The sequence below is a fragment of the Bidens hawaiensis genome, unplaced genomic scaffold (assembly GCF_021521415.1).
Source record: "Bidens hawaiensis isolate Kalapana, Puna unplaced genomic scaffold, B.hawaiensis_p1.1 tig00018748_1, whole genome shotgun sequence".
NCBI classification, from domain to species: domain Eukaryota; kingdom Viridiplantae; phylum Streptophyta; class Magnoliopsida; order Asterales; family Asteraceae; genus Bidens; species Bidens hawaiensis.
In genome coordinates, this window is record NW_027492841.1 from 40863 (window position 1) to 112951 (window position 72089).

General features: G+C 36.6%; 2 pseudogenes; one reads left to right on the forward strand and one right to left on the reverse strand.

Annotated features, from left to right (window-relative positions):
* Window positions 1-12901: 12901 nt before the first annotated feature.
* On the forward strand, window positions 12902-29871 carry LOC143556872 (cellulose synthase-like protein D3; annotated as a pseudogene).
* A 41834-nt stretch (window positions 29872-71705) lies between these two features.
* The window catches only part of LOC143556871 (glycolate oxidase 1-like), a 3497-nt pseudogene continuing 3113 nt past the window's right edge, over window positions 71706-72089 (reverse strand).

Here is a 72089-nt window from a genome sequence, read left to right on the forward strand (position 1 = left end):
TATGTGGCAAAATTGTATAAGTAAGTGCATGATTAATTTAATTATGAATTACACTACGAAAAGGACTATATGTTTGTTAACTTGTGTGCAGGTATAATGGCAAGAACACCTAGTGTGTCGACGGAAGAGGACCCGGAAGAGGCTAGTTCCGGGGCCTCTGGAAGCCCAAGTGTAGCACCCAGCTCCGAGCCTTCGGAGGCTAGTCATAGTACTTCTAGACAGACCACCCCAGCTAGGAGTGCTAGTGTACCCTCCCCTGCTAGGGTTACCAGGTCTCCTACCCCGCCCGCACCACAGACCGTCCCGATCCCCCCCAGGCCCGGTCCCCGCCTCACGGCGCGGATCAGTGCCCCGTATGTTCCGCCCACTGTTACCCCACCCAGATCCACATACCACCGGGGCGAGTCTTCCCGCCCCCAACCCGAGCCTGCAACCCTACCTGTGTGGGGTCTGCCAAGGCAGGAGCGGGACTTGGCGGCTTGGCTACGTGTTCTCACCGAGCAGGTGAACGAGCACTCTGCCGCCCTGGTCGTGGGGGTACAGAGGCGGGCGTACCTCGGGGACAGCATACTGGACCACCAGTATGCTATTAACCAGTTAAAAAGGGAGTGCTCATACTCCCACTGGTTGATCGACCAGATGGAAACCCGAATGCGGGTTATGATGGCGGTGCTGGTGGTGCTGGTGGCAGTGTTGGTGGGGTTGGTTTACCACCATGTGTAGACGTGTTGGATGGTAGAATCTTGAACCGCTTTTTGATACTCCGTGTAAGTAGTTAGTGGTGATACTAACACGGAGTGAATCTTGTTTAGTTATAGTACAACCACTGGCCCATAAGGGGTCTCTTGTAGGGCATATCATTATCGATACTTTTGGGTATCATTCAAGCACTGACCCATTGCGGGTTATGTCGAGGATGATACCAACATAGGCCCTTTGTATTAAAACGTAGTTATGTAATGTTGACTGGAAGTATGTAAATTGATGTTTGTGTAATATGAATCAATGTTTACTAATGAATGAAGTATGTATTGTGTTTTATATTTTGAGATGGTATTGATTATATATATTTCTTTGATGATTGTGTAGAATGGCACCGAAACGATCAACGAAAGTATCGGAAGTAGACGTGAGCCGTTTGATTGCTCAACAGTTGGAGGCGGCGATACCGGATATAGTATCGCGCATCGCCGCCAGCATTAATAATTCGTCTAATCCAACCCCTCCGAGCAATCAAACGCCCATAAATAATGGCGGGGAACATAATGCTAATCCTCCACCTACCGATAACACTATGCCGAGTACTGACGCACCGCCTACGGTGGTCGCTACCGACAGTAATGGCCCTATCCCTACTGTAGAGACCAACCGCACTGGACCATCCAGGGGTTGTTCAATCAAGGATTTCATGTTATGCAAGCCTTTAGAATTTAATGGGTCGGAAGGACCGAATGGGTTAGTGAAATGGTTAGAGAAAATAGAATCAGTGGTAAATATCAGCAACTGTCCCGAGGATTGTGTCGTTAAGTACGCCACCTGTACGTTCACAGACCATGCCTTGACATGGTGGAACACCATAGTACAGACTCGAGGTCAGGCGGCGACAAACCGCATGACCTGGGCAGAGCTTAAGGATCTTGTTTTGAAACATTTCTGCCCAAAGAATGAATTGCAGAAACTGGAACATGAGTTGTGGAACCTAGAGATGCATGGGGCGGACCACTTGGGATATACCAACCGATTTAATGAACTGTCACGATTAGTGCCGTGGTTGGTCACCCCAGAGTCAAAAAGGGTGGAACGTTATATTTGGGGACTTACTCCAGTAGTGAGGAGCATAGTTAACGCGGGAGGGCACCAGACGTATGAGGGTGCAGTGACACAGGCTGGTATTGTCACGTATGATTTCTTGAGGAGCGGATCGATAAAGGCGACGGGAGAGTCGGCTGGGGGAAAGCGAGGTACGTATGACAATAGGATCCGAGAGAAGCAGCAAAACAAACGAGCTAGGCCCGCTGCCCAGAGCTATGCCATGACTAGTTCGGGCGGAAGGCAAGAACCGCAGAGGGGAACGTTTCCTAAATGCGGGAAATGTGGTTACCACCATAGTGGTGTGTGCAAGGAGGTGGTGTGCCACCGGTGTGGCAGGGTTGGACACTACGCACCAAATTGTAAGACAAATCTGAACAACCTGAACCGTCAACCACAACCTATTCGGGCGCAACCATTTAGAACTCAACCAGCCCGACAGCAGAACCCACAAGGAAACCAGATGGTGACCACTAGCCGTGCTTGCTACGAATGCGGCAGCACGGATCACTTCAAAAGGAACTGCCCGAAACTGATCAGGGAGGAAACGGGAGACAACTCGCGGGTCAGCCATCGTCGTCCAATCCGGCGCGAGGCCGGGCATTTGTGATGGGAGCGAACGAGGCGCGCCAGGACCCCAGCGTAGTGACAGGTACCTTCCTCGTCTCTGATCATTACGCTTCTGTATTATTTGATACAGGCGCCGATAGAAGTTTTGTCTCCGTTAGATTCCTTTCGATAGCAAACCTTCCTATTGGTGAAACCATAGAACCCTACACCGTAGAGGTTGCTAACGGTAAAACCATGATAGTTAATCGGATTGTTCGGAATTGCCCTTTTATTCTAAGCGAACAATCCTTCCTGATTGACTTGTTACCGGTAGAATTGGGTAGTTTTGACGTGATAGTGGGAATGGATTGGTTGGCTCGTAATAGGGTAGAAATAAACTGTGAAAAGAAAACCGTCAAGATCCGGGTGTCGGATGACGAGGAGGTATTAGTGCAGGGAGAAAAATCCGGCACCATGATACCATTTATATCCCACCTCAAGGTGTTGAAATATATACGTCAGGGATGTGTGGCGTATCTAGCGAGCCTGACGGCCGCTGATTCTGAGGAAAAACGGGTGGACGATATTCCCGTGGTACGCGAATTTCCACAAGTTTTTCCAGAGGAACTTCCTGGATTACCGCCAACCCGGCAAGTCGAATTCAGAATCGACTTATTACCTCAAGCCGGCCCTGTTGCTAAGGCCCCTTACAGACTTGCACCGTCCGAGATGCAAGAACTATCCAACCAGTTGCAGGAATTGTTGGATAAGGGGTTTATACGTCCCAGTTATTCCCCGTGGGGTGCACCTGTACTATTTGTGAAAAAGAAGGACGGAAGCCTTCGAATGTGCATTGACTACAGGGAATTGAACAAGTTAACTATTAAAAATAGATATCCTCTTCCCCGAATCGATGATTTGTTCGACCAACTGCAAGGTGCGAGCTATTTCTCAAAAATTGATCTTAGATCGGGATACCACCAAGTTAGAATTCAAGAGGAGGATATCCCAAAAACCGCGTTTCGGACTCGCTACGGCCACTACGAATTTTTAGTTATGCCTTTTGGGCTAACAAATGCGCCAGCAGTGTTCATGGATCTCATGAACCGAGTCTGTAAACCCTATCTTGACAAGTTCGTCATTGTATTTATTGACGATATTTTGATATACTCGAAGAGTAAAGAGGAGCACGAGCAACACTTAAAGTTAGTTTTAGAGCTCCTGGATCAGGAGAAGTTATATGCAAAATTCTCCAAGTGTAACTTCTGGTTACAAGAGGTGCAATTCCTCGGTCATGTTATAAACCACAAAGGAATACACGTTGATCCGAGTAAGGTTGAAGCTATTAAGAATTGGCAAGCGCCTAAATCTCCGAAAGAAATCCGCCAATTCTTAGGCTTAGCTGGATACTATCGTCGATTTATAGAGAACTTTTCCAGCATCGCCCAACCTTTAACCCTCCTGACTCAAAAGGATCGGAAATATGAATGGGCTGAAGAGCAGGAAACGGCGTTTCAAACGCTAAAACAAAGATTGTGCCAAGCGCCAATCTTAAGTCTCCCCGACGGAGACGATGGATTTGTTGTATATTGTGACGCATCCCGTAGAGGGTTAGGATGCGTGTTAATGCAAAATAAAAAGGTCATAGCCTATGCGTCTCGACAGTTAAAAGTTCATGAGAAAAACTACACTACTCATGACTTGGAACTGGGAGCAGTCATCTTTGCACTTAAAATCTGGAGACACTATCTCTACGGTACAAAGTGCACCATATTCACTGATCATAAAAGTTTGCAACACATATTCGATCAGAAAGAACTGAATATGAGGCAACGAAGATGGGTCGAGTTGCTGAGTGACTATGACTGTGACATACGATATCACCCCGGCAAGGCTAACGTTGTAGCCGATGCCTTGAGTAGAAAGGATCGAGTCAAGCCACTACGTGTGCGAGCCTTGGGGATGATAGTCCAGTCGAACCTTTCAGATTTAATTCGAGTCGCTCAACGCGAGGCGTTGAAAGAGGGCCAATTGGTTAAAGAAGGACTTTACGGGAATGAGAAGAATTTCGAACAGCGTGTGGACGAAATTCTTTATTTCAAAAATCGGATGTGGATCCCGACCCTCCATGACCTTCGTGATTTGATCATGGATGAAGCACATAAATCGAAATATTCCATACATCCGGGATCGGATAAAATGTACAAGGATGTGAAAGAATTTTACTGGTGGCCAGGAATGAAAAAGGATATAGCCACATACGTCGGCAAGTGTACGACGTGTGCGAGAGTTAAGGCGGAGCACCAGAAACCTTCGGGAATGTTGCAACAGCCGGAAATTCCCGAATGGAAGTGGGAGCAGATCACAATGGATTTTGTGACACATCTCCCCAAGACACCCCGAGGTCATGATGCGATTTGGGTAATCGTGGATCGATTAACCAAATCGGCACATTTTATTCCAATTAGGAATACTTTTAACACTGAGAGACTTGCGCAAATTTATATAAATGAAATAGTGTCTCGTCATGGCATCCCCATCTCGATCATCTCCGATAGGGATAGCCATTTCACCTCCAAACTTTGGCAAGCTGTCCAAGAAGCATTGGGAACACGTATTGACCTAAGCACAGCTTACCACCCTCAGACCGATGGTCAGTCTGAGAGGACCATTCAAACTTTGGAGGATTTGCTTCGTGCTTGCGTACTGGACTTTAAGGGAAATTGGGATCAACATCTCCCACTCGTTGAATTTTCCTATAATAACAGTTATCACAGCAGTATAAAGGCAGCACCTTATGAAGCATTGTATGGGCGGAAGTGCCGATCACCACTTTGCTGGTCTGAAGTGGGTGACCCGCAGATCATTAGATCGGATCTGGTCCAGGAGACGACCAGCAAGATTCTTGAAATTAAGAACAACCTGAAAGCCGCGCGGGATCGGCAGAAGAGTTATGCCGATACCCGTCGAAAACCGTTGTCATTTGAGAAGGGTGAAAAAGTATATTTGAAAGTATCACCCTGGAAAGGAGTGGTCAGGTTTGGAAAGGCGGGGAAGTTGGCCCCTAGATATATTGGACCATTCATTATTACTGCAAAGATCGGTCCGGTAGCTTACCGACTAGAACTGCCTGAGGAACTAAGTGCAGTTCATAATCGAATTTGAAAAGATGTCTGGCGGATGAGACATCGGTGTTACCCTTAGAGGGTGTGCAAATAAGTGATAGGCTCAACTTCGTAGAGGAGCCCATCGAAATAGTAGACGGTAAGATCAAGCAACTTAGACACAATAAGATCTCGTTGGTCAAAGTTAGATGGAATTCGCAACGAGGCCCAGAATTTACTTGGGAACGAAAGGATGAATTTCGGAAGAAATACCCCCACCTATTTCCTCAAAAGGAAGTAGTTGACGCATAAAATTTCGAGGACGAAATTTTTATAACGGGGGGAGAATGTAACGATTCCGGCAAATCCAGGTATACCCTAGCCGGAATATACTATTTACGTGTCATTTAAATATTGATTATATGTGTTATAGTACATATATACGAGTATATATGATTCATAGTACGAATCATACTCGATTATATAGTGAATCGTATTGGGATTACAACTAATCAATGATCGGTTATTGAAACCCGAACGGATCGGGAATTACATTATAGACGACGTATATAATGTTTAGTGATATATACGAAGTATTAATGCTTCGGGATAGGTGAATTATAGCACAGAAAAAGGATTTCGATTTAATGGTACGTCGGTACGCTAAACGAAACCTTTAACACCAAACCAAGCAAGAGACGGTCAATCAAACCGAAAAAGATGCACAAATACCGATAATATGATGTTTTAATGTCAGGGGTTAAGTTTTTAAAGTTTTTAAGTCGGTTGTATGTAAATTTTATTTTAACCCGAAAAACGACCATATTATGCTCGTTTTAAGCCGAATTACGAGTTTAAACGAGAAACGAACTGAGCCAGATTATCCACAACATTATCCGGATTGCGTAATCCGAATATGTGGCTTAGAATTGATGTGTGGGGCCCACCCCCCATCCACCTTATGGACCGATCGGTCCTTGTGTTATTATCATTCATATCATTTTCTTTTTTTCTTCAACACATTTCACACAAACTCTCTCAAATCTTCAAACATACAACCAAGATCATCATTTTTAACCAAGATCTTCAAGGTATAACTTATGTTTTGAAGCTTGATTCTTGTTTCTAATTTCATAATTCTTGAGAAAAGGAGGTTTTCATGGGAAAAATGGGTGAAAACCCGAGATGAAACCGATTCTCGTGTGATCAAAGGATGTATACAAGTTATACAAAGGATCTTGATCCAAGTAATGAGTTAAAAGTGTTTAGAATAAAATTTTACGGTTAAAATCTTGTTAAAATGAGTTTCCAAGTGAAAGATGGGTGAAAAACCGAGATGGAACCGACTCTTGCATGATCAAGAGATGTATACATGTTATACAAGGGATCTTGGTCCAAGAAATGAGTAAAAAGAGTCGAGAATGGATTTCTACGGTTAAAACCTTTGTTTTTACTTAAAAACCGACACTTTGAAAGAAATGGTTTGATTATTGGTGTAACTTGCTTGGTATAGTGATATTGTGCTTGTAAGTGTTGTATCTAGCGGCTAGCAAAGGCTAGAAACCGAGATCCTTGCGATCTAAAGCTAGAAAACACAAAATAGTTCGGTTTTCGTGTGTTATGAAAAAAATGGACAGATTTACGTGTGCTTAGAGTCGGGTCACGAAATTTCACAGAGGTGATCTACACATGAAAATATGAGATCTGTGAATTTTTGGTAATTTTTGGATAAAAGATGAATATTTGGTGAATTTAATGCTCGGTTTTGGCCAAAAATAGTGAAAAATAGCAAAACATGATGAAAAATTCCGGAAAATTTAAGATAAGCTTTTTATAACATATAAAAGTCACCCACAAAATTTGAGCTCATTTGGAAAAGTCTAAGTAGGCTTTTTGGTGAAACGAGTTCTAGGGCTTCCTAGCTCGGTTTTGGGTGAAAATGGCTTGAAAAATAATTTTTAAATTCTGGAAAAATTCCAGGGAGTTATGAGGATGATAAAGATCATCTCAGAAAAATTTGGGATTTTTCTAAAGTGTTTTGGTATTTTTGATATATTTAGTGTTTTAACAAGATTTAAAAATAGATAAATAAATGTAAATGTAGGAAAATAAATCTGGGAAAATTCCAGAAAGTTATGAGGATGATAAAGATCATCCCAGAAAAATTTGGGAATTTTCTAAAGTGTTTTGGTATTTTTGATATATTTAGTATTTTAACAAGATTTAAAAATAGATAAATAAATGTAAATGTAGGAAAATAAATCTGGGAAAATTCCAGAAAGTTATGAGGATGATAAAGATCATCCCAGAAAAAATTGGGAATTTTCTAAAGTGTTTTGGTATTTTTGATATATTTAGTATTTTAACAAGATTTAAAAATAGATAAATAAATGTAAATATAAGAAAATAAATCTGGAAAATTTTTATAAAATTCCTTACTGTCAAATTAAGTTTTGTGCAAAATTTCAAGACCCGAGATTAATCGGGTAATTATTGGTGCTAAAAAGAACATAAAAACAAGTTTTTAAAGCTTAAAACGTGTAAACCGGCAAAGTTCGCATAAGCGAGCTGACTGGTACATGAAAACTTTAAAAATAGACTATTTCATAAATCTAAGTAAATTAAGTAAAAATAAATCATCCGAAAATAATTCGGATGATTTGGGTAATTTTACCCGATTTTACCGTTTTCGGCACCGAAATACCGGAAATGGGCCCCACGGCCAAACGGGGTGTCAAACCGAGCTATAATTTCATCACCTTAACTAAATTGACTGTCAAACTCTAAGCAATGTCAATCTGAGTCCTTAGAAGTGTCACGGGGTTAACATTGTCCCCGAATCGAGTACAGTACTGGGTTAACAATGTTCCCAGATGTACCGATTGATATGTATTTAAGTTATGGGAATTATATAGTAACGACTAGATATTATATTACAGATCCAGGCACGTAGCTGTTCCTTATATTACTCACCAACTCACGACAAGGTGAGTTTTCACGAGCCCCTTTTAATGAATTGTTTTAATTATATTTTCCCGGGGCGGAAAACATGTCTTATTTAAAGTATTTAAGTACATACCGATTGTATGGAAATACTTGTACATTTATATATATATGGACTAATGCATAGAATATATAAAATGTTTATAATGTGTTATTGTTCTGGGGTAACATAGTTCCCAGGGGTTACATTGTTCTGGGGTAACATAGTTCCCAGGGGTTATTATTGTTCTGGGGTAACATAGTTCCCAGGGGTTATTATTGTTCTGGGGTAACATAGTTCCCAGGGGTTATTATTGTTCTGGGGTAACATAGTTCCCAGGGGTTATTATTGTTCTGGGGTAACATAGTTCCCAGGGGTTATTATTATTCTGGGGTAACATAGTTCCCAGGGGTTATTGTTGTTCTGGGGTAACATAGTTCCCAGGGGTTGTTATTGTTCTGGGGTAACATAGTTCCCAGGGGTTATTATTGTTCTGGGGTAACATAGTTCCCAGAAAGTTATTGGAAATGTTCTGGGGTAACATAGTTCCCAGCATGATTATACTGTTAATAAATGATTATTAAAATGATTTGTCAGTGTTTATTTAAATTAGTGAAACTCACCAACTATTCGTAGTTGACCCGTTTTCTTTACATGTTTTCTAGGTATGCCCAAGTTGGAATGATTGATATGTGCTTAACTATCTGTGCTACCTGTTGGAAGCTTGCTGCTCTTTGTTTTGTAATGAATTTATTAATGTCTTATCGGTAAAATTTGTGTGTAACACCTAGACAGTAATGAAACTCGCAACAATGTAATATGTTATAAATTAATGTAGTGGTATTTTCTTTATAAGCAATGCTGTTGATATCAGATGTGTCTGTTGCATCCCGTGTACGTTTCCGCTGCGGTTACGGGGTGTTACATTACTTAACCTAACACTAGCCCGAATCATCACAACTCTTTTATAAACTGAATCATTTTATCAAACAATACATTTACTAAGCGTATGTGATCTTACCTATTTCCGAAACGCGTAAACGACCAACTTGGCAAGACACGGAAAAACAGTGAAAATGAGCCAAAACCAATTTTAAAAATTTGATATCGTATAACATCACAATCTAAGACTACTTACATGTTCTGGGCATAACAGCCATACCTAGACTAGATATATAGCTGATTCAGTTAATGAGTGTACTAGTGTTAAATGTACTATACCGACTATAGGATACAAGCGATAATTGAGGTGTATTATTTACTACACGTTTACCTTACAATACTACAATAAGGTGAGTTAAATGACCCCTCTTTTTAAACTATTTTACGAAAATTTGGGGTGGAAAGCATGTTTATATACATCTAGTTATCTGAAAACGTGTTATAATGTGATTTGTCTATGTGCTAACACTTGAAAGTCCCCACAAGAACGAGTTATTAATCTAGAACTGGTGGCATGTGAATAGTACTACTGGTTTGACAAACCCAATTGAGAGGGCTGATGGGGTATGACGAGACATGTTTTACAATTGCACATGACCATATAAACCTGTTGTAACATGCTATGTGGTGTTAGACATAGTAACCGATAGGGGAAAAATGGCCAATGTGGCCACGAGGAAGTGTGTGGGCAGTGAGGTGCCACGTAAAATGTTTCGTCCAGGGTTCACTTGTGGCTTAGCATAATTACATCATATAAATACATGCTATGAATAATACAATTATGTATATTGATCTCGTACAAACTTATGAAACTCACTTACTATTCGTAGTTGACTCGTTTTGACATGCTTTTCATGTGAGCGAAAGTTGGAACAACCGGTTATGTGTGTTTCACTTAATTTGTGCTTTGTGCTAGAGTTTGAGACCAACACTGTGTAGATAGACGCAAATATACTATTAAGAATAAACGGCCTAAAGAACCGGTTATGTGTGTTTCACTTAGTTTGTAGACATAGTATAAAACAATGTAACATGATGAAAATTAGTTTGTTAATTTTCTCTATAAATAATGTGGTTGATAGTAGTGGTGCATGTTACATTCCCGTATTACACTTCTGCATTTACCTAGTCGGGTGTGACAAAAGTGGGTATCAGAGCCATTGGTTACAAAGATAGGATGTCCTTTAGGATACCCTAATATATAACGTAGGCTCGATTAGCCCTGGAAATAAATAATAATTAATAATATATACTGATGGCTTTCGGGACGGACTTGAATAGGCAAGTGGGTTATTATGATCCGGAATGTAATAACAGACTTAATTGTACGAGGGGATTCGGGAAGAATATAATATTATATATACATACATACATATATATATATATAATTGATTATTTGTGCTAATGTGTACGAATACATGTATGTATCTTATTGTGATTAATATTGTTGAAATATACTATTATTATTACTAACCTTTGTGTAGAAATATGAGGAGAGCTGTTGAACGTGCATCTATTGAGGTACCGATACTGCTCGAGGAAGAAGACGATCCAGAAGAAGAACCCGAGGATAAACAGTTAACACTTAGTATATTATTTAAATGGTTTTCTCTCATTCATTTTATTATATTTCAAACTGTCAAACACATTCCAATTTTCACCCTCCACTTTTATTGTTTTTTAGTACTTTATGTTTTTATGGTGTTACTTCTCATTTTCCGCAGCTTACCCTTCATTTTATAAAACATTATTTTTGGCCTTCGTAGAATGTCTTCCCTAAGAAACCATCACCGCCCCCAACATCAATCATTTGGTTCTCATGACCGCCGTATTACCGTTTTGGTGAGATTTTAGGGGATGCAATAATCCCACATGAGGTACCTACAGACCAGCCTAATTTATCGGGCTACTGATGTGATAGTTACCCCCCTAGGGAATCACCTAGGCATGAGATCGGAGTCACTAGTGCTTACCATTCCCATGTAACAGATCCTAGATCCCCTACTTCACCTGCACACCATACTCCAGCACCCCCACCCACTCATAGGATCCTCCAGACATCCCGTATGATTGTACGTCCACCTAAGCACAACTTTTCCCCACCTCTATCGACATACCATAGGGGAGAAACCTCGCGTGTACAAGTTATTGAGATACCTATCCCTACATGGGGTATACATGCACCAATCCCGGAGCCACCCCATTTATCTGACTCAGCATGGTTAGGAATATTAACTGGCCAATTATTAGAAAAATTAGCATAAATAAATAACATCAACCAACACATACATGAGATGCAAGAAAACATTTGGTATATACAGCAGGAAGTGAGATATGTACAACGGTTAAACGCTCATTGGTGTATACAGCGGGAAACCTCGCGTGTACAAGTTATTGAGATACGTATCCCTACATGGGGTATACCTGCACCAATCCCGGAGCCACCCCTTTTATCTGACTCAGCATGGTTAGGAATATTAACTACCAATTATTAGAAAAATTAGCATAAATAAATAACATCAACCAACACAGACATGAGAGCAAGACAACATTTGGTATATACAGCGGGAAGTGAGATATGTACAACGGTTAAACGCTCATTGCCGTTGGCACTTGGATCAGGTGACGGCCCAGTTGGAGATTCGCATGGCGATCATTACGGTCTTAATGGCTGTTGTTATGTGGCTGTTATATATATACATATGAATGGGTAGAAACACGAGTGGTATAACTTTGTTGTACAAAGTGTTTTGATATCCCATGCAGCATTTTGTAGCAACATGTTGCGTTGTCATGGAGGATGTTTTTAGTTTACTATTATTACAAACACTGGCCCTTATCTGGTTAAGTATGGCTGTCACTTAGTGACAAATTTTGGTACGTATATACAAATGCCAGCCTATATCAGGCTAAGACATTGAACTAATTTTGGATGCATATGTACAGTAACTGTTATGGGTAATATAAATGTACTCTTTGACATATTTGTATGTTTATGATTATGATTATCTTGATAATGTGTTTGGTATGGTGGAAATGGTACTAATTAATATATAATTGGTTATTGTTATAGAATGGCCCGGAAGAAAACGAATAATAAATCTGAGGTGGAAGTGGCCGAAATGATTGCCCGACAATTACAAGAAGTGATTTCGGCTATAGTAGCGCAAGTCTACTGGTATAGGTGCAAATACAACTGTTAATCATCCATTGAGCACCAATACCGCCACTAAAATTACACCTCCGCCGAACATTGATACAACTAAAAATGTTACTACCAAGTGAATACTTATATTGCTACTAACAATAATACTCAACCAAATGTTAATGTCATTGGAAACCCCGAAGTACTAAAAACCTATAATGTCACAAATACAACTCCCAATCGAATGTCAGTACTTTTAGAAACTCGAATCCCCCACATCAGGAGTGTTTTTTTTAAAGAATTTACGTCGTGTAAACCGATAGATTTCAGTGGTACCGAGAACCCAATGGATTGGTTAAATGGATTGAAATGACAGAGTCCGTAATTAATATTAGTAACTGTCCACCCGACTGCATTGTCAAGTACGCTACTTGCACGTTTGTGGATCATGCTTTAATATGGTGGATTACAATTGTACAAACAAAGGGACAAGAAGCCATATACCGTACGTCATGGGTTGAACTCAAAAACCTTATATTGGAAAATGTTTGCCCAAGAAATGAAATCCAAAGCTTGGAACACGAACTTTGGAATTCGGAAATGAAAGGCGCTGACCATGTTGGCTACCCTAACCATTTTAATGAATTATCTCGTTTAGTACCATGGTTAGTAACACCGGAGCCCAAGCGTATTGAACGTAATATTTGGGGATTAACCCCTGCGGTGTAGCGAACCCAACCTTCGAAGGTGTTGTTTTGCAAGCCGGTGTTGTCACTTTTAACCTCAGAAGAAGCGGAGTGATAAGTCTGCCAAGGGAATCATCAGGTTTGAAACGAACTGATTAAGGGATGAGATTACAAGGGAATCCAGATAATAAACGAGCCCATTCGATTACCCAAAATTATGCCTTGGCCAGTTCGGATGTAATACAAGAAGTGTACAAAGGGACCTTACCGAAATGCAGGAAATGTAATTTGCATCACGTGGGAAAATGTCGACCATGAGTGTGTCATAAGTGTGGAAAGACCGGGCATTATGCCCCTAATGGCAGAACCTTCACAGACAATGTTAACTGACCACCTCAAATAAACCAGCCTCGTCGTCCTCAACCACTCCGACCTCAACCAACCCGACAAAAACTCAACAACTCCGCCCACAATGAACCTCCGTACTTGCTATGAGTGTGGTAGTACATAACATTTTAGGAGATACTGCCCCAAACTGAATCAAGGTGCAATGAGGAGGAAAAACCAAACACATGCATCAACTTCCAACCCAACCAGGGGACACACTTTCGTAATTGGATCTGTTGAAGCGCGACACGACTGAAATGTAGTGACAGGTACATTCTTAGTTTCTGATCAGTATGCTTCTGTTTTGTTTGATACGGGGGTCGACAGAAGTTTTGTATTTGCTAATGTTTTACCTTTGGAGAATATGCCAGTTAGTGAACCAATAAATCCTTATACTTTAGAACTCGCTAAAGGTAAGTCTATAATGGTTAACCAAATATTTTGAAACTTCCCTTTTATTCTAAACGAGCAATCCTTCCCGATCGATTTACTCCCAGTAGAATTAGGAAGTTTTAAGGTAATAGTCGGTATGGATTGGCTATCTACGAATAAGGCAGAATTTGTTTGTAAGGGCAAAACTGCTAGAATTCCCCTTTCGGAAAATGAAACGATCATTGTACAAGAAGAGAAATCTGGTAATATACTGGCTCTCGTATCCCACTTTAAGGTACTGAAGTATTTGCGCCAATGTTGTATGGTATATTTGGCAAGTGTAACAACTAAGAACCCTGATGAAAAATGTATAGAAGACATCCTAGTGGTACAAGATTATTCAGATGTTTTTCCGATGAGTTACCTGGTTTACCACCGACCCGACAAGTTGAATTTCGTATTAACCTAATACTAGGAGCAACTCCAATAGATAAGGCATCTTACCGACATGCAGCTTCTGAAATGCAAGAACTACCAAATCAATTACAATAATTACTGGATAGGGGTTTTATACGACCTAGATATTCGCCTTGAGAAGAACCGGTTTTTGTTTGTGAAAAAGAAGAACGGAAGTTTTCGAATGTGTATAGATTACCGGGAATTGAAGAAAGTGACTATCAAGAGTAGATACCCCTTACCTCGAATTGATGACTTATTTGACCAAATTTAGGGTGAAAAACATTTTTCTAAAATTGATCTTAGATCTGGTTATCGGCTGGTGAAAATTTAGGAGGAAAATATTCCAAAAATAGCCTTCAAACTCGGTATGGTCACTATCAATTTTTAGTTATGCCGTTCGGATTAACCAATGCACCAGCGGTATTTATGGATCTGATGAACCGAGTTTGTAAACCTTACATTGATAAGTTCATGATAATGTTTATTGTCACGCCCTCAAAATCCACTAACGGATTTTTACCGTCAGAAGGTGTGAACTAACAGGATCGGAACCATTAGTTATAATCAAACACCATAAATAAAGTTTTCAAACAACCAAGACATCAAGTCTTAAGTATAAATGCGAAAGCGTAAATTGTAAAGCAAAAAGTTTACGCCACACAGGATGACTTAAAAACCCAATTTATCAAGATAATAATTAATAGAAGTTGCTAAAGCAATGTTTTTTAGCAAATGCATGTTCCTATAACGCGCGCCCGTCTCGGCTACCTGAGAATAACATACTAAAAGTGTCAACAAAGGGTTGGTGAGTTCACAGGTTTATATAAATAAAGTGTTTACGTTTACGTTTGCGTTTGCGTTTACGTTTGCGTTTGCGTTTGCGTTACCAGATAGTGTTAAGTCAGTTATATATGAATAGGTAGTTAACCTATCAAGCATGCATTACTAAGTGTTCGACACCGAAGCTGACTGTTTATCAATTGCCTTGCCACCATGTCAACCACGACCATGGTAATGTGTTAGCCAAGATTACACCCACTCGACCTACAGTCGAGCTTAGAGTTGGGTGGGGTTTGTCAAACCCAGTAGTACTACTCAACAGTGACTCGCTATTATCCAAATATTAATCGGTTCGATGTTATGAAGGACTTTAGTTGGTTTGTTTGCCACTTAGCCTTACAAGTGATATATAAAAACTAACAAAATCTACAGCGCTGGAGTATGTTATCTCCCCCAAATAAAAGCGTTTAAAAAAAAGAGTAAAAAGGGGACGTGAAACTCACTGTTTGCGAAGAAAATCAAAAAGAATCCGAGAGAGGTGTGCGTCACAGAAAATCCTCACTAGTGCTCCAAAAACAAAAATGAGATTTTCTAAGTATTTAAACTACAAGTGAGTTCCTAGACTCGACACATACAACTTATGCATGAGTTGCGTTTCGTGTTCCATTTGTGAAATAAGTGCGACTCGACAAACATGTTGTTGACAAGTTACACATGTGAACAAGTACTTAAGTGTCAAGTATTAACATCGTTCATTACTAGCAATATCCCCCACAAGGGCAATTTGGTCAAAACATAGCAAACATCGATCAATTATGCACTTTTCATGATAATTCAAGTAATACAGCAGCTAAATTGTCCAGGCAGATTTTAACTAGACAAGATTACTCTATTTGATAAATTCTAACATGTCAAATAAATCACCAAAAATCATCACAGCTAAATTGTCCAGTAGGTTTCTAAAAGTACTTTTATTATATTTTTATCATATATGGTTTTATTACAATGATCAAAACATCACAGCAAACACACAGAAATCATTATCATGCGCAACAGAATGTTATTTGTTATTCATATTAAATGACAAATCCAATTAATACAAGACCAATTGGGTTAGATTCCTAACTCAAAATATTAACTTCCAGAAGTGGAACCAACCCATTTGGTCTTGTCTTTTATGAGATATCTTAGTCGCAAAACAGCCTAACAGCAGGTCTCCCGAATCAGCCTTGCACAACAGTTTTGTAAAATAATAAAAACTAACTTTTATACGTCCAAAAATTACAAACTCGGACTTTTCAGAAACCAGACTCGACCTAGTATATTTTCGAATTAAAAATCACATCAAAACATGTAATTAACATCGAGTTACAGTCATCCAAACACGAATTCAATAATCTGTCCAGCATCAGTTTTCATTAAAACTCAACAAACTAATAACCTTTGCACTAACAATCATACATGATATCCTAATTCATCAACTAACAACACATTTAGCACTTAGGGTTTATGATTTGCAGGTTTAATCATGAAATTAACTTATAGAATGGGTTAGATATGAAGCTTATTTACCTAGTTATCACCTTGGATCCTTCAACAACCTTACAAACAACTTGTATTGTATGTGTGTGTGTGGTGATCGGCCGAGAATGGTGAAGAGGGGGGGGAGGGGCTGCTGCCTTCGTGTAGGAAAGAGGGAGAGAGTGGGATTAGGGTTGGGTGATTATGTTGTTATTTATTTATTAAATATAATACATGTTACAAATCGCACCCTAAACTTCAAGTGAACTTAATTCTAGCATAACTAGTTTATAATATTCATAATTAATTTCATACACGTAAATATCAAGTAACACATAACTTAACACATAGTTATCAAATACTTGTTCATGATATTTATTGTTCTTTCACCAACGGTTTGAGTCGACTCGTGTGTGTTTCGGTGAAATTCCGAAAGACTACTTGTGTAGTGATTTTCATGCGTCATCTAAACCCTAGTTTAAATGTAATGAGATATGCTTTATAGTTCGTGTGATCTTAAGTCTGAATTAACGGAGTTCGGATTAACGGAGTTAACCTGAAATTGACAAGTGTCACATCATCCCCATGTTGAAAGAATTTTCGTCCCGAAAATTTGAGTCAAGTCGCGATGGGTGTCTGAAAAAGGCAAAAATTTTCAGTTTGTCATATCATCCCCTAGTAGAAAGAAATTTCGTCCCGAAATTTAATTCATACCTCTGTTGATTTCTGACTGTTTGTCGGCTTTCACGGTTTTCAGTGTTTGGTCAACCCTTCAAAAAGGTGAGTATACTTTTTCATCATTTGATCCTCGCGTTCCCACGTGAACTCTGGTCCACGTCTCGAGTTCCAACGAAATTTAATGATAGGAATCTTGCTGTGTTTGAGTTTTTTTGTTTCCCAGTCCAAAACTTCGACTGGTTCTTCGATGAAGCGTAAATGTTCATCAACTTGTAATTCGCCCAAAGGAACTGCTTGGGTTTTGTCAGAAAGGCATTTCTTCAAGTTGGACACATGGAATACATTGTGTACGCCACTGAGTTCCGTTGGTAAATCTAATCGGTACGCAACCGGACCGATTCGCTCAGTTATCCGGTATGGGCCAAGGTGTCATGGATTGAGTTTGTTTCGCTTTCCGAAGCAAACTACACCTTTGCAGGGTGAGACTTTGAGTAAAACTTGGTCGTCCACTTGGAATTCCAGAGGTTTTCGGCGCTTATCGGCGTAACTCTTTTGGCGATCTCATGCTGCTGCCATGCGGTTTCGGATTTGGATAATCTTTTCAGTGGTTTCAAGTACTAATTCTGGACCAGTGATTTGGCTATCACCCACTTCTGCCCAGCAAAGAGGTGACCGACAATTCCGTCCATACAACGCTTCAAACGGCGCTGCTTTAATGCTTGCGTGGTAGCTGTTATTATACGAGAACTCTACCAAGGGTAAATGAGGTTCCCAACTTTTTCCTAATCCAACACGCATGCACGCAACATGTCTTCCAAAGTCTGAATGGTGCGTTCACTTTGCCCATCCTTTTGAGGATGGTATGCTGTACTCATATCAAGGCGGGTGCCTAGGGCACTCTGTAGTGACTTCCAAAAGTGCGAAGTGAAACGAGAATCTCGATCAGATATAATTGAGACAGGCACTCCGTGTCTAGACACTACTTCTTTCATATAGATGTGAGTTAGTCTTTCCATTTTGTCCGATTCCTTGATCGCTAAGAAATGCGCGGACTTAGTCAATCGGTCGATGATCACCAGATGGTATCGCATCACGTCGGTGTTTTGAGTAATCCCGTGATGAAATCCATGGAAATGTGTTCCCATTTCCACGTTGGAAGTTCCGGTTGCTGTAGCAGACCAGATGGTTTCTGATATTCCACTTTGAATCTTGCACAAGTCAAGCATTTGCTCACGTAGGTGGCAATGTCGGCTTTCATGTTTGGCCACCAGTAAAGTGCCTTTAGGTCATGGTACATTTTATCTAAGCCAGGGTGAATGGAATATCGGAACTTGTGTGCTTCATCCATCACTAGAGTTCTCAACTCTCCGTATCGAGGGACCCAAATCCGGTTTTTGAAATATTGGACCCCATCCGATTTGGTTTCAAGTTGCTTGTTCATGCCCCGCGTGAGTTCTGATGGGAGATTATCGTCTTTCAAGGCTTCGAGTTGAGCATCACGAATCTAATCAGGTAAGTTGGCGTGAATCGTGAGTTGTAATGCTCGCACTCGTCTAGGTTTATTGGTTTCTTTTTTGCTGAGAGCATCGGCCACTACATTGGCCTTGCCAGGGTGGTACTTGATGGCACAGTCATAATCCTTAAGTAGCTCGACCCAACGACGTTGTCGCATGTTCAGCTCTTTTTGATCGTAGATATGTTGGAGGCTCTTGTGGTCGGTGTAAATGGTAAACTTGGTACCGTATAAGTAATGCCTCCATATCTTAAGAGCAAACACCATAGCTCCGAGTTCTAAGTCATGGGTCATATAGTTCTTCTCGTGGATCCGTAGTTGTCGATAGGCATACGCTATAACTTTCTCGAGTTGCATTAACACGCAACCGAGACCCTGTATCGATGCATCACAGTGCACTTCAAAGTTTTCCATTCCCTCGGGGAGGGCTAGGATAGGGGCGCTACAGAATTTGGTTTTCAACAGTTGGAAAGCAGATTCGTGCGCATCACCCCAGTTGTACTTAGTGCCCTTGTGTGTCAATGCGGTGAGGGGTTGAGCAATCTTTGAAAATCCCTCGATGAAATGTCGGTAGTAGCCAGCCAGTCCTAGGAATTGTCGCACCTCAGTCGGAGTCTTAGGTGCTTCCCAGTTTTTGATGGCCTCTACCTTGCCTGGATCGACATGGATACCATTCTCATTGATCACATGCCCTAAGAAATGAACCTCGCGAAGCCAAAATTCACATTTCGAGAGTTTAGTGTACAGTTGTTCCTTCTTTAGCAATTCCAGGATTAACCTCAGGTGTTCTTCATGGTCGGTCTTGTTCTTGGAGTAGACGAGGATATCATCAATGAAAACAATCACAAACTTGTCGACGTATGCCTTGCATACTCTGTTCATGAGATCCATAAATACGGTTGGTTCGTTGGTTAAGCCAAAAGGCATAACCAAAAACTCATAGTGACCGTACCGAGTTCTGAAAGCCGTCTTTGAAATGTCTTCTTCGCGCACTCTTAATTGATGGTAACCAGATCTCAAATCAATCTTCGAGTAGTAACTAGACCCTTGAAGGTGGTCGAACAGATCATCAAATCATGGTAGGGGATAACGGTTCTTGATCGTCACCTTGTTAAGCTCCCGGTAATCGATGCACATGCGGAAAGTCCCATCTTTCTTTCGAACAAATAAGACAGGAGATCCCCATGGTGATGAGCTAGGTCGGATGAAACCTTTATCCAATAAGTCTTGTAATTGAGTGGACAATTCCTGAAGCTCCGTCGGTGCGAGCCGATACGGGGCTCGTGCTATGGGTGCCGCGCCGGGGGCTAAGTCGATTTGGAACTCGACTTGTCGTATAGGTGGGAGTCCTGGTAAGTCTTCCGGGAAGACTTCCGGAAAATCACGCACAATAGGTATATCTTCAATCTGCTTTTCTTCCGCAGGTTTCTCGACAATATGAGCTAAAATCGCCGGATGACCCTTTTGTAAATATTTCTGCGCCTTCATGAGGGTGATGACGCTTGTACTCATGCCGCTCTTCTCGCCCTGTATCGAGATGATTTCGCCGAAAGAGGTAGTGATATGGACTATCTTTTTGTGACATATAATCTCAGCACTATTCTCGGATAGCCAGTCCATGCCGACAACGACATCGAAACTACCAAGCGTAAAGGGTATGAGCTCGATATCTAAAGTATGACCTGATAGTTTCAACCTACATCCCGCTAGTACATGAGTTGTTTCTATAGACTTGCCGTCAGCTAATTCAATAGAAAAATTAGCATCTAACGGGGTTGGAGTTAAGTCTAAGAGTTTACAAAAGGCTTTGGATACAAAACTCCTATCAGCTTCAGTGTCAAACAAAACAGAAGCAAAACAATCGTTCACAGGGAACTTACCGGAAACCACATTCGGATCGTTGCGGGCCTGGCCCGACCCAATGACGAAAGCTCTACCTTTACCACTGCTCCCGCCACTATTATTGCCTCCATTGTTCTCATTTTACTTCAGCTTGGGACAATCCTTCCTGTAGTGACCCTCTTGACCACACTCAAAGCACCCTTTCGTCGCTGTAGAATGTTTAGGAGCACCTTTAGCCACTAGGTCTCCCCTACAGTCCTTGGCCTGATGACTCAATTTACCGCATCGCAAACACTTGATACGGTCACATGGGCCAGCATGGTAATAGTTGCACTTGTTGCACTTCGGGTACTTTCCAGCATAGCCACTCGAACCCTGTCCGCCACCGTTGTTGTTATTGTTGGAACCCTGATTATTGAAGTTCCGAGCGAGTTCGGGTTTACGGTGGTGTTGTTGCTGTCGAGGGTTCGACGACGAGGACCTGATGTTGTCAAACTTTCTCTTTCCATTCCCAGAGTTGATGTTGCTGTTGTCATTGCTTGAGTTTTCACAGGTTTTAAAGGTGGAACCTATAGGAGGTAGCGCACCTTGTGCCACTGCTTGATCTGTCAGCTTGTGGCCTATTCGGATCGCTTGCTAAATAGTGGTTGGTTTAGAAGACGTCACCATACCCTGAATCTGGTGTACCAAACCATTGATATACATCTCGATTTTCTTACTTGGCGTATCTACCCTCCGCGGGCACATCACTGCTAGCTCGTGAGAACGGGTGGTGTAGGCTTCAATCTCAGAATTCACCATCTTCAGCGCCCAAAATTCCGACTCCAACTTTGCGATTTCCTCTCTAGGACAATGCTCTTCTCACATCATGTTCTTGAACTCCTCTCAGTTCATAGCATTTGCCAATTCCAACCCAAGAATTTGCACATTAGAGTTCCACCAGGTGAGGGCGAAATCTTGCAGTGTTCCAGCAGCAAACTTGACCCTGCTAGCTGGTAGGCAGTTGCACATCTCGAAAGCTGACTCTGCCTTCTCGGCCCAACGCAGGAAACCTATGGCTCCCTCAGTGCCGTTAAACGAATTGGGCTTGCAGTCCAGGTAATTCTTGAAAGTACAGACTGCTTGGCCTCCGGTTCTTCTGCGTTCGGAGCAATTTGCGCCTCTAGTGTCTCGCGACGAGCTAGAGCTACTGCTGCATGGCCTCTTATGTCTCTAGCTTCCTCATGCTAGTCTATCATCTCTGATTGCATCTTGATTACTACTTTCATATGCTGCACATGAGCATCATGAACTTCCTTCATAGCTTCAGTTAGGTAGGAAATTCTCTCTCGAGCATCAAATCCCTTCTTTTTCAATTCTCTGACATTTTGCGCGAGTCGAGTGCATATTGTCAACCTCATGCTCCACACATGAAGCGAGGGCTGTGAAGGCGCGCTCCATTGGGAGTGTCAGGGGTGGTAGCGTTTTGAAGGATATGGGGTAACCTGGAAGGGGTAGCGGTGGGGCTTGCTCACGATAAACCATACGCTCGATCAGACTCGGGTACCAGCTCCAGTCGTCGTTGTCTTCGTACATGTCTCCCTACAGGATAAGTCGTGTATGGTTTTCGCGCGTATGAGTGAATGAGGTAAAGAGATAAAGAAAACGAATAACTAATTATATAATATATATTTATATATGCAGTGCGTAAAATTATAACTAATGGGTCGTTGCGGTTATAGCCTAGTATGCATGCAATTCTAGTTCGCTATAACCAATGGCTCTGATACCAATCTGTCACACCCTCAAAATCCACTAACGGTGTTTTACCGTCAAAGGGTGTGAACTAACAGGATCGGAATCGTTAGTTATAATCAAACACCATAAATATAGTTTTCAAACAAACAAGAAATCAAGTCTTAAGTATAAATGCGGAAGCGTAAATTGTAAAGCAAAAAGTTTGCGCCACACAAGATGACTTAAAAACCCAATTTATCAAGATAATAATTAATAGAAGTTTCTAAAGCAATGCTGTTTAGCAAATGCATGTTCCTATACCGCGCGCCTGCCTCGGCTACCAGAGAATAACATACTAAAAGTGTCAACACAGGGTTGGTGAGTTCACAGGTTTATATAAATAAAGTGTTTGCGTTTGAGTTTGTGTTACCATATAGTGTTAAGTCAATTATATATCAATAGGTAGCTAACCTATCAAGCATGTATTACTAAGTGTTCAACACCGAAGCTGACTGTTTATCAATTGCCTTTCCACCATGTCAACCACGGCCATGGTAACGTGTTAGCCAAGATTACACCCACTCGACCTACAGTCGAGCTTAGAGTTGGGTGGGGTTTGTCAAACCCAGTGTACTACTCAACAGTGACTCTCTATTATCCAAATATTAACCGGTTCGATGTTATGAAGGACTTTAGTTGGTTTGTTTTCTACTTAGTCTTACAAGTGATATATAAAAACTAACAAAATCTACAGCGCTGGAGTATGTTATCTCACCCAAATAAAAGCGTTTAAAAAAAAGAGTAAAAAGGGGACGTGAAACTCACTGTTTGCGAAGAAAATCAAAAAGAATCCGAGAGAGGTGTGCGTCACAGAAAATCCTCACTAGTGCTCTAACAACAAAAATGAGATTTTCTAAGTATTTAAACTACAAGTGAGTTCCTAGACTCGACACATACAACTTATGCATGAGATGCGTTTCGTGTTCCATTTGTGAAATAAGTGCGACTCGACAAACATGTTGTTGAAAAGTTACACATGTGAACAAGTACTTAAGTGTCAAGTATTAACATCGTTCATTACTAGCAATATCCCCCACAAGGGCAATTTCGTCAAAACATAGCAAACATCGATCAATTATGCACTTTTCATGATAATTCAAGTAATACAGCAGCTAAATTGTCTTGGCAGATTTTCACTCTACAAGATTACTCTATTTGATAAATTCTAACATGTCAAATAAATCACCAAAAATCATCACAGAAGAACACGTGAGTTTGGTTTCTAAAACTACTTTTATTATATTTTTATCATATATGGTTTTATCAAAATGATCAAAATATCACAGCAAACACACAGAAATCATTATCATGCGCAACAGAATGTTATATGTTATTACTGTTAAATGACAAATCCAATTAATTCAAGACCAATTGAGTTAGATTCTTAACTCAAAATATTAACTTCCAGAAGTGGAACCAACCCATTTGGTTTGGTCGTTTATGAGATATCTTAGTCGCAAACCAGCCTAACAGCAGGTCTCCCGAATCAGCCTTGCACAACAGTTAACTTTTATACGTCCAAAAATTACAAACTCGGACTTTTCAGAAACCAGACTCGACCTAGTATATTGTCGAATTAAAAATCACATCAAAACATGTAATTAACATCGAGTTACAGTCATCCAAACATGAATTCAATAATCTGTCCAGCATCAGTTTTCATTAAAACACAACAAACTAATAACCTTTGCACTAACAATCATACATGATATCCTAATTCATCAACTAACAACACATTTAGCACTTAGGGTTTATGATTTGCAGGTTTAATCATGAAATTAACTTATAGAATGGGTTAGATATGAAGCTTATTTACCTAGTTATCACCTTGGATCCTTCAACAACCTTACAAACAACTTGTATTGTATGTGTGTGTGTGGTGATCGGCCGAGAATGGTGAAGAGGGGGGGAGGGGCTGCTGCCGTCGTGTAGGGGAGAGGGAGAGAGTGGGATTAGGTTTGGGTGATTATGTTGTTTATATATTTATTAAATATAATACATGTTACAAATCGCACCCTAAACTTCAAGTGAACTTAATTCTAGCATAACTAGTTTATAATATTCATAATTAATTTCATACACGTAAATATCAAGTAACACATAACTTAACTCATAGTTATCAAATACTTGTTCATGATATTTATTGTCCGTTCACCAACGGTTTGAGTCGACTTGTGTGTGTTTCGGTGAAATTCCGAAAGACTACTTGTGTAGTGATTGTCATGCGACATCTAAACCCTAGTTTAAATGTAATGAGATATGCGTTATAGTTCGTGTGATCTTAAGTCTGAATTAACGGAGTTCAGATTAACGGAGTTAACCTGAAATTGACAAGTACCACATTTATTAATGACATTTTAATCTATTCAAAGAGTGAGAATGAACATGAGCTTGGAGTTGTTAAGGCTAGAGAAGTTGTATGCAAAATTATCGAAGTGTGAATTTTGGCTACAAGAAGTGCAATTCATAGGACACATCGTAAACCAACAAGGAATTCAGATAGATCCTAGTAAAATTGAAGTTATTAAGAATTGGCAAGCGCCTAAGTCACCGAAACAAAATCTCCAATTTCTGGGATTAGCTGAATATTCTAGGCGTTTCATTGAAAAATTTTCTAGCATTGCCCAACCCTTAACCCTTATAACTCAGAAAGACCGAACGTATGACTATGGAGAAGAATAAGAAATGGCCTTCCAGCTGTTAAAACATAAGTTGTGTGAAGCTCCAATATTAAGTCTTCCAGTAGTGTGACGCATCCCGTAAAGGTTTAGGATGTGTACTGATGCAAAGAAACAAGGTAATAACATATGCATCCCAATAGTTAAAAGTACACGAAAATAATTATACCACTCATGACTTGGAAATGGGAGAGTTATCTTTGCATTTAAGATTTGGAGACATTACTTGTATGGTACCAAGTGCATAATTTACACGGACCACAAATGCCTATAACACATATTTGATCAAAAAGAGCTGAACATGAAGTAACGAAGATGGGTGGAATTACTAAATGATTACGACTGTGAAATTAAATGCCATCCTGGCAAGGCTAATATAGTAGCCGATTCCTTGAGCCGAAAAGATAGAATAAACCTTTGAGGGTTCGAGCACTTGAAATGATTGTCCAGAGTAGCCTTACCGAGCAAATTTGCATCTCCCAAAATGAAGCCTTAAAAGAAGATTTGTAAGAAGAAGAAGATTTGTACGGGAACGAGAAGAATTTTGAAAAGAAGACTGATGAAGTCCTTTATTTTAAAAACCGAATTTGTATCCCAATCCTTCATAATCTTCTTGAATTGATCATGGATGAAGCGCACAAATCCATGTTTTCTAATCATCCAGGTACTAATAAGATGTATAAAGACGTGAAATAATTTTATTAGTGGCATGGTATGAAGAAGTTTATAGCCACGTATGTAAGTAATTGTGTGACATGTGCACGTGTTAAGGCTGAATACCAAAAACCTTCAGGTATGTTACAATAAGCCGAAATAACCTAGTGGAAATGGGAACAAATCACCTTCCCAAAGCCTCTCGAGGGCATAATGCTATTTGGGTTATAGTTGACCGATTACCAAATCAACACATTTCCTTCTGATCCATGACAACTACGCTACTGAAAAACTAGCTCGAATTTACATAGATGAAATTGTATCTCGACATGGTGTACCACTTTCGATTTTTTTGGACCGGGATAGTCATTTTACTTCTCGTTTTTGGGAAGCGGTGCAAGAAGCTTTGGGAACCTGTATAGATTTAAGTACCTCTTACCACCCTCAAAAAGATGGCCTATCCGAAAGAACAATTCAAACACTAGAAGATTTGCTTCGTGCTTGTGTACTAGATTTTAAAAGGAATTGGGATCAACACCTCCCACTCATTGATTTCTCTTTCAATAATAGGTATCACAGTAGTATACAAACAGCACCATATGAAGCATTATACAGGTGAACATATAGATCGCCACTTTGTTGGGTGGAAGTTGGTGATACTCAAATTAAAAGATCCGATTTGATTCAAGAAACAATCGATAAGATTCATAAGATTAAACAGAAACTGAAAGCCTCATGTGACCGACAAAAGAGTTATGCCGATGTTCGTAGAAAACCGTTATCCTTTGAAGTAGGCGATAAGTGTTTCTTAAAGTATCCCCGTGGAAAGGTGTTATAAGATTTGGTAAGACCGGTACATTGGACCTTTCGAGGTTATTGCTAAAGTTGGCCCCGTAGCCTATCGATTGAAACTACCATTGGAACTGAGTACTATTCATGATGTGTTTCACGTATCGAACCTAAAAAAGTGTCTTATTGATGAAACGGAGATAGTACCATCGGAAGATGTACATGTAAACGAAGAGCTAAAATTTGTAAAGGAACCGATAGAAATAGTAGATGGGAAAGTCAAACAGTTATGACACGACAAAATTTCATTGGTAAAAGCTCGGTGGAACTCACAATGAGGACTCGAATACAATTGGGAACGAAAAGATGAATTCCGAAAGAAATACCCACACCTCTTCCCTAAAAAGAAAGCCTTTGATACATCAAATTTCGGGAACGAAATTTCTTCAAATGGGGTGGGGGGAGAATGTGACGTTCATGAGAAAACGATGGTACTTATTTACTACGTAGCGAGTAAACAATTACCCAGTTATTTCGTAGCGATTAAATGATTAACCGAATGATACTGGTTATGTCCTATATATTTCAAACACTAACCGAAACCCTAATTTACAAAGCTTGGTGAATGATGTTAAGTGCTTGGTTTTACTACCCAAAAAGCTTCTTGTACAACTCATTATGCATGTTTTCCTCACCCATTTCATTCCCTCGCCCAATCTCCTAATATTAGATTTCAAATTCAAAACTCAAATCCATATCCTTTTACTTTCCAATACTCCTCCCAAATTCTCTCACCAGACACATAAACCCTAAAATTAGAGAGAGCGAGATTCAGGCCCAGTAGTGAAGATCTTAGATAGGGGCTCAGGTAGTGTTATGGCTGTGCTAATCAGCAAAGCGGTTTGAAACGATGACTCGGGGTGGTGGTTCAGTCACCACCGGCGTCCCCAGCGGTGGATCTTTTAAACGAAGGTGGTGTATGGTAACGAGTTGACTTTTAGGTAACCTGTTAGTTTTTTGTCTTCTAAGGGTTTGATTAAACCTAATTTTTCCAATGACTTGTGATGGTAGTTACTCCTGGCCACTTCATAATCATCTGCAAAACACCAACGCCTTTATCTTCAAGAACCTCAAGGTAGTTTTGACCATATAATTTGATTAATAAGCACATGTAGCTCGTGTTTTAAGTTTAAATTTGCAGTACTTTGTAATTGATGAAGCTGAAAGAATTTGGAAGCCAACTTTGAAGACGAAATGAAGCAGATGATTAAAATCTTACCAAAGGTATGGTTTGCTGCAACTAGATATCATGTATTGGTGTATAATATTTAGTTTTATGAACTCATTGTGCTATTTGATTATATTTTAATTAAACTTATTGAGGACTTTGTTAATAAGATGTGATCTTTTTGTTGTGTCTTTAGTTTAGCTTATGTTTTATGTTTGTTTTAAGGTTGAAGATCTTGTACACTTATTATTTCATACTACTGTGGTGTAAATTAAAGAGCCGTATAAACAAACCGATCTTGATAAAAACAGTGTTGAACCGAGGCAACCGTTATCTCTGCCATCAAATATTCAAAATTCTAAAATGGAGAGACGGTTATCATCAAAGATGGAGAGGAGATTTTCTTTAATGAAGTCAACAAAGTCAGCTTTGGTTAGGAGTCAAACGGGTGAATTTGATCATAAACGATGCCAGTGGGACATACGGTTATGGCAACGCGTTTTTGGCCCAAAGATAAAGGAATAAGCGAGGATAAATCAGGTGTAAGCAGGATCGAACAGTTGGAACTGCTTAACAAACCTTGGCGGCCTCTTACTCGCAAGTTGAAAATACCTGCTGCTGTTATAAGTCCTTATCGGTATGTCTGTCGGTGACATCATCTTAATTTATTATCTATGCTTATCTATTTAATTTTTATTTTGTGTATGCAATGCCGGCTTCTAGACTTGATTTGGATGGTGGTTCTTGGACGGTTTCTTCATTGGAGAATCACTCAACCGAATAAAGATGCAATATGGCTGTGGTTCATGTCGGTTATCTGTGAAGTATGGTTTGCATTTTCTTGGTTACTTGACCAACTTCCAAAACTCGCACCGGTTAACTGTGCAACCGACTTAAACGTTTTAAAAGAGTAGTTTGAAATCCCGAGCCCACAAAATCCTTCAGGAAAGTCTGATTTTCCCGGGGTGGATGTGTTTGTGTCAACCGCAGATCCCGAAAAAGAACCGCCTTTAGTCACCGCAAACAAAATATTATCAATTCTTGCTGCTAATTACCCTGTTGATAAGTTATCGTGCTATGTTTCTGATGATGGTGGTGCTCTTTTAACCTTTTAAGGCATAGCCGAAGTTGCAAGTTTTGCTAATTTGTGGGTCCCGTTTTGTCGAAAGCATGATATTGAACCGAGGAATCCCGAGACCTATTTTAATTTGAAGAAAGATTTGTTTAAGAATAAGGTGAGACAGGACTTTGTGAGGGACCGCATGAGAATTAAACTGGAGTATGTTGAGTTTAAGGTGAGAATTAACTGTCTTCCGGATTCGATTAGGAGACTGTCCGATGCTTATAATGCTAGAGAAGAAATCAAATCCATGAAACTTCAAAAAGAAGCCGCTGGTGATGAACTTTTGTTGCCTATTAAGATCCCAAAAGCAACATGCATGGTGGATGCAACTCATTGGCCCGGTACTTGGATGATTCCATCTCCAGAATACTCAAAGGGTGATCATGCAAGCATTATACAGGTAATTTGGGAATTTTATTTTATAGAAAATTGGACAAAACTGTTCATGTGTTTTTACCCTATTTAAAATTCGATTCTCAAATCTAAAATTGCAAACTTAGTTCGAACATGACATCACTTTTTCGTTAGAACCAACTGATATTAACGGTGGGGGCTAAACGTGCAACCCTATTACATGGATCATTTATGCAATTTTCTCTTTATTTTATATTTTAAGTTTGTACATGTATTAAAATAACTATATGTAAATAATGCTAGGTGATGTTGAAGCCACCGAGTGATGAACCACTGAATGGTGCAGATGACGAGGCGAATCCGGTTGATTTCAGTGAAGTTGATATATGGGTTCCGCTTTTAGTCTATGTGTCTCGTGAAAAACAACCAGGCTACGATCATAACAAGAAGGCTGGAGGTTCGGGCCTCGGCTATTATGTCTAATGGCCCGTTCATATAGTGGAAGGTCCAGAGTAAACTACTTAAATGTGCATATATTTTTTTTTTATAGGGTATATTAATAATTAATTCTAAAATGATGTTGTTTAGGGGGCTAATGATGGTTTTCAACAAGGGTATTGTGTGATAGTAAGTGCAAAGTGATTTATAGTTCTCTACTCTTTCTTAAAAAGGTATTGGTCAAAGAAAGGTACGTATTGCAGCACTTGGCAAGGTCATCAAATTGTCTTGCATTCTTAATCTTGAACTTGTTGTTCCTTACACTTCCATTTGAGCTAACATATATTGGGTTACACTATTTATTGAATTATTATAATTACTTAACGCTAATTAAAAATTAAATTATATAAATTTGGTTTAGGGCTGAGGGTCTCTCTGGAAGCCATCTCTGTATCCCTTTGGATAGAGGTACGGTGTGCCTACATCCCACCCTCCTCATACCCTACTTATAGCTTTGATGTTGGTGGGACTTCACTGGGTATGATTGATTGATTGATTATAATTTGGTTTAGTTTGTTTTTTAAGTATATGCAAAACTGAAGAAATAGAACCATATTAGTTTAGTTAATGATCACATATGTTTCTCCATGTTGCAGGTAGTTCAAATGATGTTAGTTCGTGTTTTATGTTTGTGCGACTCGGGCAGTGGGATTAAAGCTGATCATAATTTTGATGCAGCTAGTAGTATTGTGCACAAGCTAGGAGTATTGTGCACAAGGTTAATTCATCTCATACTCAGTGGCGGATTTAGAAAATTTAGTCAGTGGGTGCAAAAAAAGGTTCAACTTAGAACTCATCAATTCAAACTAAAATAAGTCAAACCAAAATGGGTCAGGTCAAACCGAAATTGGTCGAGTAAAATATTTACATTAAACAAACTACATATAGAAATGCAAAAAATAGATTTTATTAAATATAAACAAAATACATATTACAATTAACCTTTACGTGACTTAATTTTTTGAAAATGGTTAATTACAGCTTCATTCGTAACACATAAAAGTGCTTCTTTTTTCAACACTACAAATTACACAAGCATTCAAAATATCTTCACCAATTCGATTACGTAAATTTGTCTTTATGATCTTCATTGCCGAAAAACATCTCTCAATCGTTGCGGTTGCAATAGGCAAAACTAATGTTATCTCTAATAATCAATAAACCAAATGAAAAGTGTTGGTGCATGATGCCAGTAGTTCAGTATCTCGTGTTTATTTGTGTGTGTACTCGTCTGTTTTGTGTTGAACTTGTTTTGTATTGTGTTTGCTTATTGTTTTGGCGAACTTGGGTCTAGCGAAGTTAGGACAACTTCGCCTAGTATGTTAGGTGAAGTTGTCACAACATATATACCTAACTTCGGGTTCTTTTGTAATTACTCTAAGGGAGAGACGTACTTGGGTAACCTAGGTGTTACGTGTTTGGCTTATTGTTCGTTACCTTTACAATATAACAGGTATTCTCTTATTTACTCGTGTGCTTGCTTGTCATTAACGTGTTTATCATCTTAGCACTCGTATCGTATACGTAGAGGATTCCGCACCCTCGTGTTACGAGATACTCCTGTGTAGATCCGGCTGGGAACCTACAAAAAGAGATATGCTTCCTTGTTTCCATCATAACTCTAGCAAGATCCGCAATACCTTTCAGATTAGCAAATCTTTCATCTTTTTACACACTATCAATGTACAAGCCAAGTTGAGATGCAAGAACAATTTTATCCCCATTATCAAAATCATGTTGATAAAACTCACACAATCTCATTAACTTTGATGCATCAAACTTGGAAAATTAATCATACTGATTGAAAGCCAACATGTTTTGATGCGTCAAACTTGGAAAATGAATCATACCGGATAATCATTCACCATAAGACAACAAAGATCACATGCCTTTTGAATTTGAAGAAAATGATATTATTTTCTTTAAAAAGAAGATCAAAACTGGTTACTAGACTTGCAGTTGAAGAATTCCAATACAAAAGAAATAAATTAACAAGTGATGAACCATTAATAATGAATATTTGTTTTACGTTAGAATAAAATAAAGAATTTGAAATTACAACTTACAAAATAAATCTAACCTGAGATGTCACATGTGAAGCCGCCATCACCATAATCTGTTCGTCTCCCACTAATTCTAAATTTTCAATTAAAGTGGTTGAACAACTAAATATTATGGGTTTAATTGTTCTTGTTCATAACAAAATTAAATTTGGGCTTAAAAATATTCGCTTAAAATTTAAAAAGTTAAGTTTGAGGGTTGGGGCACATTCCGATGGCGCTAGTCAGGATGGTAGTTCTCGAAGACGCAGTCGTGTGGATATATTATTTGCTTGATTTCGATTTCGTATGATCAAGTTATGAGCAAAACAAGAAAGGGTTCACATTCCGCCTGACGGTTCAATTTTTCTGCAGATTGTTTGGTTTTCCGGTGATGGTGAAACAGTTTTCCAGTGACAGAAACAAGCGCATATGATGGGGTTCAATGAGACGAACGAGTGGATATCTTATTTGGCTAAATCGGAGTTTCTTTGATATGGTTTCGAGCTATTCGACTATTAACGCTCAAAACCCGACGAACTAAAAGGCTGTTTTGGGTTCTGGAATCTGTGGAGGTGGAGGTAGACCGTGATAGTAATTTTCTAAGGTCCGGCATGTTGAGACGAGTTTGTGGATATCTGGTTCGCTCGAATCGGAGTTCGTTTGATATGGTTTCGAGCTATTCGACTGTTAACGTGTAAAACCAAACGAACCAGTGGGCTGTTTTGGGTTCTGGAAGCTGTGGAGGTGGATATAGACCATGATAGTAATTTTCTAAGGTCCAGAATGTTGAGACGAGTTCGTGGATATGTGATTCGCTCGAATCAGAGTTCGTATGATTAAGTTATTACCATTTTAGTTTTCATTCGCGTCGGTATTTTGGGATGTAGCGCGTATGGGTTCGGAACGAGTTATAGTCGAAGTTATGACTCCGTACATTGTTTTTGTATCGTTTGGTGTGATCTCGGGATATGAAACAATTTGTCAATAATAATGTTTGAGGACGTTTTTCGGTAGCATTTTTATAGGTTATCTCTACGCAAGCAGGCGCGTCGGTTGTACAAATTGGGATCTTGCTTCTATTTATTTCTAAGGTATTTCATTAGCTTCATATTCAAATTTCATGGCTATTGGATTTAATTTTGTCGGTCATTTGTCGATAGTTTGAAAACTAGGGTTTATCGGGTGATTAATCGTTAATTGTTGCAATTCACGTATTGTATGAGGGAATTTCCAACCCGATCAGTTCATGTAGTTTTATATTGATATAATGGCTGGACTAAAATTAATTTTTATTTAAATTGGGGCTGAATTGGTTGATGATCCCTTAATCGGGCCGTTAGAGCGCGAATTTGCGTTTAATTGTTAACTAGTGTGTCGAATAAGGGAATTGCCAACCCAATCAGCTTGTGTAGTAATAAATTGATGTGTTGGCTATAAGAACACCAAATTTTATGAAAATGGGGCTGGTTCGGTTGGTGGCTAATTAAACAGTTCGTTAGCGTGCGAATTCGGCACAATTAATGTAAGACGGGCATTGTTTGCGACCCGTTAGTTCTTATTTTTATTAAAGAGAATTTTTGGGTAATTTAATGATTTGGGGGCTGTTGTAAATGAGTATAAGTATTGGATGAGGCTTCGGGCCAATCCAATCATGTTATGATGTCTCGTAGAGCGATCGAGACGATGCGGTCTAGAAAGTGATTTTGTGTGCTATAACTTGACAGGCTTGTGAATTTGTGAGTGATTAGCTAGAGGTTCTCTAGCCTGTTAATAACTGTGTGATCTATATCATGTGAGTTTCTTGATGCCCTTTTTTAAATGTTTTTTGTGTTTTGGGCTAGCATGCACGTTTTAGTATGATTATTACCCATTTAAACTATTTGGATGATGTTGCATAGACTTTTCTATATTTACATATTTTGTACTTATATATATATAGAGGTGGGATCTAGAGAGAACTTCTCTTAAAGAGAGAACTAGAGAACTAGTAAATAATTATTTTTAACTATTTTTAAAAAATTATTTTGTGATTTTTGTATCTTTCCTCCTTTTAATAAGATGATATTGTTCCTAAAAATAAAAATAATAAAAAAAATAAAAAAAGGTCGATGTAATGCGTATGTGCATTAATGTGTATTGTATATATAAAATAGTGTTTTATTGCATATAATACAACACAAATACATTATCTAAATACACATTATTGAATATATGCAAATACGACACTAATAATTATATGCAAAACACATTATCGCATATATGTGATACAACACTAATGCACATATGTACTATATCGATTTTTTTTATTTTTGTATATAACATAAAATATTGCAAATATACAATATAAACAACTATATATATATGCTATTCAACACTATTATTTCAAATATCAAAATGCACACATTATAAAAAAAGTCGGTGTATTGCATATATGCATTATTCGTTAACTTTTTATTTTTTTATATATTTATATTTTTTTGTGGTGGAGAATAACAACACATAAGAAGGATGAAAGAAAAAAACATTTAAAAATATTTTTTTTAATTAAATTTAAAATACTTCATTATTAGTTCTTTAGTTCTCTCATGATCCTCTCCATATATATATATATATATATACATATATATATATATCCCGTGTTACACACGAGTTACAAAATAATAGTTTAAGGTATTTAGTATCCCAACAAATTTTTGTTACAATAACACTTCAACAAAGTACTTCCAAATCTCCATAATCCAAGGCGATTCATATATTCGATGATCTGATGGCAATCGTCTTCATTAAATCTTCATACAAACTGTGTTATATATAGGGTTGGTACAAAAAATCCGAAATTAAAAAATTTATTATGCTTAAACATACATTGAGAAGAAAAAACCATCAAATAACATGATCAAATAACACGGAAATAAAAGTTAATATATATAAATAAAAACTATTGGATAGCGTGGAGAAATGATGTTATTAATGTGATATATTGGTAGTTCTCAATAATTTTGGAATCCTTCTACATACATATTATCAAGTTTGGCCATTGGCCTTGTGATGACTAAAAATGCTAAATTTTATGGCATGCTCAATAAGTAACATGTTATACAAAGTGTAGATAAGCAAGCCTAATGACCATTGATAGATAACAATAATAGATAACAATACAGAAAAACATAAAAGGTTCTATGCAAAATCATAAATAACCAAGACAAAAGACATTAAATATTGTCATAACATCAACCCAAAGAACCAAAATACAAAAGGCCAACTGATACGAAAATTAAACTAAAAAAAATGTTCACTAAAATTATATTTTTGGACCGTTCACTAAAAATGCTATCTTTGACTTGTATGCTAAATATGGTGAGCTTGAACCATTTGATTAAAATGATAAGGTCGACCCGCTAATTAAAAGTGAATAAGTGATATGTTTGACACACAAACTAAAAAGAGACAATTGATATGGAGTGGTTTAAAATAGTAAATAAATTAGTAACTGAGATTTTACAAGGAAAAAGTAAAAAGAGTGTTGCGTTTATTTTAAATATGTATCAAACAGATAATGATGCATAATTTGTTTTGTTAAGAGTGTTACATAATTGTTTGGTCAAAATGTGTATTTGTCTTAATAGTTTACCACTATTTCAAATTTCAAAAATATGTAAGTTGAAAGAAGTTATTTTAAGTAATATTGAAATATGAAGAAATTGAGAAGTTTCTTAGATAACACTTTCTTGCAAAGTCTTGAAATACAAAAAAATTGACTTTGAATATAAAAATGGTATATAGGTCAAAAGCTAGTTATCGATTTTATATTTTTTTACAATGTTTAAAAAAGCTGTAACCGATAAGTTATTATATAATAGAGGCATGAGTCTTAAAAAAAGTGTTAAAATGTAATTTAAGCATAAGCAAAACAAATCCTACTTACAAGTAAAATAAAACGAAACCGATATTATTATTAATATAAAAGATAAATATTATGATAAGTCATAAAACTAACCTGATTCATGATTTATTCAGAAGATGCTCATCATTAAGATGCTCATCCTCAAACTGAGGAAACAATCTCCTAAGGATATTTGCTTGCATGGTGGTACCCTGTAAGTATCAAATGAAAAGGTGTGAGAATTTTATTTATTAATTTATATAATATAATTAGGGAATTATTTTTACACAATTTTTAAAATACAAATAAAGTTTCAAAGAATAGAAGCAACTTCTAGAGAAGCAAAGCGGTTCGGTTAGGAGGTTGGAGCTTTTTAAAATAAATATATTTCACAACCGCTTTCTTAAACATTCTTATGAACAACTGTCTCATGAAACAATTAAACAACGCAAGTCTTAATAATATAACTACTTAAATCTTAAGTTAATGCAATGTTTCATGAAATTTTTGAAGACAAGTAGCTAAATAGTTTAGGGGCATGAGAGTTGGCTGAAAACCATCACAGTTCAATTAAACAAATAAAATCCACTTAGATTGCGGATTTATGGGGTTGCTACTATATGTAACATTCGCTGTTTTCAAACCCGAAACCCGACCTATTTTAAATATTTTTTTATGCGAGTATTTAATACGTGAATTCGTTATCCGAGATTTTCAATAGAAATAGTTCTTTTATAAAACCGAAGGGTTATTTTGGAAATTTTAAATTTTAATTGAAATGCAAAATTATTAAAGCTTAAGGGGGGCTTGTGAAATATTTATTTATTTTACCTTCTTCTTCGTATACCTTCCCGTGCAAGATTTCGGCCACCACCGTATTCAATCCGACGATTGTTTAAACCTTATTTATGACCCGAAACCGTCAACTAAAGACACTCTTTGACTCGTAAATGCAAACCGAGAATAACGTTTCGACTCGTAAATACAGCTACTAATATTTCCTATAAAATCCCCGGCGTAAATCACGGGATTCCAAAAATACGAAACGCGTTATAAATCCTATAAATACAGAAAGGTCTCTCATTTACTAGACACATTTAACTCTCATACCTATTGTTTCATTCGAAATCGGCCTGGTTATAGAATTCAAGTCGCCGCTGCCGTTACTCCGGCGAGCTCCACCAATCTTTAATACCCACACCGATTCCAGGTAATTGAACATCGTTCAAATCTTTTTTTTTTTACATTATGAGAAAAATTCCCATAGCGTTCAACACTGACTGTTATTGTCCATATCGAATTCTTGATATGAAGTTGATTGATAATAATTTTAAAGTTTGACAAAGATAACCAGAGTCTACTTTCTTCTTTGTCTTATATCTTTCTTTTTAAGTTTCCTCTATTGTCTTTTTTTATTTAATCATCAGACCTATAACTCATTTATTTATTTATTTGTTTTCTTTAAACTTAAAATATAATGATCAGTATTATGAAACCTACGTTCTATTTTGGATATATAAACTTGTGATGTCGCAAACTGTTACACATTTAAAAGTCTTGGAAATAAAGTTACCAATCTTGTTGGTGTAATGTTAGTGATAAAATATTTATTTCCAAAAGTTGTGTAATATTTTTTTGTCCATAGTTACAAATATATTATAGGTTTATAAAATACTAAAACATTTTCGTCACCAGATGACTACTAAACTATAAGCAAATCAACATTTTTTTTAGTCTAAATTTCATATGATGTAGACTTTCCGGTCTCATTACATTTTTATTTTGTTACTTTATACTCTCATTACTTATTATTTACAAAGTTTAACAAGAATTAAAGTAATAATGTTTCAATTACAATTTTACTTAAAACCCTATCGGATCCCAAATCCGTCATAAGTTCTGTTATTGTTTCGTTATAATTAATTATCGTTAACAACTAGGAACTTTTATTGACGTATCTCGAGGAGTTGATCGTTTCTATCTAAATTTTTATCGTCATTTCATCTTTGTTAATACACTCGTTAAGGTGAGTTTACATTTCCCCCTTTTTCATCTTTTATAATTTTGGGGTGGCATGTATACCCTATTTACATTACACATTTTTATTTCCACATCTATTCAAAACACAATTCAATATATGTTTGTATGACTATTGCATGCTCTATGATAATATTCTATATGCTTAATTATTTATTTTATGTTTTGTGGTTGGTATCTCATCCTCATCTATCCTCATCTAGTATGATCATACATTTACCCAAGTATATTGATTTCATATCAATAAGAACGGGTTCACATCTATTTAGTTGTTTACATTTTCATAGAAATAGTAATACTCATCATTTATATATGAATTGTGGTTTTTATCTATATATGTATCTCAACCAAAAAACTTATGTATTCTCACCAACATTCGTGTTGACAAACTCTATTTTTATACATGCTACAGGTACAAGTAATTTACATTGTTCAAGATTGAAGAATTTAGTTTTACCTTAGGATATTATTCAAAATACAAAACATGATGTAATTGTTGTTCTGTTTATTGAATTTGTGTACTTGTTTTGATATTAATGAATTGAATCATTATTGTCACTTTAATTAGTGTCTTTCGAGCTACTGTCCAATCAATACGTTACGTCCCTGTATGTTCCGCCTTGAGTCGGGGTGTGACACTATAAACTGTTAAAGCTAAAAATAGACCTGGCCCATATTTATATTAATTGAACCAAATATAAAATATAGATAACTAAATATCTTGTATTATAAAATATATATCAAAAACTTGAATATATTGCCAAATCTTACGGTTCTATCCGATTTTATACGAACGGTTTCTAGTATAAACCGTGAACCAAACCGTTTGTTACGGTTTGAAAATTTGTAAATCAACCGACTGAAAGTTAAAAACAAAAAACAACAGTGAAACCAAACCGAAGATCGGTTTGTGCGGTTTCACGGTTTGAAACGGAACCGTCAACACCCCTACTTATGATTATCATGAATAAAAAGCACAATAAATAACAAAGCTAAATCAAGAACCGAGCCGTTAAACCTAGGGTTTCAAACCCTTAACCAAACAATATAAACCTCACGGGTTTTCCCGAACATTATCTGTTTCCCCTAATAAAAAATAAAAATTCAGAATGAATAAAAGTTCCAATAAATTTAGCATATATACCTTGACCATATAATAAAAACTTTTCTTTCACTCATTAATGAAACAAAAAGTTGACTTGTTGGCGGATCAAATTTGACTAGATAATAAAAACCTATTTTTTCCCGTTAACCAAACAAAAAAGTGATCCTATTACCGGGTTAACTTCGATTCTTTAATAATTAAACCAAAATAAAAAATCACATAGTTAGAGGAAGAATGTAGGAGTTTCAAAATCTAATAAATGAAGAAATAATTCATGAAGTTCAGAATTGGAAAGGATAGTGAGCTCACCAATGACATACGCGTTCCACACTAACAATTGCTAATGATCATGAGTTAGGATTTGAGATTGAATATTGGGACCTTATTTCATTTCTTTTTGACTGCAAAATCCAACTGGATGTACAACATCAACCTAATCATTAATAAACATGCATAGTTAAAATGCATTGATCAAGTATTACTATAGACTATATTAAAACAGTTTCAATGGGTCAAGTGTATGATTAACTTAGAAACTTTATGGTTATTAAAGAAACATGTAAGTTATACAGATGTGTAAATTTCTTTTGTTCTTCTATTATTAGACTACTAATTTCTGACCATGCTTTTTTTACCAACCAAATTACAATTGTTTAAGCTTATGTAGCAATGAAGAGCCTAATTAACTTGCAGATGTTTACATTACCAATTGCATATGTTCACCTAAGAAACAATTTAAAGTATTATTAATATTAGTTTTCTACTGCATTGGTTATCCTAAATCGCTTGAGTTGTTAAAACATTTGTTCTAATATTCTGTAAACATCAAAATTGAACTAATATTATAAAGCATAAAACAAAAACTCATTAGTAACAACAATTTTGTAATATGAATACCAAGTAAATGCAATTTATATAACAAAAAAAATGAGTTACAAACAACTATTAAAGCATGAAGCAAGCCAAATGAGTTACAAACAACTATTAAAGCATGAGTTCTACCTGCACGTAGTTCTTTCTCAACCTTGGATCTACAAATTCATCAAAATCTTTGTTTTCAAGCGCTTGATTCAGAAGAGGTCGGGCCTAAAAGTATATGATGATTATAAACAATGAATTTAAGTTAAATAAAATAAAGAGAACTAATGTATGTAACCTTGAATAGTTTATAATAAGCCAACACATTCAACCAGGCTCTCGCCAGCAAATGGTTGAGATGTATCAACAAATTTCAGTGCACTCTGCTGATATGCAAATACAGCATGCAAAATATAGGACAATAAAACAAATAATAAGAATAATAATCTGATAGTTGATAAATAATTTCAAAAGAAGAAAGTATTACCTCAATGACAGCTGCATTGCACAAAAGCAATGTTACAAGAAGCTGGTGTTGGTTTTGAATCACTGGAAATATATGTAGAATAGCATTATAAACCCTATCAACATTCACAGTATATCTAAGTATAACATAACACACAAATTATATAAACTATTAATCAGCTCTAAATGATCAAACACCATATAAAACAAATTTCAAACAGGAAAACAAAACAATATTCTCGTTCATATGCAATTGCAAGTATAAAAAAGTCATACATCAATGTAATCTTATATAAAAAAAAGGTGTAAACGAATTTGAACATAAATGTATAAAATTGCAAGTCAAAACATACCTATTGTTGTATTTGCCATCTTGAAACCTGGTCCACCATTTTGAGAATGAACTTCGTGAAAGTGTAGCTTGCTAAAATGCATTTTCTTTTTCTACTATTTCCCCCCATTTCACCTACCAATTAATGGAGAGGTTTGAAACCAATAATTAAATGAAAGAATACTCAAGAGAGAAAAAACTAAAAAAGATTATGTAATGGTGGAATCATGGAAAAGATTGATCGAAAGAGGGGTTGCGTTGAGGATGAATCGGAATCGCCAGAGTAAGAAGTTTTGGTTGAGGGTTTGAGAGATGTGTTATAACTTATAACCGAAAGAAAACTATACCTGATGAGGAAGATGTGGTGATTCCAATTGGAAGGATGTTGTCTAGATTGAAACCTACAACTGAAAGATAAACAACGTTGCACCAATAAACACTAAATTGAATTTAAAAAAATAAACAAAAACACATAAAAACTGAATTAAAATTTGATCAGAACTTACTTGCAAAAGAAAGAACCCTAGCCTCCACTGCCGTGTCTCGCTTCCGATGACAGCCATACTTGGAGCAAAAATTAACCTGTTTCGGCTCTGCGACAGAAGAAATGGTCCACGAAAGCAAAGAATATGAGATTGACGGTTGCAAAGATGGCTTACTTGTTGGGGTTTTGCGATGAAGAGGCGATTAGATCTAGAGTTCAAATTTTGAATGAGGAGCAGAAAGAGAATAAAGTAAACCCTAGATAAAAGATTGCAGAGGAAGATTCCCCAAAAAAGCATCCAGGAGACGTGGCCTTCTAATTTGTGAAAACAATAGCAAACACAACTTGGTTGTGACACGTGTCTCAAATGAATTTAGGGGTGACACGTGTCAGAACCTTTTTTCATTTATTATATATAGAGATATAGATATATATGATTGATTTCTTTTGAGAACCACTTTAAGTTTTAAGAATTCGAAAGAAGTCAACGTAACACTTTTTTTTTGAATTGTTTTTACACATATGTAATACGTAAGTGTAAGTAACGTAAGAAAAATTACAGTATTTTTTTACTCATCGAATCGACGTATTACACATGTGTAACTAACATTTAAACTTGTGTAATCATCAAAAATACTTATTCTCTCTCCTGATTAATTTTTTTAATTAGATTTATTTCCAACCACAAATTCAATCCCATTTAATTAAATGTGCGGTCCATATTGAGTTTTTAAAGTTCTTACAACTTATCAAGGTTCTCAAAATATCCCTCCTATATATGTGTGTGTGTGTGTGTGTGTGTCTATGCTTGAGGATTTTATTTGGATGATCTTTTGTATGTGTGTGTGGCCATCGATGTGAATGTTTTTGTTAAGCCTGTGACCGAGTCAAATGGATGATTTAAAATTCCTTAATTCCCTTTTTTGGCGGGTTAAGGTGAGGAAGTCCCCTAATAGTTTACCTGTCCTTGGGGTAGGATGTTACTCGAGTCTTGGACTTCGTGTTAGAGACTTGAGGTGAGGAGGCCCGTGTTACGTGCTTAAAAGAGGAAAATATATTTTATCTTATTTTCATGAAAGTCGTATGTTACTTCATTAACCGGTTTTCAATAAATTTTATTTATATAAACGTGAACTCACTCAGCTCAAGCTGACTTTGCGTGTATGTTAGATTAATTTTTGGTTAAGGAGGCATGGATCACCGCTTGGACGTGCTCGAGGCTACCCAAAAATTTTGAAGGCATTTCTAGTTGAAGGCTTATTATTAAAGTAAAATAGACATTTTCCATTTATTGCATAAACTTAATTGTCGAGGCTTCAAATGCAGTTCTAGTCAATGTTTTTCGTTATTATAATAATTAAGACATCTACTTTTATTTGTTTTCGTTTAAGGAAAACTATTTGGGAATTTTTAAATCTTTTCCACTGCACGATTACTCTAAGTTTTTTTTTTAATTAAATGTACCCGTTTTATCATTTATAATGGTACTTGTATGGAATGATTACCAATTGTAGGACTCCCGGATTTTTGGGTCTTACACCAGATCATTTGGCTCCTTTTGATTTTGAATTTTGAAAGTCACATTGCCTTAATTCCTTTTCTCGGTTCTCCCTCCCTAATCTTTCGTTTGAAATTCACTACCAATATCTCTCTCTCTCACACACACACACACACATTTCTTCCATCTAAACAAGAGAAACCCTAAATCACAAAATGGGTCCGATCTTGAAGGATTTCTGATCTGAATTGAATTTAGAGTGCTACAATTGAATGAACAAGAGACTAAGAGAACTCGGTTTTCTCAAAATCGAAAGAAAGATAATAGTTACGTTGAACTGGGTTCTGATCGAAGTGTTAAGGGTACGTTTTGAGTTTTCTTTTGCCTACCTGACCATTCTTTCTTGTGAATCAAAACAATGTTCAAATCAGTGCAAATGGTTGGTGTTATTTTGAGTCAGTGTTTTGAAGCAGTAGAGCTTATTGTTCATGTTCATTCAAATTTGGAGTGATATATCCAGTTGGTTAGTAACCTAACCTAATTTCTTTGATTTGTGAAATTTTCTAAGAAACTGTTGTATCAACCACTTGCTTCAGGGAATCTTGTTCCTAGAAAGATTGGTTTATGATTCCATCAGTTTAGTTTAATTCAATTTTATGCTCATATGACATCTCACAATTGTGAACCTGTTGAAAATCAATTCATCAATTCATAACAACATAATGAAAAGGGGCTTTTTTGGGATAGAGGCAAGGGATCTTATTCGTTGGTTAAATCTGCAAGTATAAAATCCAAAGTGTGTGCAAATTAATCTGAAAGTTTAACTAAGAACATGATGTTTTAACCTTTTTTTACTTATTTTCTCTTTATACTAATAGAATAATAGGTCAATTTTTAGTTGTTCATAGGTTGAGTTCTAAATTAGATGCATATTGAAAGTGCAGTTAGATTACAGTTAACTGCAGCGATAACTTTGTCACAAAATGTGTGTTCAAGGCTGTAAATTATATAACATTAAATGCAAATTTTGTTTACAACAGTTTGAAAACAAGTTTACAACCAATAAAATTTCAAATGGCTTTTTATTTTGAAAACAAATTTACAACCAATAAAATTTCAAACCGTTTTTCATTTTGAAAGAAAAGTTGTTACAAATTTGAACCAAGTTTGTTTACGATATTAGTTCGGGTCAAATTTAATTGTGAATTAAATTTGTTCATTATTTTAATGTATGTACTTTTGATATTTTGTTCTAAAGTAACCCGGTTCGTTCCAAGTTTGGGGTTCGGGTTGAAACAGATTTTGATATTGTATTTTGGTGTCAGTTTACAAATTTGGTGAAAGGGAAATTTGATCACAAATTTAATTTGGTGAAATCAACATTAGGTTTCCCATTCAAGTCGGTTCAAAAGATCATTTTGTTAACCATAAATTATGTTTTTCAAAATATAGCTAAAGGTCGTTTTTGTTTAAAAGTGTTTTATGAAGAGTTCAGGTATTTAAGTTAATCCACCTTTTCTAACACCAAGACAGTGTATAAGTACATGTAGCAGGTACTTATAATGCTCGCATAAAAAGGCTTTGTTGTTTTGTGACCTATCCTACTCACCCTTATACTTCAACCTCTTGAATAAGCCCTTAACCAACTCTTTGTCGAACTTGCAATAGTCATCTATGGTATGGGGAAACTGTAGTACCTTGCGTATTACCTCCACGTAGAGTATTAGCATTCAAGACAATATATTAGAATTATAACTTTTCACTAAAACTTAGTGAAAAAATACAATCTGTTTAAAATTTACAAGCCTCATTCGCTATCCATTCGTCATGTTTAAATTAACGAATGAATCCATTTGTTATTTGTAATTTTTAACAAACAATCTCATTCGTTAAGGTTAAGGAATGATTCCATTCGTCATGAATATATATGAATGAACCCATTCGTCATGAATATATATGAATGAACTCATTCGTCATCAATACATACGAATAAACTCATTCGTCATCAATCTTCACGAATGGTAACACCATTCGTTATTGTAACATCCCGAATTTTCTAGAATAATAATAAAATATATTATTTGCGTTGGAAGAATTAAATTGAGTTAGAATAATAATAATAATAATAATAATAATAATAATAATAATAATAATAATAATAATAATAATAATAATAAAGATAGAGGATAGTAGGCTAAAAGATGGAAAGTAAATATGGACTTAAGATGAAGATGAGCCTAAGGTCCATGGGCTTAGGGAGTATAAATACCCCTTAAACCCTAATCCTTTCCATCTCTTTCATTTTACATCTTAGCCTACACCATCAAAAACACAAACTTAAGCCAAACACTCTCTACTTTATTTCATTCAACAATCCAAGAGAAACCAAAGGTAAGAAACCATTTATCTCAGCTGACCCAACATGTTAGAACCCGGCACCGCAGCCCTGGGATGCTGAATGAGTCGTTTGAATCTAGATCTAGTTTATTTTAGGTGTTTAATAAACCAAAAACGAGTTTAAGGGCCTAACTCAGATCTGGACATCCCGAAGCTACATGGGTCATAAACGATCAAACCCGACCAACCATGGTGGTTAACGGCAGCTGACGGTGCCAGAATTGAAGAAAAACTATGAAAACGCATGAAGAAGGGCTGACATACACTTATACGGCTGTATAAGTATATAAGCTGTATAAGTTGCAACGTGTATGTATGTATGTATGAACCGTATAAGTTGCAGCATGTATGTATGTATGTACCGTATAAGTATACCTATCGTATATGTATCTACAACGCATATGTGCATGACGTATATGTATGGACGCATGTGAATATACGCATATGTATGTAACGCATAAGTATGTGCATGCCATATATGTGTGGACGTATATGTATGAATTATGCGGCAAGACAACTTGAACGTTGGACAGAACTTATATTCCTAAAAAGGAGTCATAATTTACACGCCCTAAAGTTATATGGGCTTAAATGATTTTCCAAAATAAACGAAAGATAAATAGCGTATACGTACGTGAACAATAGATATGGACTTATATGATAGTAAATATAAGAATAAGCAAATAATTAACAATGAAAAGTAACGTTTAAAATGAAGGTTCGATTTAATTAAATAATTTAACTTCAGCATAACCCTAGCAAGGGGCTCTGCCCCTTGAACCCTACTAGGGGCGGCCGCCCCTATAACCCCACTGCTAGGGGCGCTACCCCCGAACCCCCGTTCGTTGAGGGTTGCAATAACCTAGAAATATGATATGGATAGGGCTAGTTAAGTGATACATTTAATATACAGTTAGCTGCGCCCAGTTAACGAAAGGAGTTACCATTAACTCTGAAAGGAATCGCTTACAGATGAGTTTCTAGCCCCTTTCCTTATTATGTTTTCGGGGTTGTGTGCATACTCGATTTGATTAGTTAATACATTTATCTTAAGTGGTAAGTGTATGCCTTATATGACTTATGTGATAGTTATTGAGGTTATGAATGAATGCTTGTTGGTACGTGAACGATTTACGGATATTGCATGTATCGCCTAGTAAAGTGATTGTTAGAAGATGGGATTGTTTTATATATGAGGCATGAATGATATATGTATGTTATATGAATTATTGAGAGTATGAAGAAAGGTATGGTATGGTTGTATGAAAAGAAGGGAACTGTGCCCTAATAAAACTCGTGAAAGCAGGGATCAGACCCTAATAATATCCGAGGAAGAAGGGAATCGGGCCCTAATAATACTTGAGAAAGAAAGGACCAAACCCTAATAATATCTGAGGTCATAAAGTATTTTATGTTGCTTGATTAACAAGAATTCACTTTGCGTAGTTGACTTTTAGTATGCACGCATGTAAATAGATTGATGCAGCTGGCTTGAGAGAGACACATGGCATGATCTGAAGATGCTGGCATCTGAAGAAAGATTTGTCATGATGTTTTGATACAATATTTTATGTTATGTTTAAAAGACAAGATTTGAATGTTTTGTATAAATGATTGACTTTTATTATTCTGCAAAAGTTTTAATTAACTGTGATATTCAGAACTGTGCTTATGAGTAAATCCAACGCCAATGTAGGGCATCAGGAACGGGGCCTTACAATTATACACAATGAATGTGAATAGACGAATGTGTTGTTTGACCCCAGAATGTCAAAGTCAAAATCAGGATAAACACCCAATAGATAACATGTAGTTTGAAAATCCAATTAAGCTCAAAACATTATGTTAAACCATAAAAGTTGTATCATTCTGATCGAAATCATATTGATAATGAACCCTAATGGTCTAATTGTTTAAAATGAATTATTAAATCATTTAATTAGTCACTTTTTGGTTCGTTCATTGATCTAATTATTATATCTGAGGATTCATACATTTTTTCATAGTCGTCTTTACCTTTAAAACACTATGCAATCAATCAAAATTCTATTTGGTGATGTTTGTGTTTTTAGAAAATTTTAGCACAGTTTCTCTCTGTTTACACTCTTTTCAATGTTCTCAGATCTAAAACGAATGATGTACATTCGTCTGATCTGGCCTCTTGTACGTTATACATTTGCACACAAACCTAAGTGCACAAACAGGTCCATTCGTTAAATTTAATAAAACGAATGAGCACCCATTCGTTAGTTCACTTGTTAAGAAATCTTAACGAATCAACTCATACGTTAACCACTAACGAATAGCCATTTATTTGTTAGCCATTCGTTATCCATAAGCAATGATTGAAAGTCCAAACGTTATCATATCAGCGGAAGCGAATATATCAATAACGAATGTATCCCATTCGTTATCAATATTTCAGCGAATGCCCACCATTCGTTGTTTATTTTTAACGAATGTGTTCCCATTCGTTACAACCGTTTAACGAAAGGGAGGTTTTAAATAAAAATGGAAGACTTTACAATTTTACCAATTAAATAATCATCAAAACCCTTGCTTAGATAACAGATACTTTATTATTTTACCTCAAAAGGTAAAAACCTTACTTTAACGCATTTACGTTAAAGCACATAACTTAAAACGCCGGAATATCTTTATCCACATAGCTTAAAAATTAAAATGAAGCAGAAACAAAATCTTTTTTAATTTTGAATACTTTCGAATTAAAATTAAAACAAATATTTAAGCTAAAACAAATACATAGCGTAATCTACGAAAAAGTACATATTTTTGTGAGATGAGCAAAGCATCATATTTATCAAGAAATCCTCCATAACAGGTTTATTCTTCACCTTTATAATTATTGGCGTTAAGTTGGTCATTGATATTAATATCCACTTAAATCTTATATCAAATTTTTCAAGTAATTTTGTGATATGTATTAAGTTTCAATTATGGCACAAGATATCAGAAACTATCAGTCTCTAATCTCAGTTCGGGCATTATTTGAGTTTTACTATGCCACCCCAACTTGACTTAAACCATTAAGCCTGCTGATCAAAATATATGATTTATAATATTGAGCAATCTTAGCAAATAATCCCCACTACAAGGTGTACCCCCATTATCAAACAATACACCAAGTTTCCTTTACTACGAATGAGTATGCACGAGTTCACCTGCTTGGCTTGCAAACATTGTATTCCCTAGGGTCTGTTTTTTACTTGTATTAAGATGCGCGCAAGGGAGGAACAATGTATGACTAACAATGTGTTTGATCAAGTCAGTAGTGAATATGTACGAAGTATAGTAGTGATCAAGTTTATTGACTTACAAAGGGTTCGCTCTTAAAGAATTTTAATATTCACATTTGTGAATACCCAGGTGATAAACCGCATAAAGACTCATAACATCCCATCAATACAGAATTTGAGGCCATAAGACCATACACCGTTGAAGTGTTAACCATTAGCTAGACGCTTTTATTTTGAAATTTTGATATTTGATGATCAAACAGACTTAAGGATTGAGTATGACAGGTTATTACATGTCTGCCTTCATCACCAAGACTTTTGGAAGAGACTAACATGTCTTTTAATTTGGTAATTTTTATGTTTATATCACATATTTTACCCTACTTGTTTATTTAAGACCTACCAATGCAATTAAGCACACAGTCTTTTATGTCTATTTTTATACTGAAATTATGAATAAAATTATCAATGTACTATCATATTCTCTATTTGCTTCAGACCTCATTTTAAGGAGCACAAATTTTTAATGTTTTTGGATTTTCAAAATATTTGAATGTTTTGAATTTTATCTGTATAAACAGAAAGCACAATATTTTTGTAATTTCCCATTTTCTCCCCCCTACAAACCAAAATATTAAAGAAAGAAAAATAAGTAGAAAAAACTGTACAAAAAGATAAAATTGATTACCCGAGCTTAGGGATATCAGCAAGAGATTTTAAACCATTTAAACCAAGCAAAAAATTATATCTTGTTTAATCAAATGCTTTGGTAAAAAGGTTTGTCTTTTGGTGATCCATGTGCACCTTTACAATGTCAGTTAACTTTTTTCTCGTAGCAATCACGGATAAATTGATAACGAATTTCAATATGTTTCGTTTTAGAGTGGTGCACGGGGTTCTTCGTTATACATGTGATAGCAGAGTTATCAATAAATATGGGAGTAGTAAGAAAATTCAAACTGTAATCCCGCAAGTGTTGATGGATCCATAAAACCTATGAACAACAACTCAAGGCTACCATGTATTCAGCTTCAGCGGTTGAAGTGGACACCGTTGTCTGCTTCTTACATTGCCAGGAAACAAGCCGGTTTTCTAAGAATTGGCAACACACCGTCGTAGACTTGAAGTTGATCTTGCATCCTCCATAGTCAGAATCTGAGAAGGCAGTAAGATTGAAACTATCATCCTTGGGATATCATAACTCGATGTCTGGATTACCCCTCAGATAGTTAAAGATACGCTTCACAGCCACTAGATGAGTCATTCGGGGACTCGCTTGATACTTAGCACATAAACAAACAGCAAAGATTATATCAGGACGCGATGCAGTTAAGTACAATAACGAACCAATCATTGCTCGGTAAAGTGTCGGATCAACGGTATCCTCCAATTCATCCGGTGACAAATTGTGACCCACGGGAAGAGAAGTAGAAGGGACTTTTTCGGCAGTTATCTTGAATCGGCTCAAGACATCGTTCACATATTTCGTCTGATGAAGAAAATTCCGTCTTCAGACTGTTGAACCTGCAACCTTAAAAAGAAACTCATTTCCTCCATCGAGCTAATCTCAAACTAGGTTTGCATCCACTTCTCGAAGTTCTTACATAAGTTGTCATTTTTCAAGCCAAATATGATGTCATCGACATAAATCTAGAAAATGAGCAGAAGTTCCCCGTTAAGAAACACACTCTTAACGTCCATTTGATAAACTTTAAATCTCTTAAAGGCTTCATAGGCAAGAAAATTACGTATAGCCTCCAATCTTGTAACAGGCGCATATACTTCAGTGTAATATACGCCTTCTTGCTGATGAACACCTTGCACAACCAAACGTTCCTTGTTTCTCACAATGACCGCACGGTCATCTTTGTTACATTTAAACACTCATTTTATCGGGATAGACTTCTTACACCATTCAGGCTTATAAATGAGATGCCACACACCCAGTCAAACAAACTGATGCAACTCTTCTTGCATTGCTTCAACCCACGAAGAATACAGAAGTACCATAGGAACACTCGTCGGCTCAACTTGAGATAAGAAGCAAGTGTATCGGGCGATACTCATGATTCCCAAAGTATGCATGCTAGCGTATTCACACAATACATTATTAACCCTTACATTAGTAACTTGATGTCGCATACAAACGCCTACATTAAGATCACCAATGATGTTGTCTCGAGGATGATAAGTATTAATCCGAAGAGTCGGATTCTTAGAGACAACCACGTTGTCATGTAAATTAGTACGATGGTCTTCAGTTGCTACAGTTTGAGAAGAATCTCTAGCAAGTACCTCAGTAACTTTTGGAGTGTCAATTAACATACCAAAAGAAGAATCTTCAAAATGACCATCATCCGAAGAAATAGAAACAACATCGGATGTCTCAGGATGATCTTGTACCACATCATTATCATAAATAAAAGATCTTGGTGGGGAAAACAGTTGTTCTTCCAAATAAGAACGCACCAAGTCTTCGTTTGGTACTCCAATTGAGGGAGTAAAAGATTTAAATAACTCCTCGTAGTCGAACATCCAATCAGGCCCATTGCCGACAGGTGGTAGTGTATCGTTGACAATAAATGTTATACCATTCCTCTACACACCCATATGAGAAATTAAAAACCCGTTTCTTAGGAGATGCATACCGAGGAAAATAGCCTTCAATCGCTTTTTCATCAAATTTTCCCGCCTCACATTTCAACATCATGCAAGGACACCCAAAAGTTTGAGATATTTTAAATTAGGCTTACGGTTATTGAGAAGCTCATAACTCATCTTTTCGAGCTTCTTAACCATCAGAACACGATTGAGCGTATAACAAGCAGCGTTCAGAGCTTCGTTCCATAATTGAACAGGAAGTTTTGAATCTACTAACATCGTTCTTGCAACTTCAATCAATGTTCGGTTCTTCCTCTCAAAAACACCGTTCTGTTGTAGTACATATGGAGCATTGTATTCTCGATGAATACCCTTCTGAATACAGAAAAAGTTCAATGCATTGTTTTTGAACTCCGTACCATTATCACTTCAAATTCGTCTCACTTTATGTTTGTAAAATGATTAGATCTTGATGATCAAGTTTTGCACAAGAACTGGTGTCTGATCTTTCGAACTCATAAATAACACTCATGAATACCTTGTGTAGTCATTGGTAACGACTAAAAAATACCAATTGCCAGCAATACTTGCACGATTCACTTGACCAAACAAATCCACGTGAAGACGTTATAGTGGAGTATCAATGGAGTTAATTAACTTCATCGGGTGTGACTTCTTCTTTTGTTTGCATTTCTTGCATGCTACACAGTGATTGGTCAATTTGAAATGCTTTAGTGAAACACCGCCCACCAAATCATTAGCCATCAAATGATTCATCTTTCTGACATGAATATGATTCATCTGCTTGTGCCACAGAATTGAGTCTTTCTCGGTTTATTTCAAGACAAAACAAGTTTTCACAGAAGTAGAAGTCGATACATTAGTACTCATATCTAGGACATAAAATATCATTTGATTGGGGAGATCGCATGACAACCATGTATTCAGGAATGACATAACCCGACTTGAGGATTATACATTCCTTGTCAATAATAAAGTGGTGTATTTCTTATCACAAATCTGAGAAACACTCAGCAAGTTGTGATCCACCTTATCAAAATAATTTGCATTCTCAAACATAATGCTATCTTTTGAGACATCACCCTCTTTGGTAATCATACCACCTTGATTACCAGCAAAAGCCGCATAACCTCCTTGAATATCTTTGACATTTGATAGAAGACGAAGATTGCCCGGTAATGTGTCGAGAGCATCCACTATCTATGATACATTTGTCTCCAAATATAGTCTTGGATGAACTCTGCACAATCAAGATAAATTAATTAGACTAAAAAGGCAGCCAAAGCCTTAATCATGGGTATCTCTTGTTTACATTAAGAGATTTAATATCATTAAACTCCAATTGTGATTGATGCACATGATAATACGTCACAGGTCTCTTTGACTTTCGTCTAAGATATGCATCCTTTATCACATTGGTGTGATTGTTTTTACAAATTGGTTGAGTGGATTCAAACAATTTGTTCTTTAAGTTAATCTTATTTTAATTAACATGAACCACCTTTCGTGGGTTCACGTCATGAAATATGATGTGATTCTTATAAGTTGAGCTCGAACTGGTTATCTTTTCAAAATTTCCTTAACCAACAAGAAGGTTAAGTATGAAGTTGGCAACGGGTTCTTGACCGTATCAATTTGATTAAATTGAGTAGTTTCCGTCTTTAATTTAGTCATTTCAACAATGAGATGACAAATCTCGTTAGCGTTTCTTCAACTGTCTCTCCCTTCAATAATCAAAAGTTTCGATATTGAAACTTCAACATGACTTTCTTGCTTTCCAACGTGTTCCCCATACTTCTCAATCTCAAATGTTGAAAAAGAGAAGCATAGATTTTAATACTTCCAACATGGTGGAAAATATTATCTAGTAAAGCCATAGTCAATGTTGAATAAGCTTTAGTTTCAACCTCCAAGGCTTTCTTTTCGTCCTGAGTATACGTTTCAAATGGTTTTTCCTCATATTTGGTACTCGGATCAACAATCATTGGGGATAAGTATAGGTTCCCAAGGCTTCGTGCACAATAAGGATGTACGGATCCTAAATGAGCTCTAAACCTTGGCTCCCATTTGGAAAAATCACTTAATTTCATAAGCCTTGGACATTTCAAGTGTGAACCTATTTTAGCATCCAGATGAAGCATCTGTTGCATTATCATCTTCTGAGAAGCTAACGTGTAAAAGTTAGTCATTTTCAGAAACTATGGGGTTAAACAATCAAACTTGAAAGGTTATGGGTAGAAACTGTCAAGTATTGAAAGTTGTGGTTAAACTTGTAGTATTGGTAACGAATGTGTAGTTACTTTGATGAATAAGGTCTTGGTTTTGGTGAAAGTTGTTGGTTAAACTTGTAGTATTGGTAACGAATGTGCAGTTACTTTGACGAATAAGGTCTTGGTTTTGGTACCGAACAGAGATTGATTTGGTAGCGAATGAAAGTATGGCTTTGTGTAACGAATGAGTATACAGTTCACACGAATGATTAGTAAAGAATGACCAAGTAACGAATGATCAGTAACAAATGCTAACAAGAAGAACTAGATGAATGATCAAACGAATGGCAACACGAATGAGCACACTAATGATAGCATGATTGGTTAGACGAATGGTAACACGAATGATATTTTGATCACGAATGGGCAACTATAGATGTAACTAATGAAGAACTATAGCGAATGATAAGTTGTAACCGAATGACACGTGGAAAAAACGGTTTTCACTGTTCATGCGAATGGTCAGTTACAAGTAGCGAATGAGTATTCATCCATAAAGAATGAGTCTTCAAACCATCAAACGTTCATAAGTTTTCCAGATTCAAACTTAGATTCAAACAACAATCAAAACTGTATTAATCATCCAAATCTAAATCAAAATCAACATATAACCTACCAATATACTCGTCTTAACAATATGAACCTTTCCAAACCTCCAATTCCAATCAAAACCAGTCCAAAATCACACAAAAACAAGTACGTATAGCTCTATTCCAGCCAAACACTATCAATCAATCAATTCCGATAAATTGATCAAAACGAATACAATTAAACAAAATCGAACCTACTGGATCTTATTACAAATTGATTTCAACTCAATTAGATATCAAGTAACACTTAATCACAAAGTAATTGATCAAAATTAAGCCTAAGGGTTTCAGAATTCAATATAATACTATTAACACTCAATTCAACATCAGTTAATGTTAATTAAGCTCTAAATCACCCGAACAATCGAACAGTGGCTCTGATACCACTTGAGAAACCACTAATTGATTGATTACAATTAATCAACAATAATTATACATTATATATCTAGTACTTGATATGCTCTGGTGATTATACTATGATTGAATTACGTTTAAGAAGTGAGTGTGAGTAGAGAATTGGGCAGAGTAACGATATCTCTCAATAATTATAACTCAACTCTAATTAACTTAAACACGGCACAAGTATTTATAGAAGACGACCCCATTCGTTACACATCATATAACGAATGGGGACCATTCGTCTTCATTCCCTATCTATACTTTAAGGTACAATGAATAACTCATTCGTTGACCCTCATTCGTTAAACAAACTTAACGAATGGCTTAATAACATAGCGAATGGGCTCATTCGTTATCCATAACATAACGAATGACCCTTACATTAATGAATAACACTTAATGGAATTACCAAAATGACCTTAAACTAATAATAGACAATTACAATAAATATACAAAGACTGAGACGCCAACTCATGCCCTAACAAACATTTTTACATGTAAAATCTTAAAAAACTGTTGTTTTACATGTAAAATGTTAATAAGATATGTTGTTTTACGTGTAAAATGTTAATGAAAAGTGTTATTGTACATGTCAAATATTAACTTTAACATGTAAAATCTTAAAGAACTATTGTTTTACATGTAAAATGTTAATGAGATTTGTTACTTTCTGTGTAAAATGTTAATGAAAAATTTTAATTTATAAAGTGTTAATGGAAAGTGTTTTTTTACATGTAAAATATTAATTAGTACATGTAAAATCTTAAAGAGCTGTTGTTTTACATGTAAAAATGTTAATGAAATTTGTTGTTATACGTGTAAAATGTTAATGAAAAGTGCTACTGTATATGTAAAATATTAATTTTTATATGTAAAATCTTAAAAAAACTGTTGTTTTACATGTAAAATGTTAATGAGATATGTCGTTTTACGTGTAAAATGTTAATGAAAAGTGTTATTTGTTAGGTCATGAATTTTATGCTGAGGTTCCTTAATTCTTAACTATCTTATGGATAGATTATCCTTGAGATATGTATCAGGTTATAAAGGATCAACGATCCTCGATATTATTTGTTTACTAATGATTGCGTTTAGTATGGTGATGCGTTAGACATGTGTAGCAACTCTAAGGCGTGCTTGCATCAATTATCCTCATGAAGTATTCCCTAGCTGGGGTATGGATCCAGGATCCTTATTCAACGTAGCCATTATTGGACTATATCGTGTGAAGATTGATGTTTAAATATCAATAACGACTCCTAGACTTATTCTTCCACTTATTTCGCTACTGGACCTCTATGGCACGTGGTCAAAGTAATGGGAGCGGCTAGTGGAAGACTTGCGGATTATTAGGAGATATTGTTATATGTAATTTCTTTATAATTATCGAGTTATGATCGATTAGGACTCACTTGTACTCTCACACACACTAGAACAGAATCAATAACTCTCTCTACTCACTAGCTTACTATGTAACAGCAATCATAAACTCTACAACACTTGTAACCACCTTTTACCATTAATAAACTTGACGGTGATAGTTTTCACCGTCCGAGGGTTTTTTGTGCCGGAGATTATTATATTCGTGTACCATCCGACCAAATATTACCTTGTTAATCTTTGACCGAAACAATTCGACCAGAGGTTACCTTGCTAGTTTTTGACCGAAGTAAGATTATCATAATCAAGGGTTTTTTCCCTCGTGATCAAATCATTGTGTTCACCAAGATTTCGGTTAAACATTCACTTTTATTGTGTTAGCACTATACCTCACTTGACATATTTGGATACATTATCCTTAGCTGATTTTTATCCAAAACAATTTGGCGCCCACCGTGGGGAAATTGGTGCTATAATTTATATTACTCCTATCGATTTTTGATTTTTTTCATACCCATATTACTTTCAATGGTCTCTCAATCAACCTCTGCTTCATCAACCATGCCAACATCGGTTCCTCCCTCATTAAGGACTTTGCCACCGATGCCTCCGCCAATCACGGGAGCACAAGGGCCTGTTGCTGCTGGAAGCAAGACGCAACTACCAGTCTTCCAGAGCTCTAAAACCGTTGCTGCTGCGCCGGGTGGTTAATACTAATAATGATATTTCATCTATGTTTTCGTAGGTTAAAGCATATATGGAGCAGCAGAACAAGACCAACCAAAGGATCCTTCGTGAGATAGAAGATCTAAAGAAGACTAAGAGGCCAGCGGAGGATCACACTCCTGTTATGCCCAGAATGCTGGATTTCACCAGTCCAGGATCCATGGCTCAGTTCTCGCAAGGATCACCTATCCTACAACAGGGGTCCATGGGTCAACAGGCTCAAGGATCCTTACTATTTTAGCCAGGATCATCCATCCTTCAACAGGGGTCCATGGGTCAACAGACTCAAGAATCCTCACTGTTTCAATCAGGATCACCTATCCTTCAACAGGGGTCCATGGGTCAACAGGCTTAAGGACTGTTTCTGTCAGGATCACCTATCCTTCAACAGGGGTCCATGGGTCATCATGCTCGAGGATCCTCATTATTCCAGCAGGGACCGTCCATCATTCCATCAGGATCCTCTGGGTTATATATTCAAGGATCCTATAATTCCCAACCTCAAGGATCCTTCTTTCAGAATCAAGGATCCTCAGGAATCCAACATCAACAATCCTCCGAAGTCCGTGAAGGAGATTTCATTCCCATGCAGACTATCGCGTCGGGTGGTCCTACTCCTATTGCTGACTCTCCTTATCCCAGATACTCATCCGAGATGCCAACTTTCGCCAAGCAAAGAGGTAATTTGTATGATCCTTTATCCTTAGACGCTAATCGTGGTTCCACGCAGGATGTAGGAATTAACCAAGCAATGGCCAAGGAGCTACAGAAGCTCAAGGATATGATATCCAGTGTTCCCGGGGTTATACGACAATCCCCGAGATACCTGAGGGAAGCCACAAGTTATCCAGATTTTCTCCACCTATCTGTGATGCTGAAATCCCGAAGCGGTTCCAAACTCCCAATATGAAGACTTACGACGGGACCACTGATCCTGAAGAGCATGTGGCACAATATAGAGAAAGGATGGAGATCAATCCCATTCCGGAGAGACTCAAAGAAGCTTGCCTGTGCAAAGCTTTGGATCCACACTGATCGGATTTGCATTAAAATGGTTGCTAAGTCTTCCTCCCTTTTCAATTACTTCTTTTTCTCATTTAGTTAACTTGTTCAATAGCCAATTTTCCTGTAGCCGGAAATTTGAAAAGTTAACTAGTGACTTATACCGAGTTATCCAACCAAGTGATGAATCCCTTAGGGATTTTGTTACGAGGTTTGAAAGGGAAGCCTTGAAAATCCCTAATCTTGATATGGCTACCGCTGTTGAGGCCTTCAAGATGGGAATTCATAGGGGCTCCCTCTTTTATGATGATCTTGTGATGACTCCTTGCAGGTCCTTAGATGAAGTAAGAAACAGGGCGCTCAGATTTATACGGTTAGAAGATGACAAGAGGATCCAGGATCATCTGGGGAATCAAACAAAACAAGAATCCTTTGACAAGAAGCAAGGATTCTCATTCAAGAACAACAACACAAAGCCGTATAACAAGTTCAACAACCAGAACGTACAAGCAGTCGAAGAGGGAGATGATGATGAAGACTATCCATGCATCTCCGGCTATTGTTTCTCCGTGGATACTCATGGCTTAATCTGCGCCATGAAGGATTTGGGGGGAAAAGGCAAGGTGGCCCCGAAAGAATGAGAAGACAACCACCTTCAAAGACAAGTCTAAGTGGTGTGCCTTTCACGAAGATTTTAGCCACATGACAGGTGAATGCATTGGCTTGAGGAGGGAAATTGGATACCTCGTGAGCAAGGGTCACTTCAAAGAACTCTTGGGAAGGAAGAAATCCAAGATCCAGGATCCTGAAGATCTTCCACAAAAAGCAACACCACCACCACTAGATGCTCATGTGATCAACTTTGTCTCCAAAGACTACGAAATATTTCAAGATTCTTGTACCATAGCAGAGAAGTCCACAGAAGAATTCGAATTGGACGATGAAAAAAGACCGCTTATCCCCACTACTCGAGTGACTGATCAGAGAATATTCTTCAGCTCAAGGATCCAGGATCCTCACGAGGACGAGCTGGATATCCAAACGGTCAATTTCATCTCTGGAGGTTCAAATATTTGTGGCACTTCTTTCTCTGCAGCAAGAAGACTTGCCAAATAGGTCAAGATGGATAACGGAGATCGACCAATAGTATCAACCACCTTAACAACAGACAAAAGATTCTTCTTTGATGAGGAAGACAAGCTAAACATCCAGGATCCTCATCACGACGGTTTGATTATTACTTTATTTATCACTAACCATTATGTACGCAGGATCCTGGTTAACGGTGGGAGCTCGGTCAATGTTATCCAGCATGATGTCCTCAAGACGATGAACATTCCGGATTCAGAGATCATTACTAGAACATCGGTGCTAGTCGGTTTCGGTGGTGAAACCAAGAAGACATTGGGGGACATCAACCTCCCAATTTATATCAAAGGGTTAAATTCATACTAAAAAATTTTGTGTTATTGATAACCTTTCCTGTTGCAATGTTATTTTAGGTAGGCCCTGGCTCCATGGAATGAAGGCAGTAGCCTCAACTTATCACCAATGCATCAAGCTACCTACTCCTTGGGGAGTTATAAAGATAGTTGGTGACCAAGCGGAGGCCAAGAACTATTATTCTTCATAAATGAAGCCAACAGCCAAGCAAACTATAGCATAGCAACTACAGCAACATCCTAGGGACGTGCTGGAAGCTCGGGAGAAAGACCTTAAAGAAGTATCATAGGACCCCGAGGATCCAGAGATAAAGGTGTTCCTAGGACCCAGTATCCCCAGTAAGATTGAGGAGGATTTAGTATCCTTCTTAGGGCGAAGAAGATCTACCTTTGCCTTCAAGCACTCAGACATGACAGGTATATCAAAAGAGGTAATCACTCATAAACTAGGCCTTGATTTATCTGTTAAACCCGTCCATCAGAAGCGAAGAAAATTCGCTCATGAGAGGAACAAGATCATATAAGAAGAAGTTGAAAAACTCCTTAAGGCCGGTATGACCAGAGAGGTTTAGTATCCTCGATGGCTAGCTAATGTGGTCGTTGTTTCAAAGAAGAATGGAAAGTGGAGGACGTGTGTCGATATTACCGATTTAAACAAGGCATGCCCCAAGGATCCTTTCCCATTACCACATATAGATTCCATGGTGGATGCAACGGCAGGTTATGAAATGCTTACCTTTATGGATGCTTCCTCTGGGTTTCAACAAATTCAGATGGAACCATCTGATCAAGAGGATACAACATTCATGACTCCTACCGGTATATACTGTTATACTGTAATGCCGTATGGACTAAGAAATGCAGGGGCAACATACCAAAGACTAGTCAACATGATATTCAAGGATCAGTTGGGCAAGACTATGGAAGTATACATAGACGATATGATGGTAAAATCGAAGAAAGCTGAGGATCACCTTAGAGACCTCGAAGAAGCATTCAATATCCTCGACCAATATAAATGAAATTGAATCCGTCAAAATGCCACTTTGGTGTTAAGGCTGGAAAGTTTCTGGAATATATGAAATCTCCTGCAAACGCAAAGGATGTCCAAAGGCTCACAGGAAGAATAGCCGCTCTCAATAGGTTCATCTCAAGATCGTTCGAGAAGTGCAAGGACTTCTATGACATTCTTAGGAAGAATAAGAAGTTTGAGTGGACGGAAAAGCATGAGGCTACGCTTACAGCCTTGAAGGATTAGTTATCCTCAGCTCTAGCTCTAATGAAGCCCGTGGATAGAGAATCCTTATATCTGTATTTAGTTGTCTCAGGAAGTGCAGTAAGTTCCATCTTTGTAAAAAAGATCATGAAGGTGAACAACATCCTTTTTACTATGTAAGTAAAAGTCTTCTAGATGCAGAAGTCAGGTATTATCATTTGGAAAAGTTAATTCTAGGACTTATTATGGCTTCTACTAAATTGAGACATTATTTTGAAACTCATCATATTATTTTGAGAACTAATTATCATGTGAAAAATGTTCTTAGAAAACCAGAATTATCAGGTAGAATGGCCAAGTGGGCTGTGAAATTAAGTGCATACGATATCCAATACGAGCCAAGAACAGCAATTAAGTCTCAAGCACTAGCGGACTTTGTGGCTGATTTCATTAGTGACCTACAAAAAGAAGCTGACTTGGAGGTCCAACAACTAGAAAAAACTAAGGATCCTTGGATACTCTTCACTGACGGCGCTTCCAATGTAAGAGGAATAGGATTGGGGATCCTACTGAAATCGCCACAGGGGGACATATTACCCCAGTCTATAGCCTGTGAGTTTCAAGCAATGAACAGCGAGGCAGAATATGAGGCTTTGATCGCAGGTTTTCAATTAGCTAAGTGCATGAGGATCAGGTATCTTCAAGTATATATAGATTCATTATTAATTGCTAACCACTTTAATGGCTCATATGCTGTTAAAGGAGAAAAACTAATCAAATACCTAGATGTTGTGAAGGAATTAGCAAAATCCTTCGAATTATTTAGCATTGTACAGGTACCAAGAGAAGAAAATGCCAGGGCAGACGCTTTGGAAAATTTAGCCTCATCTCTGAAAATTCCAGAAGATACGAAGATTCCAATCATTCATGTTCTCTCACCAGCAATAGGAGAACAAGAAGTTGGGGAAATAACAAATGACAAAGAAATTGTACTCAGGGATCCATTATCCTCAAATAACCGAGAATCATGGATCCTTCCGATCAAGAAGTACATTCAAACTGGAGAAATTCCAACCACTGAGAATCCCAAATCCTTCTAACTCAAGGTATCACAATACAGTTTATTAGATGATATGCTATACAGGAAATCTCTTGCAAGTCCATATTTGAGGTGCATCAAGGATCCTGAAATCCATGAGGTGCTCAAAGATTTTCATGAAGGTGACTATGGTAATCACACCGGAGGAAGAGCCCTGTTTTCCAGGATTCTAAGAACAGGATACTTCTAGCCAACAATGAAGAGAGATGCAGTGGAATATTCAAAGAAATGTGATGCTTGTCAAAGAGATGCAAACATCCTCCACCAGCCAGCAGAACCTATGTATCCTATATCCTCTTCGTGGCCTTTCATGAAATGGGGTATGGATATTGTAGGAAAACTACCTAAGGCACCAGGAGGAAGAGTATTCATGCTTTCAATGACGGACTAATTTTCAAAATGGATAGAAGCAGAAGCTTTTGTTCAAGTACACAAAAAAGAGGTGATATCTTTCATTAAAAGAAATATTATTACTAGATTTCGTATTCCCTCAGAAATTATTTGTGACAATGGTTCCCAGTTTATCGGGAAAAGAACCACTAACTTTTGTGATAGCTGGGGTATCAAGATGATAACCTCTACTCCAGTACATCCTCAAGCTAATGGTCAAGTAGAGTCTAGCAACAAAATCATCATTAATAATCTGAAGAAGAAACTATGATCCAAGAAGGGAAAGTGGGCCGAAGAGCTACCTTATGTTCTCTGGGCCGACAGGACAACACCCAAGAATGCAACCGGCCAGACACCCTTTTCATTGGTGTTTGGTTCAGAAGAAGTAATTCCCACAGAGATGGTGGTTCCTACAGCAAGAACGAGCATCCGTGATCCTGAAGCCAATGAAGGAATCCTTCTTGAAGACTTGGATACTGTAGAAAAACTCAGAGACCTAGCCAAAATCAGAATGGCAGCTTGTCAACAAAGTGTAGCTGGGGCATACAACAAAAATATAAGGATCGGAAGATTTCAAGAAGGAGATTTGGTTTTGAGGAAAACTTTCCAAAATACTATCAATCCGGCTGATGGAAAGTTAGCAACCAAATGGGAAGGACCTTATCAGATCGAGTCGGAGGCAGGAAGGGGGCATATCATTTGCTCACAATGGAGGGCAGCAGATTACCAAGAGCATGGAACGCTATCCACCTCAAAAAATATTTTTTCTGATCAGGATCCAGTATCCTGAGAGGATATATTATCCTTAAAGGATCTAGGATCCCAAAATCGGTAACATCTATCTGATCATTTATTCTTTTTGAATTCTTATTGTTAATTTAAGGATAATATATTTTTAACATTTTATCTTTTCCAAGTTTTGAGTAACAATACAGGATTATAATAATAAACTTGATGCTCAAGAGGTTAGCCACCTCTCCTTTACATTTGAGGTATTATCTTATTTCTCTTGGCCTAGCCCACGTTTGGATATGACCCCCGATGGTCATATCCTCTAAGGTTTAAAGGTTTTCGCATTTCTTATAAATAGAGTTTCTACACTCTCGCCTGGAGCGCACGTTATCCAATGTATAGTCCGGGGCAGCGGGACTAGTACACGCTTAGTGGCTGACAATTTCATTGCTTTCGGCTATATGGAGGATCCTTCGATTTATGGTAGACGTACCTTACCACCGGTTTATAACGTTTTCACGCTATCTCAAGACAAAGGTTTCTAACATTTTATGTTAGCTAAGGTTTTTCCGTTTTCACGTCACTCACGTTTAAGCTAAACCCCGGTTAGGGCGAGTCCCCAGTTAACATCCGTATTTGGGCGTGTCCCCAGTTTTGGGCTTGACCCCCAGTTCATGGGCTTGTCCTCAGATTACACGGGCTTGTCCCCAGTTGCACGGGCTTGTCCCCAGTTTATTATTTGGGCTTGTCCCCAGCTTAATGGGTTTAATCCCACTAACACTATAAGTTGTTTGCAACAGATTTTCTAAGTTCATTGTGAGGATCAAAATTTTAAGGATCCAGAATCCTAAAGTTATTCCTTCAAGGATCACTGAAAGTTCAGTACTTATGGTAACTTAGGTCTACCTAGACCTTCTGGTATGGTCTCTGTTAACGAATTTATGTATTATTTTAGTTGCAGTAATTTTGGATATTTCAATTTAAAGGATTATTTTTTTGAAAATATTTTATTACTAAAATTTTTTACCTATTTTTAGGGATACTTTATCCTAAAATCTGTCCTTTAAGGATATTATATTGAGTAACCTTTGTCAACTTTTAAGGATATCTTATCCTACTGTTTGTTCTTTAAGGATATTCTATCCTAAGTAATTTTCATAAGGATCTTTTATCCTAAAGTCTTTTGCTTAAAATTATTTTTCAAAACTATCAAAAATGCTAAATTTATATCAAACAGACTTTTAAAAATAAACAACAGGCAAATAGTTAAAAGATTTATATTAATTAAAATAAGCCACCAGGACATATCCAAAATTCTTAACCCGGACTTCACCATGCAAAAGATGGACCATCCATCCGGGTTAAGTAAGTACAACTAACTGTTCATGAGTGCAGGAAAATTAAAAAAACAGGGGCAACAAAGGCTTCATCCCCACAAACAGAGGATCCATCCACCTTTGTCACCCCCGCAAATTGTCTTAAGGATCATGGATCCTTTATCCTAGTTACTATTGTTTATTACAGACCAAAGTAATTGTTTAGACATCGACACAAAATAAAAAAGTGGGCTCGGGCCTTGTCTTCTGTATCCTTCATTGCCCACCTAAGCTGCATCTTCACCCTCAACAGCATCATCTCCCCTGCCAGCTTCAACCACCTCCTTGACGCCACTAGTCCCAGCCTCGGTGTTTTCAGCCATCTCATCATCGTCCTAACCACCAAGATCATTAAGGGAAGCCTTCCACTTTTCCACATCCCAGGTCGTCTTGTCAAAAGCAGGATCACCGGCCTCCTTCGCCATCTTGATCTGTACTTGGAATACTGACCTGGCAGCCCACACCTTGGCCTCATCTGTAGCCTGCTCCACTGCCTCTTGACGTTGGGCTTCGGCTAAGGATAGCTGATCCTCCAACTGTTTTTTCTCTTTGGAGAGCTGAATCATGGCCTTGTCCTTGGCAACCACGGCTTTCCCTAGCCCCGACAGCTTGTCACTCATTTGGCTTATAGTCTTTTCATAGTGCTCTTTGAAAGCACTCATAGCCTACACACAACAAAGCAATCAAAATCAGAAGGATATTGGATCCTACAACTCAAAGTATCAGGATATAGGATACTTACAGAGAGGACAATGTCATAATGGGTCTCGGGATCTGAGGACCTCTTTTTTTTGGAAGCAGCGGATTTGGCCCTAGTTGTTGCAGTCTTGGGCTCGGAGCTAGTGCCTGCCTTTGAAGCCTCTTTCTTGACAACAGGAGAGGTGACCATACAGTCAATGTCTTCTAGGGAGAACTTGCCGGCTGATTTATGGGATTTCTTGGCGCCTGAAAAGGAAAAAAGTTAACAGATAAGTTTTCTTATTCTAATTTTATTTATCTTAAAATTATTAACTTACTTGACATGCTGGAACCTGAGTAGATATCACAAAAACCTTCAATAAAACGGGCTTGAAAGGTCCTAATCTCGGTATCCAGTGCTAGGAACCGTTTTGTCTTTTCTTCTATGCCAGGTAACTTGCCCAAAGAAGCAAAGTTGTCAACTGCAGACAAAAAGGAAGATTCAGAATTAAAGTTAAAGCATCAAGGATCCTGCTATTTCTTAAGGATCCATGATCCTACCCTTTATAACCCACTGTGAAGGGAGATCAACGCCTCCTGGTATTGAGTCACGTTTTACGAAGAAAAACTGATTCCTCCACAAGGAATCGTTTAAAGTGACTTTTAGTATCGGGTGAGGTTGTCGAGGCTTGGATTTGAAGATAAATCGGGCAGGACAGTGGGTAGTGAGGTGTACAAGTGTGATAACTCTGGAAGACCGACATCCATCTCTTGCTCTTCTATGATTCTCTCGATAGTGCTGAGGACCGTCCAAACCATAGGCATAGCCTGTATATAGGATATGCCGGTGGAATCGCAGAAGCTTTGAGTAAAAGAAGGAAAGGGATACTTGTATCCGATCAGGAACGGAGTCGTCGTAAAACACACCCAAACCTTAGAATATACGTCGCAGCGGACGCTGGATTCGTAAGGTCGGAATATGGTTTTCGGAGGGAACAGCGAGTGGAAGTCATCAATCTCGGGATCCGTGAGTTTGCAAATTTCGGCACACGGGTTGGCTAAGAGGCATTGGGATTCCATTTCCAACAACTTGGAGTCATCAGAGGTTTGTTCGGAAGGTTTAGAGGGAGACGGAGAAGAAGAATATGAAGCAATAGACATTGTTAAAGAGAATAGAAAAGAGTAGGAAGGATACCTGATGCGTCGGCTGGAGGTATGGTTATAATCAAAGATATAGGGCGACATATATAAACAGTTATTATTAACTCGGGGGCTAAATGGTAAATATATCTGGCAACACTGTCCCATCTATCAGTTTTCGCAGTAAATTTGAATTTCAAAATTACAGTTGTGTTCCACTATCACCCGCCATTTTGGGGGCAATTGTTAGGGCATGAATTTTTTGCTGAGGATCCTTAATTCTTAACTATCTTATGGATAGATTATCCTTGAGATATGTATCAGGTTATAAAGGATCAACGATCCTCGCTATTATTTGTTTACTAATGATTGCGTTTAGTATGGTGATGTGTTAGACAGGTTAACAACTCTAAGGCGTGCTTGCATCAATTATCCTCATGAAGTATTCTCTAGCTGGGGTATGGATCCAGGATCCTTATTCAACGTAGCTATTATTGGACGATTCCGTGTAAAGATTGATGTTTAAATATCAAAACGACTGCTAGACTTATTCTTCCACTTATTTCGCTACTGGACCTCTATGGCACGTGGTCAAAGTAATGGGAGCGGCTAGTGGAAGACTTGCGGATTATTAGGAGATATTGTTATATGTAATATCTTTATAATTATCGAGTTAAGATCGATTAGGACTCACTTGTACTCTCACACACAGTAGAGCAAAATCAATAACTCTCTCTACTCACTAGCTTACTTTGTAACAGCGATCATAAACTCCACAACACTTGTAACCACCTTTTACCATTAATAAACTTGACGGTGATAGTTTTCACCGTCCGAGGGTTTTTTGTGCCGGAGATTATTATAATCGTGTACCATCCGACCAAAGATTAGCTTGTTAATCTTTGGCCGAAGCAATTCGACCAAAGGTTACCTTGCTAGTTTTTGACCGAAGTAAGATTATCATAATCAAGGGTTTTTTCCCTCGTGATCAAATCATTGTGTCAACAAGATTTCGGTTAAACACTCACTTTTATTGTGTTAGCACTATACCTCACTTGACAGATTTGGATACATTATCCTTAGCTGTTTTTTATCCGAAACATTATTGTACATATAAAATATTAATTTTTACATCTAAATTCTTAAAGAAATAATGTTTTACATGTAAAATGCTAATGAGATTTGTTACTTTATATGTAAAATGTTAATGAAAAGTGTTATTTATAAAGTTTTTAACAGAAAGTATTATTTTACATGTAAAATATTAATGAAAAGTGTTCTTTTATAAAGTGTTAATGAAAGGTTTTATTTTACATGTAAAATATTAATTAGTACATGTAAAATCTTAAAGAATAATTGTTTTACATGTAACATGTTAATGAGATTTGTGGTATTACGTGTAAAAAGTTAATGAAATTTGCTATTAAAGATGTAAAATCTTAAATGATTGTTGTTTTACATGTAAAATATTAATAAAATTTGTTGTTTATGTATAAAATGTTAATGAAAAATATTATTTTGCACCCCCCCTTCCCACAAACAGAAAAAACTTCCCATAAAAGCAAAACTAAACCCGAAAGCTAAACAAAGAATTTTTTCAATTTTATTTTATTTATTTATTTTTGGAATGGGAGATGTTAGATAAACATTTTGGTTTTTTTCCTTTTTTATTTTGATCGTTTTTTTAATTTTATTATTTTTCGAAGGCTAAACCGAGATTTTTTGTATTATTTATTTATGGAACAGGGGATGCTAGATAAATATTTTGGTTTTTTTACTCTTTATATTTTTTGTTTTTTTTTTTTATTATTTTTTAATATTTTTGGCTAAATCGAATTTTTTTTTTTTGAAACGGGGGATGCTAAATAAACGTTGTTGTTTTTTTTTACTTTTTTTTTTATTTTTTAGAGAGACTTTTTTCCATACAAAATGATGTGATGTATATAAATGAGAGTGCACCATAAAAATGTGGAGAAATGATCTAACAATTAGATCTTATGCCAACAAAGAAAACCCATTCGACTAATTTTTACTTGGGTTAAGAAGGGTGTTCCTTATTTTCTCACTTTTTTAGAGTTTCCTTTTAAACATATCTCTCTCTCTTTATATATATATATATATATATATATATATATATATATATGATTGGTTCATTTCAGAAGTGTTTCTTATTGCAAGAAGTGCGAGAAAAGATGATAACCAATCATATTATTTCCTTTTATTTTATGATTATTTATATTAAAGGGTATGTTAGTAAAATATAAAATGTTTATTTGTAACTAATACTCATTAATGGTTTAATTAATGGTAAGTTACTAACAAATGATAAGTTACACACTATTATTATTATTATTATTATTATTATTATTATTATTATTATTAAACTTTTAAAATCCACTTTATTCTAAAATATGGTTAACTATTACTTTTATATTTGATCTCAAATGTGAAGTTTATTTTTTAATCAACTAATGTAGCGTAGTCTTATCTTATGTAATGTTGATATATACGTAATATAGTGTAGGTACACGTTCAAATGTTGTGTAGTCATAACTAATGTAGTGTATGCAAAACTAATATTATGATGACTTACTTTCAAAAGTTGTGTAGTCATAACTAGTGTAGTGTAGACATATCAAATGTAGTATAGGAAAAACTAATGTAGTATAGGCACACTATCAAGTGTTGTATGGTTATAAGTAATGTAATGTATACATATCATATGCAGTGTAGGAAAAACCAACGTAATTTAGGCTCACTTTTAATTTTTGTGTAGTTATAAGTAACGTAGTGTAGGCACACTTTCAAATGTTGTATCATAACTAGTTTAGTGTAGATATATCTAATATTGTATTAGCAAAACTAATGTAGTGTAGTGTAGACACACTTTTAAATATTGTGTAGTCATAACTAATGTAGTAATCATATCCAATATAGTGTAGACAAAACTAATGTAGTGTAAGCATACTTTTAAATGTTTTGTTGTCATTACTAATGTAGTGAGGTAAAACTAATGTTGTGTAGTCACTTAAGACAAGTTGATGTATATTTTTATGTATCATCTATATGTATTAAATCAATATATAAACAAATCAATTATTTTATTATGAAATATAATAAAAGAAAAAACCTCTGAATATTACCAATCAACGTACAAACAAAATTATATTAAATTGAAAAGAAAATTCTATCCAAGTGTAATTTAAACAGAAAAAGATTTGTTTTCAAACATTATAGAAAAAGAATTACCGGTTGAAAGTTTCTACCTAAATAAATACTAACATAAAATTTGAAGAAAGATGAGAAATGGTCGTAAGTGATTTACGTTTTCTATTTAATGTCTACATTTGGATGACAAGATTACCCTTTTCTATTAAAAAACTTGGATTTATCATTCATATTTATTACAAGTTTGCCACATTTATTATAAACCATTGATCAAAATAGTAAATGGTCAGGATCTATTTCTCGCACTTCTCGCAGTAATATCACTTCTCGCAAGATTCATCCTATATATATATATATATAGGTAAAGGATGGAATACGAAAATCGATTATTGTACAATAGGTACACGAGTGTCTGGAGCGTCCATCTTCAATAACCAAATTACGCGAGTCGGCCTCCTTCAACCTCTTCTCCCGTCGATTCCGTCCACCTTCACCATCGCCGTTCAACGATTCCGTTCACCATCCACCTTCGCGACCACCATCTTCTTTCGACACAACCATCGATCGTTGCTCACATGTCAGTTGATTAAATTGCCCAATTGAAATTGAAATTATTGAACTAATTGATCAATTAAAATTTGAAATTGGTCCAATTAATCATCAATTTGAAGTTTCAATAAATCAATTTTGAGTTTTTGAAGAAACCCAGTTGCAGACGTTCCATATTTTGTTCATATGGTCGAATCAATGATCAAATTAACAATCGATTGATGATTGTTTGATGATTATGGGATTATATGAAGTGATTTCAGTGTTCAATTTCATGTTTACATGTGTTTAATTCCTTTTTTTTTTGTTAGTTTTAGAAGTTCTGAATAGCCAGAACTTCTAAACAGCCAGAACTTTCTGAACAGCCAGAACTTCTTAGAACTTCTAAACAGCCAGAACTTTCTGAACAGCCAGAACTTCTTAGAACTTCTAAACAGCCAGAACTTCTAAACTTTTTATCAGAACTTCTAAATTTTTTTGAACACCCAGAACTTCTTAGAACTTCTAAACTAAACAACCTGAACTTCTTAGAACGTATTAGAATGTTTAAAGATGTTCATTTGTTTTCTAACACCCAGTGCTTCGTTGAATGTATAAGAACGTTTAAAGATGTTCTTTTTTGGTCAGAGCGTTTAAAGGTATTCAGTTATGTTTCAGAACGTTTAAACATAATATTTTGAACCCTAATAAGAGCTCGATTGAGTGCGTTATTTCTGCAATTCCATAATTGATTGATGAATCTAAATGCTTCTACACATCAATTCGATTGATTAAATCATCATTTTGGTATTTATTTTGGTCAGAACATTTAAACTTTGAACAGAACGTTTAAACATGAACCCTAATCAGAGCTCAATTAAGTGTGTTAATCTGTATTTTCATAATCGATTGATGATTCTAAAGCCTCTTACACATCAATTCGATTGATTAAATCATCAATTTTTGATCAATTTGAAGATTTTTAATGTTCAGTGACGTTCTTTTCAATTTTGGGGTTTGACTTTTGAGATTTCATACTGTAAGCTGTGATTAGAGTTTAGAAATTGGATTAGATTGAGCGACAAGTTCCGAATTTGGATCAGAGTTGATTTGTAATCGACGAATTTTGATCGAGAACTACTGTTGGGTTATTTACGAAATTGCCACCGCGCGTTTTTTAATCAAACGTTCTGGAATGTCGCGTACCTAATGTACGATAAGCCCTTATTGTACGTTAACCCACCCCTATATATATATAGAAAAGGGTTAAAATAAAAATACATAGTTTTGTAGGAAGAGTAGGAATAACACATAATTTAGAGTTAAGAAACTATATAGCATAAATCCTTAATCTTATGAAACTATTTGGTAGTTTATAAACTACCAATCTCAACCATTAGACCATAAATCTAATGGCCTAGATTGATTCTTACTTTTCCTAGAAAACTATTTTTTTTATTATAATCCACCCCTTTCTATATATATATATATATATATATATATATTGGGTTATTGTAAGAATCATGGGTTATTGTAAGAATCATGGTTACTAAGAAGCCAATGAATAGATATGGATGTTTGAATCAAAATAATTGATGGTTTAATTCTATAGATCCTGGCCTTCGGTTTAAATATAAAATTGTAAATCTAAATTTATAAATATATACATTTTTAATATGTATTAAATTAAATAGTGTATATAATAATAAAAATTAAAAGATCTGGAATACATAGCGATCAACATATACGTTTGGAAGTTTTCTTTTTCATATACATTTAGAATTAATATTAAAGGGGCGTTTAATGAGGATTGACCGTTTGGTACCATGTATTGCTAAAGAGTATTATCTTGTCATAGTCAATTTTTTTACTATAGATTAGTTAAACTATATTAAGGGTATTTTAGAAAAATCGGCAAATGTTGATTTATAATCTCTACCAGTTACTGTTTAGAAACAATATTGTTGTTTTTTTTCTTTTCTGCAAAAGACTGCTAATTGGTTCATAATTTAACACGGATCAACTTTTAAAAGGCATTTGATTTAAAAGGAGTTAATGGGCCAAAGTGTATTTCAACTTTCAGGTTTTGACTTTGGTGACGGATCTTTAGGGTCACGACTTTGACAATCAAGAGATTGATTTTGAATATTTAAAATTTGGTTTTAGATTAGATTCAAAGTCAATATTTTCCTGTCATTATCAAATATAATAGATTTGATAGGGTCAACTGTCAAGCCCCTAAAAGACGCATTTTCGACATTTTGGTTTCTTTTAAATTACTCAGGATGGTTAAAGAAGAATCAGTTTGTGTAAAAATTTGAATAGGTATATTTGTTAGTCTACTTAGGTATATATGTTAGCCCAAAAAATGTATAATAATCTATATGAATTGTGAAGTTTGTGACATTGCATGGTGATAAAGTTGTCACATTATATTTTGAGTTTTTTTATTACACACATAATTTAAATTGTTTAACCCATGTATTGAATAGGTAGCTAGCCTAATACGTATTATAATATACTTGTTAATTTAGAAATTATATGGCCCATTCATTTTGCTAACCTATACAATCAACCATGTAGGTAATAGGATTTATACATCAAGGACTTATCATTCAGAAAGAAACGTTATACAAGTAAATAACACTAGTTAGGCAACCATAAGACAAGACACACCTTATATTTCTCATTAAAAGTTGCAACAATATCATATTTTTGGTTTATAACCTTGGTCCAGGGCGAGCTCGAGATGCATCCCACTCGGTCACAGTGTGGTCACGAGTAATTTCTCTGAGTGAGGTACATCCACTTAGTGCCATGGTTAGCTCGAATTCATCAAGCAACATTTGCAGTACTTTTCTTATTCCAACTTCTCCTTCAGCAGCTAATGAAAATACTACGGGTCGCCCAATCTATAGTTTATGTTATATTAAAGATATTTCACTACTAAATAAACGAGTAATACAAACAAAAATTTGGGGATCCCACAAAATCCAGAGAGAAAAAAGATTATTTTTTTTAGTTTTCAGAATTCACTAACCGATCAACAAAATCTCAAAAAAATATACATCTTTATTAATTATATTTTATTGAAAATTTAAGAC